The following is a 72089-nucleotide window of genomic DNA, read 5'->3' as shown; positions in this document are numbered from 1 at the left end:
GAGTAGTTAGTTTTAGTGTATAAATTTAAAGACAAGTTTCGTTAATTTTCATAGAGTCTACGGACATTTTCACAATATCTACACAGGCAGCTTTAATGCATGGCGGCTTCAGGATCAGAATTACAACACGAGAACGTGAAAAACGTAACAGTGTCTGAACATAAATATTATAGTACCCATGTGTAGTTTCACAACGCTAACTGCCCCCAAAAAACTATTTAATGTACCAAAGGATGAGAAAATAAGGAAGAAATCATGCAAACATAATTTATAGAACATCTATTTTTGACAAATTATCAGATTGCTCTGGGACAAATCCAGCTTCTGTAGCCATAGAATGTACAATTTTTAAAATAATTAACAATATTGTGTTAAGTAAAAGTAAATACTTAATATAAAATCTATCCGACGCACGTAGTTTGCATTAGTGCTGGCAAAAACCAGAAAAAAGTGAAACCGGTTAACCGGGTTCCGTAAAAACCGATTTCAGATAAAACCGGTTAGTCGAATAGTTGCTAAAACCGGTTATTCGAATAACCCGTTACTTGAAATCGCCAAAACCGGATATCTGAAAACCGGTTCTTTACAAAGACAGACCCGGAGAAATTGGATGTCTCTCTAAAAAAAAAGGTCTACAAAAATCTGGAAGTCAAATTTGTTTACGAAGAAATCGATCTCCAAAAAAAAAAGGTCAATTGCAATCGGACAAATCGATGTCTAAAAAAAAAGGAAGATTATCGAATAATCGGTTATTTGAATAATCGGATATTTGAAGAATCGAATACCCGAATAACCGGTTTTCGGATTTCGTATAAAATCCGAATTATCCGAAGCCGATTAACCGACTATCCAAAAAACCGATTTCACTTGCCAGCACTAGTTTGCATAAATACAAATGTGAGTAAGGGTGAGACAGACTACAGAACACGACTCTACACGACTAGTTTAATTTGTACCGATACCGGATCGTGACGTAAGAGTCAGCCGTCTTTGTTTAAGACTGCGTTTTAGTGCATAGAGAATTATTTTGAATTTCTATATTTTTTATAGGAAAACTATTAATTAAAAATTTAAAATTTATGTAGCAACTGACTTTTTGCGATAAAAGGAATTTAATAAGAAAAGAAAAAAAAATGTGAAACTTCCCCATTGTTAGACCTCTTTCAGGCATTTCTGCTTTTTTCCAATTACATAAGGATATAGAGATGTGTAATATATTTTGGCATATCGAACATTGATACGGTCCAAAATGCGTATATACAGGGTGTATCTTAAGTGATGACTTTAATTTCAAGGGGTGATTCCTTGTCATATTTTAAGCAAAAAAGTGCATATGAACATCGGTCCACAAGTGCTTCGTTACCGAGATACAGGGTGTCAAAGTTGGGAACATAAATCGCATTTTTTTAAATATCTTTCGACTGATTCGAAATAATTTAATGAAATTTCATACACGGGGGTTTTTTGGAATGACAAATTCAAAGCTATGGTCAATTTAGGTGTATTTTTTTGAGGGCGCCAATAATGAAGTAGCTAGGAGCAACCGTTTCCATGAAAAACGCATTTAAACTTCCTTGAGCTGGAAATATCATAAAAATTGAATTAAATCAAATGCTCAAAATGAGAACCGCCACTGTCAATGCAAGCATGTAATCTTCTGTTCATCGACTGTCGAACACGTTCCAAAAAATCGGTATTTTAACGAAATCTCACTAATTAGGCCGTGAGGGTCAAAATATAGTGAATCACCCTGTACTGTCGGTCAAATTTAAAACCCCGAAATTTCTCACCTGTCGCTTTTTAATTTTTAAAAATTCATTTTTTTTTTAAATTTAACAACGTTTTACTTTATACATACATATTTTTTAAGATTTATTTTCTAAATATAATAAAAATAAGCAACTAATAGAACCCGTGACACTTTTTCAGTATTGTTTTCGACTTAAACAGAAGCAAATAAAATTATACAAAAAAACTTGTCATCTACACTGTGCATACGATATTTATAGATAGATAGATAGATAGATATTTATTAGTGTTAGTACACAACAAGTGTTTACACACGTCAAAAAAAATACTTATAGTAGTAATATAAAATCATTATGAAAAAAATAATAATACATATACAGCACAGTACACACGCGTATAACAGTGTTGACACGTAACTAGTTCATAATTTAAAAAACAAAGAAAATAGAAATAAAACAATACAAGTACAAGCAATAAATGGTTGTCAAATGTTAAAATAAAATGTTTGTAAGAGGAAAACAAAACAAACAAACAGGACATACATGTTAAAATAAGATTATGAGTAATGTAGTAAGAAAAAAAAAACTGAAACAACGCAACTGAAGTGTGCGAAGCTACGTCTAAGATAGTCATATTAGGGTGAGATCACTTTTTAAAAATTCTTGCGTAGTATAAAATGCGTTGGTTAATAGAAAGTGTTTTATTTTTCTTTTAAATAAAGTAGGGTTCATTAAAAAACTGGATGCCCAGATATGATGTGCCATTACGTGTTTTACTTAAGCGTTGAAAGTTTAAGTTTATGTCATTTTTATTTCTAGTATTATGAAGGTGGATTTGGCTACGGACAGTAAACGACTCTTCATTTTCTTTTACGTACAAAAGGCACTGGAGTATGTAAGTACATAGTAATGTTAAAATACCAAGTTTCTTAAACTGTGCTCTGCAGTCATCTCTGAATTTTAAACCCGAGATTATGCGAATGGCTTTTCTTTGAGTAGCAAAAACGGTATCAGCTGAAGGTGAATGACCCCAAATCAGGATTGCATAGGATATTTGAGAGTGAATAAGGCTATGATAAGCAGTAATTAACGTTTTTTGAGATACTTTGCTAATCAAGTTGCGGATTAAATAAATACCCTTGGAGATCTTATTGCAGAGGTAGTGGGCGTGCCTGTCCCATTGCAATTTCGGATCCAAATATATTCCCAGAAATTTTACTACATCAGGATTGTTTACATCGTCTATTTCACGCAAGCTGAACATCAATTTTTCGGTCTTAGATGTTTTGAAGTAAACCAATGTAATGCGTCATTCTCGATTATTGGAATGTCCACCGTCAGATCATCCAAAACATTATTAGCTATGGATAAGTTTGTGTCATCAGCGAAAAGAATCGCGAACACGTCGTTTCTCACAGATTTTGGGAAATCATTTATATACAGTAGGAAGGTAGTAGTGGTCCCAGAACAGAACCTTGAGGTACCCCGTAATTCAAATTTAATGTATTTGATTTGTAGTTGTTATGAACCACGTATTGTTGTCTATGATAGAGATACGACTGAATAAGTGATATGCTTTCGGGAGTACAACCGTAAAATTGCAATTTGTCAATAAGTATATTATGACAGATGCAATCGAAGGCTTTGGTGAGGTCAACAAACATCGAACACACATACTTACCCTCATCAAACCCACTGTTTATAAAAGAAGTCTATTGCAAGTGTAGTTGACATATTACTTCTGAAACCGAATTGATTGGGACTGAAGAGATTACTATTATCTAGATATACAACAAGTTGGTTTTTCAATATTATTTCGTAAATTTTTGCAAAACAAGGGATGATCGATATAGGTATTTAGATATTTAAATGCTATGTAATATAATTTTCAAACTTTCGTTGCCCATATACAAATCAATGGCTTCCGTAGTGCAACAGGAGCCTCGAGCCTCAACTAACTCCAGCTTATTAGCCAGTTCGGCTGCCCAGCATTTTCCGGTGTCTTTTTGGCCGGGACTGGGGCGTACGTGGCGGCCGCAACAATGCAAGCGCGGTTTATGATAGCGGATATAAAAGTATGCGGCTCGAGCTGCGTTGTATTTCGGTAATTAATTCAGGACAATGTATTGTGGCGTTAAATTGGGAATTCCCCTCTAACAAACGACCGTTTCGGAACGAATAAAATGATAACGGAGAAAAATGACGTCTGTTACGGCCGACCCAAACGGGGTGGGATCGGTATTTAAAATTAATTCCGCGTTTCTTTATTTCACTTTGAAAAATTGCTCGGTTTAATGCTGCGATATTCGGAAAATACTATAACGTGAAAGGCGGGCGTAAAACATGAAATGGGCACGTCTCCTGACTTTATTTTTCATTGTGGTCTGTTTTGATATAGTATATGGAGTAATAAATCAACAATGCTTAAAAAGATCATATAGCCACTTCTAGTCTGCACGGACTATAGAAGTTTGTTTCTCGCCTCGGCTTGTAGTGGGTTGGACATTTAGGTTAGCACCGAAAGGCTCTATCTCAGGTTATCGTAAGGATGGCAAAAAAATAAAATTCAACAGAGACAACATTTATTTAAAAAAATCCATAACCATTAAAACACCTATTTCTGACAAATTAGAAGAATTCGCTTTTACGAAATTTGCTTCCACTTTTAAAATTTAATATGCACAAACGTTATAACATTCTGTAGAAGCAGAAACTTATCTGGAAGTAGCGCCAAATCGGCTGACCGTCCCATGCGGTGACGTCATTGCATTGTCACGGCTGAGATAAATATTCACATTTTAAAAATCATATAGTTTGAAAACCGCTCAATGGATTGAGTTGAAATTTTCAGGATCGCCTAATCATGAACAGTACTTTGTGTATACAAAATAAGAACGTTTTTGAATATTTACTGAATGGCCCCATTTAAATTTAAACTCCCGCGACAAACACGTATAGTCAACTCTGTGTACACATCAATGCATCATATATTGTCTACATATCCAGTCTCATCTAGTGGTTCTATTATCTGGAAAAAAATTGAAAGTCGTTTAACCTCTAAACTTAACTAGTATTTGGCTTTACAATAAAATGAAGAAAAGTTTAAATAATAACCACTGCCATCTAATTGGAAATGTCCTTTGAAATCTGAATTGGTGACTGACTGGGTAATATCTACACAACTGCTGTACAGAATATCCACATGATCTCAAATCAAAAGATTTGTTACACAATAAAAATTTTACCTATTACATATTTTCCTAATTAAATTGTAGGCATAAATAACTACTAAACCTAGGCTTCAGAATGGTGCAAAGTTCAAATATGATATACTTGTATGATATTGAGCAAGTTGATATTGAAACTAATCGAAATAATATAACAAAACAAGTGTGTACCTATGTTATAATCACTGGCGTATCAGGTTTCTTAATTTTTTTGATGATGATAATCTCCGACATTAATTTATTTTGCAAAACTATTGCTATGTAGAATAAACTACATATGTGAATAATAGTGCCATATTTGTCTATTCTACAGATTGACAAACACAGGCTACTATTACGAAGATAGGAATACAGACGTCTTTTAAGAATATTTTTACCAACTAACGGATGTTGCACTTCCAGGATCTAGAGAACTTATTGCAATATTCAACTCTTGTTGCTACTGAAAAAAACGCCATAGAGAAAACGAAATTCGAGATTGATTATTTGAAAATGTTTACTCATTTTAAACAAATATTGTTTGTTCTAATTTTATTTTATTTGTATCGAATAAAAGCATATGCTTAATTCAACAATACAGATTATTTTAATTATAAGGACATATTAATTGTTCGTTCCAGAAAAATATTTATAATTTGGAATTTAATTAGATACACCAAATTATTTAAATCAAGTATTTGTATACAGCAACAATATTATTTAATACAACTAATTTAAATTTTGAATTTGAACATTTAATTTTGCCCAATATAAAATGTCATTTGTTTGATGATTCAATTAAATTACCTGTATCCTTAAAAAACAGTGTGTCAAATAATATAAATACATTATTTGGATATTCAAATAATCCGAGAAGTTAATTTATATCAAAATTAGCACACACAGTATGTAACCCTGTGATGTATTTGGACCAAATTTTTTGTTATTCTATATCAATTTTTCTGTAATGGAAGAAAATACCTATGTATAATTCAATGACCGTTAGAAAAAAATATTGTATTTGGAAATATCGTGGTAAAAGGAACCAAATTAAAAAAATATGTATAAAATGTATTGTCACAATTATAGGATTTATCTAAGAGAAAGAAGCATGTGTTATTTTCGTAATTAATATTATTTCTCAGTTATAAATGTAAAACAATTTCAAAACAAGCAAACAAAACAAAACAAATAATTTTCTCGTGTTTATTTATCACCTATCATCCATTGCAAGCTTGCATTATTTGCAAATGAAACAGGTACTTCAGGTCTACTTCATTATTGATCTTGATAACTAAGTTTGAAATAATTTCCACCACTTTCTTTCCTGATTTAATAATTTTACATTTCCAAAGAATTTCTCCGTTTATTTTCAATATTAGTGAGTCATAATTTCATGTAGAAAATTTAACTACAACTTAAACTGATAAAAACAAAGCAATTAACGTAACGTAATCATGGATAACAATTTAACTATCCATTTATTTAACCAAGTATTAATCGAGACTTAATATATTGCCTTTAATTATTGTGATTAAATCACTGCATTTAAATACAATTTTCACTAGAATGACCAGATAAATCGATACTTGTCCAACTCCAAAGCACACTATACGCCATACTGCCATCCACCACGCCACGGTCACGAGATAATCTAATGGGACGATGGGGAACAGACAAAGACAAAGCATCTGGATATGAAAAAGGGTGGGATAACTCTGTAATGAGGACATTTACTCTGATTTAGGTACAAGTGCACCAAATACGAGTTTACGTGAAGAATTAAAGAGTATCTATATTTGAGTGTAAGTACTCAGTTTTCAATGAGTAAAATGATAAAAATGCCCAATTTTGAGTGAAAATGTACTCAATAATTTAACACAATGGATTCACACCGAACCTTTATTGCTTTCACTCACACCGATTATTTTACAGTGTACTGTATCTCACATATATTGATTAACAATTATCTAAGAAAAATTAAAATAATTTATCTAAATATCACCAATGATATTTAAATAATGAAAGGAATTATTTCTTTTCTTATTTCTAAAATCACCTGTTTGGCAAAGTTAAACTTGCATGAATCACTATAGAAATGCTAACCTATTTCTGCATTTTAAGCATTGTTCTCTTCAAGACAAGATTTACGTATAGAATGAGCTTTTATTACTTTGTTTCCTTTTGAAACAACGTATTGCGTATTTCGCAACTTTTGAGAAACATTTTGAATGTCATATGATAAAGTGACAGAAAAATGAGTGTTGGCACACAGGTAAATCGGCACCTGAAACACGTTTTTAATAATTTATATCGTCTGCGAAACTCGCGGGATTCCCTATCTCTCCGGAAACTTATATCAGCAGTTCCGGGGAGAAAATGGAAACGTCACAATAAATTATGTTGTTTGTCGAGGCGGAGAAGGAAACACTGATACCTATATAAAAAGGGCGGAATATTAACAAGTGGAATAAATAACAAATATTATGTCTACAGGCTGTCCGTTTATCAGAGATTTCTCATCTGGGAGTGTATAAAAACAGACATCCCTTCTTGATTAAAAAAATACAAGATCTGACATCCAATCAATAACCCTCCGTCGCAGGGATTTAGGATGATCATACTAGGTGGCTCAAAAAATGAATGTTAATATGTAACAGACTTCAAATTTTACGGAGTACGTGTTGGAAAGTGTTGCCATGTTTTTGGAATACCGAATGAAGTAATTCAAATGCAAATTTACCTGTCAAGCATTCCACAAAAATTGTTAGGCAAATGATGTCGTCTGTAACTAAATTTCTAGATATAACATGTATCGAAACCCGGTTTAATTTCAACCTGGATTCGATGTTTAATAAACTCTCCCACTCTCCCACGCAATACATTAATGAAACCGCAATATTGGAAATTTTTCCCATCATCCAATAAAAACTTTCCCATTAACATTTCCATCGGTTTTCGCATAATTTGGAAATTTTCATCAGGAAAAGGTAACTACCATATCACACCACAAAACAAACATACAGCATGGTCATTTGATATAAACTCGTTTTTTTTAGCTTTACAGTAGCAAAATAACGACCCTGTGAACGATGACAGATATTTACATGGAATGAATGATTGATACTGAAAAAAATTCATTTTACTAGTAAATAAAATAATTCAGCTGCAGTTGCATTGTTTGTTGTACTGAAAATTTAATATTTTAAAATGCATAAATGTTAATGAAACTAAAAGGCGTAACACAACCGGGAATGTTTTTGCTGGCCGTCATTAATATAAATGCACATTTCCATATTTGAAACCGAGCAAAATTGACACACCTGTGCCGTATAAAATTTCCAAATTACGTTGGCCATTGATTAGCCAGCCATTCGTGGTTAATTTTTTAAATACTTCTATTCATTAAAAAACAATTTAATTTGATAATTGTAGTTTATATTTCCAATAACATGAATAGATGATGAAAATGACATGAAATAATGAGCCAGTTCAGTTAATACGGATTCCGGTAAGCGGATTCATAACCGGAAAATTTTCTGTATATAAATAGGCTTTTGTTAAATCAAATTGGCTGAACCTACCTGGACGGCACGCACATAAAAACTTAAGATCCGTAGAGTTTTAAATTAATTTTTTCTCAAAATCTGTAAAATATTTTTATTTGCCTTTTTCAATTTTATTTTTAATAGCACCATATGCCCAAACTTTTTATGGGTAAATTGTGAATCACCCTTTATATCAGTGAGAAAACAAGATTTATTAAAAAAATGTGGATGAAGCTATATACAGGGTGATTCACAACATATCCAAAAAAAATTTGGGAATAGATGCAGCATGAAAAATGGAGTCAACATCGTAAACATTTTTTTTTTAAATCCTTATAGTTTCCTGGAAAAAAATTATTGAAGTTGTTGTTTAGAGCGTATATGTAAATATATGTTCTTTTTTCATATCATGAACAAAAAAAAATGAGTTGTTGAAATTGAACAAAAATACCTACGTCAAGAGAAAGTCAACGAAAAGTTTTTTCCTCGCTGTTTCTGTTGTTTAAAATAACCCGCTCCCGCTTTTCGCTGTTTCGCTGTTTATGCTGCATTGGAAGATCCGCTATATTGCATATGCTAGATTGGTGAAGGAGGATCGCTGTGTCGCGTCGGGGACACTTTTGAGGGTGAGTTCAATTTCATCATAACCGCTTCCATCTATACCGCACAGTTGTAGTACCTTCCACCATTACATAGCTGGACAACTGTAGTCCCTAGAATCATTACGCAATGCGACTGGAGAGCCACGTGGCCCCAGCGACTCAATAGTTTTTTAGTAGTTAGTGTCAAAAATGGCTTACGTCTATAGCAACTCGGAGGTGATGGATATCGTTTTAATTTATGGTGAAGCAAGACAACATTAGAGTTATGGTGAAGCATTTTTATTATGGTGAAGCAAGACAACATTTGTGTTAGTGCGTAGAAACTGTGTAAGTCGCGCCCAAATGTGTTTACACGGCGGTGGATGAAATTTTGAGCAGCTGTTGTAACATCAAGTATGTCAAATTATTTTATTAAGTAAAACCACAAATTAATTTCATTAATTAATAATAATAACAATAGCGACAAAAGTAGTCGAATTTGCTGTTATAAAATAGATGTTATAAAATTCTATTTATTTCTTTCTTTGCGAAACTTTTCCATTTTTTGTTACACTTCGCTTTGTGTAAGGTCAGGTTTTATAGTAGACCAGTTTCCAGTGCTGTGTATTTTTAAATCATTTTCAAACTGCCCTTTTTGAATTTTTTTACAAAATTGTATTTGTAAGAGTCCTCTGTAAATCCAAATTTTTTTTTTTAAGATTGCAATTTCGTTGTTGAATTAGCAAGTACATACTTAAATAAATAACTATAATATTCGTTTTATTGTTTTTATGTTATTTGGATATATTTTTTTGGGCAAATATTGGCAGTTGACAAAAATGTTTGGTTGCATCCTATCCCACGTGTTCGACAAGAAATGTCGCTGAAAGCCTACGACTACGAAATCTTGCCGATTCAAATCGATATATAGGGTGATTCAGTCATAATGCCATTAATTTTAACCACGTATCGAAAAATATTTTTACTCGTCTTTTAAAAAATAAGCAAATTACCCCTTAACTCCCGTTAATTCGGCGCCAGCAGACTATAAAACGTTTGAACATTGAAGCGAAACAGCTGATTTTCCCAGTCGTTTTGAATTTTGCAACTGGTTTCAAAATCAAAGTGCAGCGGTTTCAACGGTATTAACAAAGTGTTACGGGCGGATGAATGAGTGTCATTTTTTAGCCGTACTGTCATTTTAAACAGGTAGATACCATACTACTCGTTGGAAAGCAATAGGGTATACGTACTACAACCTGAACAATTATTTGAACATAATACTAAAAACTCATATTGAATTAAAAGATAATGAAAACGTTAATAATATTAAAAATACTAAATACTAAAATAAAAAAAATACTAACATAACAGTCGAAAACAATGATTATACATTTGTTAACTGTTAAATAATACTTGTAAATATTTAAAATGTACAAAATTTCTTATTCATTCATATATTATTATCTAGGTAGAAAGCTCTATCGTTCACAACTGATTAAACACGCATTAAAAGCTAGGTTAATGACCGAATATTACGATAGATCAAGATTCACTCTCGATAAACCTTTGTGGGTCAACGGCCAGGAGCGGTTTGAAAAGGGGTTTAAATAATGATTTAAAAATATTTATTCAGCGTAAATATGCATAAAATTTTTTTCATTGCGTATTCGTATTCCACTCATTGTTCCCTGTCTTCACTTAAAATTAATGACATTATGACTTAATCACCCTGTATTAAAAAAGTAATTTTAGTAATTAGTAGAGCACAAATGTTTTCAGTGATACAGTTAAATTGATAAATTCCTATATTCCTCTCTTAAGCAAACCAATTTTTAGTACTACTAGTGGTATGTAGTACATTAACTATTGCTTATAAAACTAATACCTACGTTAATGTGGAACATTTACATAAAACCAAAATCTAATTACTTTTATCATTTTATTTATAAGGTTATATGATTTTACAAATTGTAAGTCTATATTATATACAGGCTATGACATAGCAACTCGAAAAACCATGGTATTTTTATTCATATTCAAAATATGATATCTCAGTATTATCAATTATGTCCAGCGGTAAAGATTTGCTAATAAACATACTCTTGCTTGAAGGAAATTGGCAGTTTAGTAGAAATATGCCTCATCAGATGCAGTGCAGTGCAGTACTCCAACATTTTTGTCAATTTTCAAACGTCCCTTAAATTCTTGTCTACGCAATATGCATACGTTTTTAGATTTAATTATTCATTATTTTGTTTCTCTCAAAAAGGTCAGTCAGACGCAAAAGAATCCGACTGAAAACCCCAACAATTTTGGCATCTACCATTTTTCATGAGACGACAACTATAAGTCATTGAGTAAAAGGTGGTTTGGCAGATGCCGCAAGCAATCCAATCGAACTGCTTTGTATCCGTATCTATCGGGCTGTGGTAAAGGCCGCATATCGACTTCTTTCTCTGGACGGTCTTAACCCTTTATAGCGCCAAAGAAGTGACGTTTCTTTGATGTAGTAGTAAGATGCAATGAGGAATTCCTAAAAAGATGCACCGATCCGGAAATGTTCTTAAAATCAAAATGTGTATATTTTTTAAATACATATTTCACAAAATTTGATATATTACCTGTCTTCGGAAAGGAAGGAATTTCCTATTACCAGTGCCAGAGATATTAAATATACTGCATACTATTTTTAAGTAGTACATTTACGAAAAAATACTAATATAATAATTTCCTATTTTCTTACTATACCTACACTGTAAAAAAACGGTGTGAGCGAAAACAATAAAGGTACGGAGTTAATGTATTAGTGAAAATGTACCTATCATTTTACTCAATATTGAGCATTTTAATAATTTTACTCATTTGTGTCAAAACTGAGTATTTTCACTCAAATATGGTCCGTTGTAAAGAGAATTGTAAGAGCTTTCAAAAGAAATATTACTCAACCCCCAATGTCATTTAAATATTTTGGGGTGATGCTTACCCTTGCTTGGGGGTGAAAGTGGCGGAGTCAAAAATACCAGCAAATAATGTCCCCCTTTAATCTAAAATCGACGGGTCTGAGCGTTTTTCTACAATCTCGACGCAGTTCCTGAAAATGGCTGTTTCGTTTTCATTTGGCCACCCTGTATATCACAAACAGTAACAGACCCAATATGGAATCTTGTGGAACTCCATGTTCAATATTCTTTGTGGATGATTTCACATTATTATATACAACATACTGCAATCTATTACTCAAATATGATCTCAATATATCCGAACTGTACGATGCAAAACCAGTAGTATGTAGCTTGTGTATAAGAATTTCGTGTGATACACAATCGAAAGCCTTTGTCAAATCTAATAATTGACTAGCAACGTATTTCCCTTCTTCAAACTATTGTTTATTGTGGATGTTAGACAATCTATGGCTAGTGTGGTCGATAGATTACTTCGAAAATCCAATTATTGTTGGGGATTGAAAAGGCCTTGAGTCTCAAAATAATTAGTTATTTGTATTTTTAAGATAGTTTCATATATCTAAGATGAGGTATTATAGAGATAGGTCTGAAATTAGAGGGATTATTAATATCATTATTTTTTATAAACAGGAACAACCTTAGAAAATTCTAAACATTGGGGGAAAATATTTTTACGGATACATTAATAAATTTAGGCTAACGCTAAGAAATTACTAAATCCAAGTTAGTATACAAGAATAATCACAAATAATCACAAATTAATCATAAAAAATATGTAGATTAATAATGGAATAAACTAAAAAAACTTTTAAAGTTGATTATGTCATAATTGAAAATGTAGCCATACCTACTGTTTTCCCTAAAGAGATTACATTTTTTCTTTTTATTATTATTTCTAATTTTTTATTTATTCATGGTACAACACTTTTAAATTATACATATTTACATATTTTTTATGTTTAATATAAGTTTTGTGCTGTTTAAAGTATGTATATAAACATAAAATAAACAGCTTTAAGAAAACAGTAAAAACAAAAAGAAAGTGTAAATATTATTATGTAACTTACCACAAAATAAAAAATTATGAAAATTTGATGAGTAACTTTTCTCATAAATGTGTTTTAATAAATTATACAAATACATCACTATTTTACTTATTTGTACCTAAATAACGTTTTCTTAGTTTGCACAGTTCCTAGCGTGACACCCTGTACAGAAATTGGTAAATATTTTCAAATGATTTTCCCTAGAAGTGTAATATTTTCTCCAATTTAGTATATTTCCCTAAAAGTGTAATATTTTATCCAATTTAGTGTATTTTGAAAAATAATTGAAGGGTTGCTGAGCTATTAAAAAAAAATGATAATATAACATTTTTAGTACGGATACGCCACTGAGTAAAACGCCAACCTCATCATCAGTTCATTTCCGTGATGTTTTCAACAAAACCTCACAAATTCCAAATTAATCCTCTCCTTTTTTTTAATTTCCATATTCGAAGCACCCTAACGCCGTTTATAATTAAATTTTGACAGAAAAAACTGGATCCCAGACAAAAAGGTTGAAGCATACTTCCCTCATACCAACCGTACCCCTAGCAAGCGAGTCATTAGCAAAATTTGGGCAATGTCACGACAAGTCCGTCAGAGTAGAAGCGACTCAATTTACATCGGGGGCTTGGAAACCAGACCGAGGTGGTTTCAGCGCGTGTCACTGCCAATAATTACACATAGGGGCGTACAACTCATCCGTGCCTGTCTTTTCAGACCATTAAGTGTTAATCCGACACGCAACTTAACCGCGGGAGGGCAGCAGTTCGCGTTTAGGGTGAAGTATTATTATGGTTAAAAATACGCAGAGGAGAATCCTGGATTGCTGGATTGACTGAAGCGAAGAAATTTATGAGAATTATACAGGATGTCTAGAGACACCGTTCACATATCAGTAGGTAATTCTACGTATAAAAATATTAAAAATTTTCGTGTAATTTCGTCGAATTTTTAGTTTCTGTTTAGGAAAATCCGACCTTTTTTGTTAGGAATTTTCAGCCATACATTTCTGTCTCTTTAATCAAAATCAGAAAAAATCTATCAGTAATTTTTTCATTAAGCAGGGTGTTTAATACAGAGCCTTCATAAATGTTTACAAGCCACGTGACCTCCGAGTTTAGGCAACCAATAATGCATGCCAATCGAAAATCCCTAACTCTTAGCGTCACCAATATTAATGATTCATTTACAATGACAAATCGTTGTGTCTATGCTCGAGATAATGCGATCGCTGCTTGGTTGAACAGAATCTTGTGAAAAATTACGCCAATCATAGCCGATGAAACAGAATCTTGATCTTACTATTTTAATTTTACCGAAATTTAATTGCCAACGTGAAGGAAATAAAATTACTGTTCCAAACAAAATTGCTGGTCACATGGATTGTAATAATTTATGTATACAGCTATAATAATTAATTGGTGTGTGTTTTCTTCTGAAACAAAGGAACCCTATACACGAGAACTTCAGTCACGTGTAAGACTAACGAACGGTGAGTTTGGTAGACACCCAGATTCATAATAAATCCTTCTATAGACAATAATGAACTGCATAGTAGTTTCCAGTGGCGTGGTTGTAATAAATAAATTATAAAATAATAATTAATTAACAATTCATTGATGGACAAGAGATCAAGGATTACGAAGTCGTCTAAACAAGGCATTGGGGAAGAGTGGCTGAACACCGTTTCTCTACCTTTGGTCAAATCATTATCGGATTCGCCGTTCCTTGGATTCCCTAGGGACGCCGACGGAAGGACAGTGAACATATAAGTGTGTTATTGTCTCTGAAAATGGATGATTGTTTTAACTAGGTGCATAAAATTTAAGGAGATATTCTTCAGGTAAAAATAAACAAAAGAGTGTATATAGTAGGTATTGGTGGGGAGATCTTAAATTAAAGAGAAAATAATCAATTTTCTGTTAATATTTTGAAAATGGCTAGTAGCTTCACAAGACTTTGGATGGGACTAGCCACATTTAATACTTTTTTAATGTTTGTGTATACAGGGTGATTCAGAACTTATCAAAAAAAATTTAGATGTACAGGGACTCTTACAAATACAATTTTGAAAAGCAAAAATCAAAAAGTCCGCATTTCGAAAATGATTTAACAATACACTTGTGCACGGCACTGGAAATATGTAAATAGAATTTTATAGCACCTATTTTATATCAGGAAATTCAACTGCTTTTGGCGTTATTGTTATTATTAATTAATAACATTAATTTGAGGTTTTAAATAATAAAATAATTTGACATACCTAATGTTACAACTACTGTTCAAAATTTTATCCACCGACGTGTAAACACATTTGGGTCCATCTTACTCAGTTTCTACGAACTAACATAAATGTTGTCTTGCTTCACCATAAATTAAAACGATATCCATCAACTCCGAGTTGCTATAACGCAAGCCATTCTTGTCACTAACTACTAAAAAACTATTATAAACACTATCGTAACGACGACTGTAAAATCGGATTTCAGTATTCGGAGTCGCTGAGGCCACGTGGCTCTCCAGGTGTACTGCGAAGGACTACAGTTGTCCAGCTATGTAATGGTTGAATGTACTACAACTTCAATAATTTTTTTCTCGGAAACTATGATTGTACAAAAAAAAATTGATATTGACTCCATTTCTCATGCCGCATCTATTCCCAATTTTTTTTGGATAAGTTGTGAATCACCCTTTACTTGGTACCGACATATTTACGAAAAAATCACACTTGTGAAAGTTTGGTATTTTCATGGACTTTGAAGTAAACCTCATAATAGATAATAACTAATAATTTTCAGTTTGTTGTGTGACAATAACTGCAGTTTGTCATATTCTATGAATGGCTTTGCATTGTTTATTCTATCTTAAAGTTATTAAGCTAGTTCAATTATGTAATTCTAAAAATGATGGTAAACAATGTTCATCGATACTAGAAATCTAGGTATACAAAAGTTCTAACACACAGATACAAACAAAACTCCTAATTGCTGATATTGCTGGGAACATTGGTTACATATCCCATCCAGCACTGAAGTACACCAACAATACTTAGTACACAACTAATAATAAATAATTATTAATACTACAAGAGTTTTTAAAACAGTTTTTCCAATTTGTTTGAATGTCTCCTACATCTTTAAAATAAAGTAGGAAAAATTACATAAACGTTAACATTGCTATAATAGGACGAGAATAAAATTAAACTTTGTAAGTCGTGTTTAACGAAGATGCAAGTAAGTCCAAAAATAATGATTTTCAGAAAGAAAGGTTGTAGTTTCTTTAGAAAAAAATATGATATGTTTGCAATCTGATTGTAGGTATTTTGAAAACCAGCGTTAATCATAATTTATTTGTACTAATAACATTAATATAATGTTTACATACTTGTTATATTTAATTTATGTTTATTTTTTATTATTTTTGTACCTACATTAGCTTTGTTCAGATATAATTTATTATGTGTCTACATCGTTTAATGATGATGCTGGTAAATAGTTTCCCAACATGGATTTCAGGAGAACAGTAGTGGTCAGTTTACTACAACAAATTCAATACAATAATTGGATAGTAACAAGCAGTTTTTGGAAGTCTATATTTATGCTATATATCTTGAAATCAACTATTGTTCAATTTTACAAATGCCAAAAGTCGAGGATCTTTTTCATTGATGTTAACAATACATGAAAAAATTATAGGTTATAAAAATTGAACAAAAACAGGAAAAAGCGGTTATTTTCCGAAATAACTCAACAGCATCATATTTTATTAAAAAAAAAGTTTCAAACAAAAAATTTATAAAATAGTAAAAAAGTCCAACTGCAACCGCTGCAGAAATACACTTAACATAAAATGTTATTTTTTTATATAATTCCAATACCGTAAATATGTCAAAAATTTGCTTAACCTGAAGATTTCTTCTTAAAAGTGGCCAATGTAGTAATCAAAATACCCTAACGAAACACTAAATATGATATGTACTGACGGAAAATTAATATCAATATAACTTTAAGGTAGCTTTAAATTTAGAAGAATAAAATATCACTTTGCAATTCGCAACTATTTTTCGTTGAAAAATGCATAATGCATGGTTTCGTACTAAAATAATATCAATAATGTTTTTATTAGTGACATTTCAATATTTTTTTTTTTCTTAAAAAATATTAAATTGGTATATTTTTACAATATACTTCTTTTATGTAAAAAATGCTGCTGAATTCCAAATTTCGTTGTTTTAAGAAAAATGAATCACTGCCCACTGTCACTACGTTTGTGGTTAAAACTGAAAATAAATGCAATACAATTTTTTTGTGTTGGTTTCCAATAACGTTTTAGTAAAAACTATTTGCGGATCATTCATTGCAGAAATTTTACTCAATGGAAGACATAATTCTGTGAAAATCGACTGATATCTAACCGACATATCTTCCGAGAAAGTCGTCCTACGTATCCAATCGGAAATTAGCGTAGTATTTGACATATTTATTATTGGAAAAGTCTGCGTATTTAGCAGGAATTTAGTCTGGAGTTTTAGCGATTTATTATTTTTTTTTTTGATTTCTGAGAAAATTTTAACTTTTACATTTGTAAATGATTTGAAATAAATTACAACAGAACCTATTTTAATGCAATATTTATTAAAATTGCTTTAGTTATATCTGTTTTTATATACCTATGATGTAACTGCGATTTCTGGCTAAATTTTAATGGCAGATTCTACGTTAGAAATTAATAAAAAAGATCGTTAAATTTGTTTTAGATAGACAAATTAGTTTAATAGTTTAAAACTCGATACATACAGAGTGCCTTATAACGAATGGGCCGTAGTTTAAGGGTAGCTTAGATTGGATTCCATTTTTCCTGGGATGTATCCACTTCAGGCAAATGAATCAATAATATTTTTTACACCAAATAAGGTGGAGTTTCAGAAAATATGCAGTTTTACAAAATGTCTAACAACCAATTTAGTAAGGCAAAAAACAAGTTACCGTTACAATGTTAAAATGTTTCTAATAAAAAAATAAAATGTTTTTTTTATGAAGGAGAAAGCTTGACGTATGATAGCAAATAAAGGGGAAAACAAAGTAGGTCATTTGGTAAAGCAAAACTTCATTGCCATATCTTACCTTCGTTCAATTTTACATTTGTTTTCTTTTCTGTTTCTTTACATGAGATATAGCAGAGTGACCGATCACTGATATTACTATTAATGAAGACTAACGAGTCCGAAACTGATATATATCTGATGGTTCGACTGACGAACGTTCCCATCAATTTACTAGATACGGCCAGGACAGGCAGTCTGCAAAATAGTTATTTCCTACAATATTTTATATAGTTATTTAGTTATATTTTTTTTATTGACAGATATTTTATAAACACAGGAGCAGCCCAATTTTATCCACAATGGGGAATTTGCATTAATTTAAATTTGAAGAGCTAGAGAAATTTAAGTATCTGGGAAGTATTATAAATACTAAATTCATGTAGCAGAGCAGAAAATTCTAGCAGGATACAATAGTTTGAATAAGTACAAATGACATTTTCAGTAGGAAATTGAACCTCAGAAGAAGTACATAAATCAGCTAGAAGACCACTGGTATAGTGTCCGATTTTAACTGAAGAACCAAGAGGTTAGCAGTATGTACCAGGTTCGGTCTCTGACGCAGTAAATGGGCATTGAAATATTTGAAAAACTTCCCATATTTATTTAGCCATATCCATATACAGGTCTGGTCGCCCAGTTGAAGAATGAGCGCGCGGGCAAACGCGGCACAAACACAGCCGCACCGGGCTACCTGGCCATAAATTCAATTGTCAACAAATGGCCCAGCAGCAATGCAGAATTTGGTGTGATTCAGGTAATCTTAATTTATTATAGACACATTCTATTAATCATTCATACAATTGCGCAAGGGAGAAATAAGAGGGATATTTTGTTTACTAATATTATTACAACATGGCATTTTGTAGAGCTTTTGAAACGAAACAAAACGAAATTTACAATCAATATAATAAAATTGTTTGAGAACATAAATATAAATTTTGTACACATTGTATACAATTATAATTTTTTACCTTTAGCAAAAAAACATTTTTAGGGACGCCTATGAAACTCATTAAATTTTATTGAAAGGCGTTTTTTATACATGTTCAACTGACTTCGGAAAGACTATAACATATGCTGTCGAAATGATGTGTTTAATGAAGAGAGAAGAACTCAAATTTTCTAAAGGAAATCCTAAAAAGTAAAAATCGATGAGAATAAAGTTGTACAGACACAAGAATAGAACGCAAAGCGGATCAAATTAGAAGATTGACAGAGTGGAAGCTATTTGGAAATTGAAAAAGAAGGAACGCTAAATTAGATGAGAGGAACAAGTAACGGGAGATACCTATAAAAACATTGGGTGTAACAGATTAGAGAGAACGAGTGAAGGAGCAAACGAAGTGGAAGACAATAGTGGAAACAGCTAAATCACACACTATGAATAAATGAATGGTGAGTCAAATCACGTCAAGTGGACTCCCCATTTTCTACTTCATCATGTAATTTGATTTCATATTTTAATCAAAAGTAGTCATTATCCTAAAATGGTTTTTCAAAATTTTTATTTTTACAGTTTTCTTTGCAATAAACATTTTCGGAACTTTAAATTAAAATTGATTATGTAAAAACCATTAGAGATATCTTAGTGAAATATTCAGGACTTATTGTGTAATATTTATGTTTTAATAAAAAATACAAACATGAAGTTAACTTTTTTATTATCATATTATTAATTAATTACTTTTTTTAACATTATATTTGTAACAAATATATACAAAAATATTATTTTCATTAATAAACAAAGAAAGCAAAAATAAAATGTATAAATAAATGTAAAGTTTACAGTAACGTTTTACTGTTTTTTTTGTTGTTCCTTGAAAACTTTATTTATCGAAATAAGTTAATTATAATTTTTATTTTTTATTAAAATGTAAATATTGCACAATATATCTTGAAAATTTTATTAAGATATGGTTTTTACAAAATTCATTTTTTGATTTAAAGTCCCGAAAATGTTTATTGCAAAAAAAATTGTTGTTAAAATGCAAATTTTCAAAAATCGTTTTAGTATATGATTATTGGTAATGACTACTTTTGATTAAAATATGTGAACTCAAATTCCATGATCGAGTGGAAAATGGGGGGTCCACTCGACGTGATTTGACTCTGGTATAAGATTCTATTTATGTGACTATCCATCAACTCGTCTACTTGTTTCAGTATTGCATTATATTGGCTTTGGCAATGAACCACTTTCTTTGATTGAGAATTACTATCTTACAAATAGAACACAGAGCCTGGTGTACAATAATCACTGTTCTACTTATCAAATGGTAAACTGTGGTGTTCCTCAGGGATCCATATTTTAAGTCCTTTGTTTTTTAGAATGTATACTTCTCAATTTGTAAATGTTATATCTTATAGTAAATCACACTTTTATGCTGACGATACTCAGTTGTATTATTCTTTTGCAGAATCTGACATAAAATTAGCTAATCAAAGAATTACGGATGACTTAAATTCCCTTTTAAATGTTTTTAACAAAATTTGCCTCTTGTCAATGTTAAATCATGCCGTGATCAATTACAATCAACAGAAATTGCTAAAAATCTAGGCTTAACTATTGACACTTAGTTAAAATTCACCGAACAAGTTAAATATGATCATTAAACGATCTCTTGGTAACTTTAAATTAATATTTGCTAATAGAGAAATACTTAGTAACAGAGAATAGAATTGCCTTGTGTAATGGTATTGTCCCATTTGACTTATTGTGACATGGTTTATTATCCCTTTTTAAGGAAATATGACAAAATGCGTTTACAAAAAAATACACAAAATTCGTGTGTTAGGTTAATATGTAATGTTAGAAGGTGTGAGCATATTTCACCTAAAATTGAGGAAATTAGCTGGTTGAAAATTGAACAGAGACAGCTGTTGCGTGTTAAAATTACTTACAGAAGAGATATTCACAATTTGAATATAAGAAGAATACGTTATCTGTACCAACTCATGTCACATCTTTATTTCAGAGCTGCTTTAATTATCAAACGACCAAATATTACAATTTAATCCCTCATTACTTTAAAACCTGTTCTTAATACTATTTTATATAATATACATTTTTTTGTACCATTGTATTACTTTTAGTCTTTAATCTTTAGTCTAATTTTGTGTACCTACTTAATTTAAATATGTTTGTCTTGATCTATTTCTACTCGTTAGATTTAGAAAAATTTGTTTATAAATATTATTTTGGTTGAGTGAAAAAGCAGGTTTAACCTGAACTCTGCCATTTTGCAATTTGTTTTACTTGTATTTTTTCTTTTTGTTTGTAATCTAGTGATAAATTATTGTATGGAATTGCAAATAAAATCATTTATTATTGTTATTATTACAATAACTGTTTGTAATAATAATAAGACGTTTGGGTTAGACATCTTTATTGGACTTTTTTGTTAATTTGCAACGTATAATCTGTTTGCCCAAGCCTTATAGTTACACCGTGTATATTTTAATAAAATATCACTCTCTTCGCGGGACTCCGCCTTTCCGTACACCCGGGCATATCAACCTGGGTCGACAATATTCACAAATTATTCACAAACATCCCTCTTTACACAAATTTCGCGCCATCGCACGATAACTCTACAGCCGTTCCCGGGGCCTCCGAAGAGCTATATATTTATCAAACAACCAAGGCCGAAAACGCGTCATGTTTCTTGCATGCCGGTACCGAATAAAAGACACACATTTAGCCTCAACTACTCCGGCGAAAGCACACACTATTTGCGCAATTTATTGCCCCTCATTTACATTTACGATAATGCGGCCCTGTTTGTAGAAAATAAACCGCAAATGTGGCGCGGCAGTTGTAATTCTTGCGATAGTGACCGTTGTCGGGCATAATTTGGCAGTTGAATTGCACGAGCCCGACGGAGTGGAAGGAATGGTACTTCCACACGGTAGACGCCAGTGGTGTAGACAACAACGATCACAGGACCAACCAGAACACAAAATATCGCTGAAGAGGGGACTTAAAAATGTTCTTAATTTCTTGACTACATGAGTTTTCATACTTCATACATAATATTTTTGTATGAAGCAGACGTCTGCATGATATCAAATGGAAGGGAAAACAAAGTAGCTACTTGGGAAAGCAAAATTTAGAAGAAAGGAAGATAAACGAAACAATGACATCACTCAAAAAATATTGAACCAGAGACTACGATGGCTGTACAGTACTGGAGGAAGCGGAAGGAGGAAGAAAGGAAAGAAGTGGTTAAAATATAAAGACCGGTTTTGCAAAATATCTAATTTCTAATTTAGTTTTTTCTTTTTCAGAAGTGCAAAACTGGAAAAAAGGGCTGCTACCAGACAGTCGTTGGGATAAACATACAGGAATTATCAGGTCGTCAACGAGGTGGGAAAATAACGTCCCAAATGTCATATCCTTACAAATTCGAGAAATCTAAAATGAACAAAGTAATATACCAAATAAAGAGACTTTAGCTGAAATAATTTTAAAATGAATATTTTAGCGAACTATACAGAATGTGGCGTGTATAATCTATAAAAATTACGCTACAGCTTCCTGATGATATTTGTAATAGAAAAGTCTCATACGAAAAAGTTCTATCTTCGCGTTACAACCTTATAGTTTAAGTCGGTATAATCTAATACTAGTAATACTAAAAGAAGGTTAGGTTACATTGTCAAAAAATGTGTGCAGTCAACTGATTTTGTATTTGTACTGAATTCATTATTCACTTAATTATTAAATGTTAAACATCGCCCATCGACGCATCAGTGTTAAAAAGTGAAGGATTCCAGACAAAAGTTTTATTTTGTAATTCTGCGATAGTGACAGTGTAATTTTTATAAAGAAGAAAAAAATAAGAATAGCGTACCGATTACATTAAAACCGAGAACTAGTTTTACAATGAACCGAGAAAATAATACATTTACTATTTCCGAACGTGTCTATATGGTGTTAGTGTATGGTGTGGCCAGAGAAAATGTACTCGCGGCGTCTAGGTTATACCGGGAACGATGGCCACAACGACACCCCCCTACTACTACAATCCTACAGTGCGTTCAGCGGCTGCGAGATACGGGAAGTGTTATTCCTTGAGGAGACGGACATGGTCAGCAAGTGAACCTTAATGTTGAAGTTGCAGTGTTGGAAAATCTTGACGAATACTCCACAATTAGTACTCGACGACTCGCACAGCAAGGAGGAACCTCATCCCGTGCCGTACATCGCATCTTAAAACGCCAGCTGTTGCACCCTTATCATCTGCAACCAGTTCAACAGAATTTACCCCCGGATTGTGATCAACGAATGCGTTTTTGCAGATAGTTTTTACGGCAATGTGCCAATCTACTTGATTGACTTTCCTGATTATGTTTGTGTAACAGATGAAGTGAATTTCCATAATATGCACATATGGGCCGATGAAAATCCTCACGCGATTAGGGAAACTCAATTTCAACATCGCTTGTCGGTAAATGTTGGGGCTGGCATAATAGGCGTTGTACTTGTGGGTCCCTATTTCGTTGAAGGACCATCAACCATATGCTAACTTTTTGCAGAACCGGTTTGCATAAATTATAATTCCAATATTCCAATAATTATTGGACGATGTGACATTACAAGTTCAAGTTCAAGATGGGGCTCCTCCACACAGTACTCGGGAAATAACGACACTTTTGAATGAAATGATTTCTCAACGATGGATTGGACGCTTTGGTCCTGTGCCGGGCCACCTCGGTCATCCGATCTAACTCCAATGGATTTTTATCTTTGGAATCACTTGACGTCATTGGTTTACAATATTCCAATTGCTACGGTGGAAGAATAGCGAAACCGTATATGTACTTGAAGCTGCTGACACAATTAGAGGAATACCTGGAATTTGGGAAAATATTCGCCAAAATTGGGTGCGTCGGTGCCATGCCTGTATCAGGGGTAATGGGGACCAATTTCAATATTTTCTCTATAAATGGTAAGTTTTATTTCATTTTGTTCCATATTTTAATGGAGTTTGTTTAGTGCACTCAGTTGGCAACTACAGATGCTTACGGGTGTGATTTTGTTTGTGAACTCTTGCAGTAACAACAATGCATTTAAGATAGTAATTACTATTAATTATTATAATAAGTAAATATCCGTTTTATTTTTTAATATCTATTTTTCTTTGTTTGTACTAAAAAAGACTAGAATTAGATTATACCGACTTAAACTATAAGGTTGTAACGCGAAGATAGAACTTTTTCGTGTAAGACATATACAAGACATAGACATAGACTATTACAAATATCGTTAGGAAGCTGTAGTTTAATTTTTATAGACTATACACGCCACACCCTGTATACAGAGCCTAAATAAATATTTACAAACCACGTGACCTCCGAGCTTAGGCAACCAACATTACAGATCTGTCTTGATTTCACCAATATTAATTATTCAATTGTAATCAATTATGAAGGTTTTGTATATCCCAACCATTCTAGGACAATCTGTATATAAAATATTTTTGGAGCATAAAAACTAGAGGTGCCGACTCCGGAGAATAAAAAAAAAAGTCCAATTTGTGATTATTTATTTTCTACCAACGCAGAAGATATAATGTATTTTTAATGTTTGTCGATATTAAATAAATTGGATATAGACTAATCGATCGACTCCCCATCGACACCCTAATGTCGTAATGCGTTTACGTGTGCCAATGAAGTGAAAATAAAAGGAGATTAAGTCGAAGCGCTACAAAATAATAGAATTATCGCAGAGATTGAATCGCGATACTTCGGGTACTCTTCAATGGCTTCGCTATTAGATTTGCAGTGGCTTTTTTCATGTCTGGCGAGTTAATTTCTTAGACCCCAAATACATAATTTATATATTTTTTTATCTATATATGACGTCTGCACGATTCTGAACAAAAAATGTGTTCTTGTTTCATAGCTCAAAAATGAACCGTTTTCGAGTAAATTAGGTCTAAAGTATCGCCTGCATTAATTCGTAGAAAAATGTATGTAAAGAGTTTATTTGTTGTTATCGAGATTGAATCGCGATACTTCGGGTACCCTTCAGTGGCTTCGCTATTAGATTTGCATTGGCTTTTTTCGTGTCTGGCGAGTTAATTTCTTAGACCCCAAATACATAATTTATATATTTTTCTATCTATATACGACGTCTGCACGATTTTGAACAAAAAATGTGTTCTTGTTTCATAGCTCAAAAATGAACCGTTTTCGAGTAAATTAGGTTTAAAGTATAGCATGCATTAATTAGTAGAATTAAATGTATGTAAAGATTTTATTTGTTGTTATCTAGTAGGTACCTGTCATTATAAAAAACAAAGTTGTTTACAAGCGTACATGTCAAAATTAATAACGGTAGGAACTCGAAGTTACGAGAAATTAAGTTTACAAAACAACACAAGATATTAAGTATTATCAGATTTTCCATCAACCAATATGCCGATATGATATTTGTCTAAGGTTTCTGTCATGGAAATTCCTTGGTGGCCTCACGAGAGTATCTACATAGGTTTCCAAATAGAAGGCAACCTTTACAGCACGTATTCCAACGAGTTTTCCAAAGAGTCCGTGAAACCTGAATTGTTAAAATTGGAAATACTAGAATAAGAGGTAATTTGGAATATGCAAGCATTTTAGAAGAAAATGTAATAACTGCTGTTGTTGATGATCCTTCCACCAATGTCCGAAGAATATCAACGCAAGTAGGTATTCCATGAAGCAGCGTCTGGAGAATTTTAAACTGAGAAGAACTGCACCCATACCACCCACATAATGTATAAACTTTGCATCCTGGTGATTCCGAAAAAAGGATACAATTTTGCAGGTTGTTAGAAAATATCGATAATAACGAAAATTTCCATTAAAAGATAATGTGAAGAGATGATACTATCTTTACGAGAAATGCTATAAATAATTTAAAAAATGTTCATCCATTGAAAATCTGCATGTGATATGACTCTCCGCGTGTCAAAGAAGATTGTCCATAAATGTCTGGGGACGAATCTTCAACAGAGTGATTCTGCTTCCTCAAATTATTGTAGACCGTTTGAATTCAGAGAGATGCACGAATTTTTTAGAAAATATTGGTGGCGTACTAGATGACGTTCCCTTAGCTTTGCGAAATCAAATGTACTAGCAACAAGATCATTTTGCTAACATAATTTCGTTTCTATTACATAATTTTCAATTTTATTTTTAGTTCCCCTATACAAAACCAAATATTAAATAATTCATAGAAAACTTGTACCTTAACGATAAACAACTTTGTTATTTATAATGACAGGTACCTACTATACAAAAAGAAATAAAATCTTTACATGCATTTTCCTACGATCCTAATGCAGTCGATACTTTAGACCTAAAACCCTGAAAGGGTTTTTGAGTTACTGCGGAATGTTTTTATTATTTTTTTCTAAACAACACCCTGTAAGTCAGTGAGAGTGCATCGCAGAAAAATGTTTTATAAGAATTTTATCGTTATTTTGGTCTGGTAAATTTTTGTCCGCTGACACTGGGACACCCTGTATATTATGAATCAAGAATTCAGCCTTTCATGTTAATATATTCAATATGTTGGATACTTACATACATATTCCTCTAGTAGCTGACTATTCTTTGGAATGAACTAAGAGGTTATTACCTAAACCACTGAATTTAAGAAAAACAGTTATTACTTTTTCGAATTTATATTTTATTTATAAGAATTTATATCAATTAATATAGAATGTTCAAGCCTCTCGAGTAAATAGAACTGCAAATTCCTCTGACCTGAATAATTTTGCAGATAGTTCCAATTTCAGTATCGCGTTATTAATCAATAACCTGTAACATATTTACTACTTTACCTGCCACATATTTTCAAAATGTGTGACAGTAAAGATTACAATGACTTTTTGTGGCTCAAAGACTGGGGGAACAAACAAAACAACTATGAAAATATATGTACGTTACATGCACATTTATACAATACGTAGACACGATACGAAAATGTTCCATATACATAATATACTCGTATTTGTAAGCTGGAACCGCATATTGATGAGAATGTTGTTAAATATATTTGACGTTTTTTGTCTTTAACAGTCACGCTTGTGAGAGTATATGCAATTAATAAAATGCATGATACCGATGATAACAATCTACAGTAATAAATTATAAGCCCAAGGGGGGAAATTTAATAAAAAAAAATGTAACCAACATGTACTGCGTAATTCACGAAAATACCTCGATAATTTTGTCGTTCATATACGAGTATTAGTATCGGACTTTTTAAATATCAAAGGCGTCATGCTTTTAGAAGAAGCAGATACCATCAACTGTCTTGTTATAAAATAAAATGACTAATGATTTCAAAAGTAGGTACTAGCATTGTATAAGTAAGTATTTACTTATACAATGGTACTAGTCAAATTAAAATGTATGGGTGGTCTGGCTTACACAATTTAATGGATAACAATTATAAGGCCCCGTAATTCTTTATTTATCGATCTCTCCCCATTCTATGGTAATAAGTGTGGTAAAATAACACCCACCAGTGATATTAAAATGTGTCCATCGTCGAACCATAATTACTAAATAATGACGTTGCCTGTAGGGGGCTTGAATCATAAAGACTAACATCAAAGCCATTAATTATTCAAGGCAAACTATTACAGAATGGTACTAAATAATTCCAGGCAATTTTCATGTAGTCGATAGAAAATTGTTGGGGCGAAAAATATATTTAGACGTGTTTACGTCGCTATCAAGATTGTCCTTAAAGTGGAACGACTATTGTTTCGGTATGTAACCTTATTATTTTGTAAAGTTCACGTAAACCTCTCGATGAGGCATTACCATGTCACATTAAAAACGCTTATGTTCGAAAACTTGTATACGTTTTATGGTAGTGCAAATTTAGTCAAAGAGAATAATTCTAGTTCATTCTAAAAATTACCTATGTCGACATAAACTAAAATAAGATATTGAATCAATTACGTATACAGGGTGTTCCATCTGAAACTTCCCGGCCCGACACCTCAAGAATAAAAGGAATTTATAAAGGGTGATTCAACAAACCACTGACAGACTTCTAGGGTTGGTATAATACATGAAAAATTAAAACGAACAGTCTTAATAAACATAGGGTCGCAAATGCCTCCTTACGAGATACAGGGCGTCAAAGTTTCTGTAAAATTAAACATTGCAATAATTCCAAAATGCCTGAACATTTCTATTTCAAATTTGCTATGCGTAATTAGCACCTTAAGACCAATGTTTGACGTACTGCTCAAAATTTTATGAGCAGCAGTGTCGTAGAGACGGGATCAACATGACCCTTTTTTTAAATATTTTCTACGCCACTTATTTCTACGCCTACTCATTTGAAGAGATGACAGATATGTATCTATGTTATGTGCTAGCGAATTTTGTGATGCAGTTAGGCGGTACAGAGAAATGTTTCCTGCACGAAGAACACCTAATCGGCAAATGTTTGATAATATCGATAGAAGATTAAGATAAACGGGTAAATTAAAGGCAACAAAAATTAATTCTGGACGACGGCGTTATGCTAGAACTCCGGAATCTGAGGAAATGGTCCTGACAGCAATAGAAAATAGTAATATGTTAAGTACCCGACAAATATGTAGAAATTTAAACATATCACAGTCATCTGTTTAGAGAACGCGAACAACAATTGTACCCTTATCATTTTCAACGTGTTCAACATTTACTACCTCAAGATTACCCACCAAGACTAGAGTGGTCACGATGGCTGCCTGGCAGGCTTGCAAAGTATCCCAATTTTTCCACGAATATCTTATGAAGAAGATGAAACATCGTTTACGAGACGAGGAATAATTAACTTCCACAATAATCATTTATGGAGTGACGACAATCGTCATTCGAATAACAAATTTTCAGTATGAGTTTTCAATTAACGTTCATGCTGGCATTATTGGCGACACCTCTATTGGTCCTTTTAGGCTACCAAATAGACTAGATAGCCAGTCTTACCTTAATTTTTTAATGAACGATTTGAAAAGCTTGAACAGATGAAGTACCACTGGATGTGCGGAGGAGCCTTTGGTTCCATCATGACGGCGGCGGCGTTCCGGCACATTTCGCTTGATAAGTAAGAGATTATTTAAATATGACATACCCTAGACGGTGAATTGGACGTGGTGGTCCAATTCAGTGGCCCGCCCGTTCACCGGACTTAAATCCTCTGGATTTCGGCACTTGGAGTCATGTTAAGGAGCTGATTTACGTAACTCCATTAAATCCGGTTGATGAATTATGGCAACGAATTCAACAAGCCTTTCAAACAATTCGTAATACGCTCGGGATTTTTGAAAGAATAAGAAGATCCTTAGCTCGGAAGGTAGAAACGTGTGTCGAATAGCACCTACTCTGATATTTTACATTATTTCCAGTTATACAATTCTTATCATTACGTTTTCACCTTTAAATTTGTTGTTTATTGTTTACGTTATTTCATTCTGACAAAATTAGTTGAAACCGAAATTACTCAAAAACTGTAGCTTTAATCAAAATTTTGAAAGAGACCAAATCGATAGACAATTGAACACTTTACACGAAAATACAACCCGTTTGACAAAATTAGCAGTGGCGTAGAAAATATTTTAAAAAAGGGTCACGTTGACCCCGTCTCTACGACAATGCTGCTCATAAAATTTTGAGCAGTACATCCATAAAGTATACAGTATAGGGTTATGTATGGAATGACACATCGGTTAAATGGCTTTGCTGCCACATACGCACACTTGTCGAAATTTTCCAATACCGTTTTGCATGCATGCGGCTTAGTTTCGACGATAAAACGCTCAATTTCCTCCTTGAAGGCGTGGGTGGTTGTAGGCTTGTTGGCATAAATCTTAGACCTCAAAAAAAAAAAAACAAAAAAGTCCAACTGCATCAAATCGCATGATCAGGGCGGCCAATTCTGATCATCAGAACGGGAAATTACAAGACCAGGAAATGACTGATTGAACTGTTTCTCGGGCTGTATGGTATGTGGCACCGTCATGTTGAAACCACATGTCGTCTACATCTATATCTTGCAATTTGGGCACAAAAATTGGATTATTATCTGACAGTCAATCGGTGATTTGCATGCGTTAGATCTTTGACTCTCTAAACTGCCACAGTCATCTTCGAAAGTCGAAGGCTTTCCTGATTGAGGATCATCTTCAATTGACTGAAGACCAATTTTAAATCGTGAAAACCATTCGTAACATTGCGTACGACCCAGAGCATCATATCCATAAGTTTTTTCAAAAATTGAAACGTTTCCGTGAAAGTTTCACACAAAATTTTAAGTCACATCGTTGTTCCAGAAAATTGGACATTTCAAGATTCGTCACTAACACTTAAACACGTTGTATTCAAGTAACAATATCACGAAAACTAAATGAGATCTTAACAATCCAAGAATATATGGCTGTAGAGGAGGTTATGCGCAACGCAATGCTGCCAATCATATATAACTGAATCTCCATTAGCGCGAAATTCAAAAAGTTTGGATGTTTTCTAGTATTCTAAAATATCACTAGGAAAATTTAAAGCTAGCAAATTCTTCAGGATAATTGAGTACTAACAACACTTAATTAGCATTCTTACAAATCTTGTATCAATATACATATCTAAAAAAAAACAAAAGATAATAGGTCCATTGCCCTTATGATTTATTGATTTCTATCAGACCCTGAATCTATGGTACCTTTTACATACTCTGTATAAACATACTGTAATACTGCATTATTAATTATTACGTTTTGCTTTTGACGCAGAAGCTAAATTCGAGGGCAATTAGGAGAACGAAAAAAACAAATTCTTTATATTTTCAGGCCGAAGTAGGCCACGCCATGCTGGTATTTCTTTTTATCAAATTCTTTCTGATATCTAAAGTATCAGCAAAATTATCCACCTGTTAATGCTACAGGTATTCGGTAAAAGTCCTCAAAAATACTAATTATAACCGTGAGTTTTTCGTGACAAACTCCCATAATGAAAATGAATAATTACTGTAATAAATGTCGTTTAGCGTATTTTTTAAACTAATAACACACTCTACTTTTTTAACAGTCAATTTGTGGATACAAAAAGGGTGTAATTGCATATATACGAAATTTCACATAAATCAAGATGTGACGAAATAGCCTAACGGTTTCCAATATGAGTGAAGTATTCACTCTTATCAATGTACAAATATCTGTCCTTATTTTTGTTAAAACTTTCAAGTTAAATTAAATAGCTTTTGATTTTAATTTAGTACATTTTCGGTAATAAGTTGTCATTTTCACATACAACTTTTTATGTAGATTAAATATTTTCCCACGGAAAAGTCATTTTACACCAAATTTCCTTTGAGTCGCCCCGCATATATCAAAGCCAGCTCGCTCATTTGCTAAATTATTATGGGACAATAAAAAATGACGGAATAAAATGAAGCCTTAATGGATTTATGTAATACAATTTAATTTAAAATGTTTTTATTAAAGCTGTTTCCTTGGAAAGTCGACCCATAATTTATCATAACGTCACACTGTCTAACTCATGAAAATCCGAACATAACTTAAATAACAAATAATGAACTTTCGGCATGTTAAAAGTAATGTAATGGAAGCATTATATGAGATAAACAATTACATATCCTTGAACAAGTTCGCTGAAAAAACATCTATATGGAAAAAATATATGTCGGAGACACATGAGGATTGGTTTGTTCCATTGGCTGATCAAAATAATAAACGGGTGACATGACACTTACAAGTTTGAACACTTGGAAGCAGTTATACAAGTTATAAAATAGGAACTAACGGACTGCCACTGTTAGCTCTAACAATATGTTCACTACTTTTCTATCAAAACAATAATAACAATAATATTAATAATAAAAGCCACACAGCTATATTTGTTTCATCAGGGGGGGGGCTTTCAGTTTTGTTCGGTTCACAGGGGCATTCCCTTGTGCGTTCCTCTATCTTATCAGTTTACTTTCTTTCAAAACATGACGGAAGAGTTTACAAAACTTAGATAATGATGATCTTTCACACACGGGCTAAAACTAAACACCTGAAGAAATAACAATATTTTTGAAACGTAAACAAAACAGACAGTTCCTCGGATAACTATGAAGTAGTGGCAGTGTTCATAAATGGTTACAAGAGTGATGCCGACATTATAAGGTACTTCAGTCCATTTCATGAATTACTAAAAAAATACCATTACTAACATAATTTTTTGAAGGCTTAATTTTATTTTACATTCCTCACTAGTCATTTCTCTCTCTAGTAACAGGTTGTATCGTTGTATATACGATCATGAGGCCTTAAGTAAATTTAAATTTGCGTTCATCTATTTTTACTAATTGTAAGCCTTGTGGGCAAAATGATTTGTGCTTTTATAAACTGAATTGGAGACTTCAAAAAGCAAGTTTTACATATTTACATCATGGTGCAAGAGTTCTACTTTTTACTTTGCATTAGAATTTTTCCGAATTATATAACGCAGAAAAACACCGACATATTCAAAATTTAATAGTAATTCACTAATGACACATATTCTGATTCCAATTATATAGTTATTGATGTGCACAAATTGTTCATTCCACCATTTTATGAACAACTTGGAGCAACATGGTGTAAAAATTGCGGAAAATATCGTATACCTTTTCCTCTGTAGAGACACTAGCAATATTTCCTAGCAGTTGGAATAATGCATTTTAATTTCTAATATCATTTGCCTATGTTTTCTAAATAATAAATAGTGAAAGTGTTAATTTATTTATGGTAAAAGGTAGAAACGCCTTCCTAGGGGCGGAACGACGTTTGTAGGCGATGCACGTTCAAAAATTTAGCTTCCTCTTAAAGTATATGAGATATGAATTCAAAAGGAGTTTGTCAACAGGAGACCTTTTAAAAAAGATAAAAATATCAATTCCAACCTGCCAACTTTATTGTTCCCGACTTCTTAGTCCTATTTTTCTTATCCTCATATCTAAGGCCTCTCTTTCAGCGAAGCAGAGATGCCGACTTAACGATAAGTTGCTACAATGAACACGAAGCAATAAAGTTTACGCTACCACAACATAAAAAATGTATTTTTTCTTAATTGTCGCCATATTGTCAAAATGTAATAATGTTGCAATAAAAACAAGAAGAAAAAACGGTTCTTCCAAATTCTTAGATTATTAATATTTTGTTGCAACAAATCAACTTACAATGTACCTGTACAAATTATGTATTATGTGTCCAAGCATAATGCTTAACACTATTCATTAAATCTGTTTTTTCTTACTGCTGCACTTCGTTGCATTCAATATATCACAAGAGGTACCAGCTATGCCATATATCAATATTCGACATTTCAGAATGCACGAAGACGACAACAAACAAATACATACTGGTGAAATAAAAGTGTATAAAATTAAATACAGGGTCGCTGATATATGTATGTATATGGAAACGGTCGATTATCTCCTAAAGTAAGATAGCCATCGAAAAATCGTAAGACACAAAGGTTTTAGGGTTTTATCTATTACAATAAAGAAAAATTAAGTATACATGATCAGCCAAAAAGTCATGACGATACAAAGTTGCTTTTTCTTTAGTGGAGCATCCTGTATATTCTTCCATATTTCAATTCTTCTCGAAATTGTAAACAAAATTCATGAACATCATGTATTTATCTTAACCGTTTTCGAGATATCGAACTTTGAAAATCATTTTCTTATATATTATACATAAATATTTTAGTCCATTAAGTTTATAGTCCATCAAAGTATCTTTGAAAGTTTCTAGCTCCATAACAACGCCTCGTCGTTCTTTTGTCTAATAGTGATTACATTACCTTCACAATACATGTCAAAACTACATTTACTGTCAATAATTTTCTCACAAAAATGACACGTTTAACTGAAACCGAGCGTATTGAAGTTTTGAACTAGTGGATATTTTTAATGAATTGCATCCCGATTGGGAACGAATTTCTAAACCATCCATTTCAGAGCCATTGCAGCGTTTTCATGAAACTGGAGGTGTTACAGATCAACGAAAAAGTGGAAGACCAGTAAGCGTTACAAANGACAGTCTTTGAGTAGATACGTGATGGTACTCCATAGTGTATAAAATTAATAATAAAATTTTTGTAAAGTAGTATATACTAGCCTGGTCCAAGACACCTTTTTGTAGTACTGTGTAATCAGCCGAAACTATGAGAGAAAAAGAAAGATAACTACTCTTACCATACTCATTTGAAGATACAAATAAATTGTTAGTCCTGTAGAAATCCTGGGAAAAATAACAATGCGTAGATAAATTTAATTATAAATACAAAATCTCTAGGAAATAATAATAATAATAATAATAATAATAAAAGGTTTTTATTGCAGCAAATAGTTATAACAAGGTTAAACAATATAAAATATAACATAACATAATAATATACAAATATGCTGCAAAAGGCAGAGTTCGCATTCACGCAACATAAAGTTACATGAAGAAAATTATTTGAATGTCATGTTAGATGTGGTAGAAAGTAGAAAGTCCAACGGAGGACATTAAATCATGATATGAGTCGATATTCCATTAAAAAATTTTGCAAACGGGAAAAATTACATGCATATAAAATTCATTTGTTACAAGAATTGAGTGACGACGATTACACAGGCACACAAAAAAAATAATGACAAAACCCAGAGGGTAGACCCCCCTGCCCCTCTGTTTTTGGGGTCGCTGAAACCGAATATGACCATTAAAAAAATTTAACTAGCCATTTCCCCGTTACCACATCCATACACCCCCTTCTGGGAGTTGAAATGTCAATTCTCATAGAAAGTCGAGTAGGGTGTGTATTCCTATATTTTCTGGGCCACTGAGAACGAAGAAGACTACCAAAAATGAATTAGATACCCTCGTTACCCCCTTGCGACACTTTACCACCCCCATACACCCATTTATGGGGGTTGAAGTGTCATTTTTCATACAAAGTCGAGTGGATTGTGTACGCCTACATTTTCTAGGCTGCTGAAAACAAAGAAGACTACCGAAAATGAATTCAACCCCCTCGTCAACCCTCAGCAACCTTTGCCACCCACATTTATTTTCAGCAGCCTAGAAAACGTAGGCATACACAACCCACACGTCTTTGTATGAAAATTGACACTTCAAACCCCATAAAGGGGAGTATGGAGGTGGTAAATTGACGCTAGGGGTCTTATTCATTTTTGGTAGACTTCTTCATTCTTAGTGGCCCAGAAAACAAAGGAATACTCACCCTCCTCGACTTTGTATGAGAATTGACAATTCAACTCTCAGAAAGAGGTGTATGGGGGGTAAAGAGACGTTAGGGGGTAACGAGGAGGTCTAATTCATTTTTGGTGGTCTTTTTCGTTCTTAGTGGCCCAGGAAACATAGGAATACACACCCTACTCAACTTTGTATGAGAATTGACATTTCATCCCCCAGGGGGTGTATGGGGGTGGTAACGGGGAAATGGCTAGTTAATTTTTTTAATGGTTATATTCGGTTTCAGCGACCCCAAAAACGGAGGGGTAGGGGGGGTCTACCCTCTGGGTCTTGACATTATTTTTTTTGTGTGCCTGTGTTATTAGCGTCGAGTTCTGTGAAGTTATTATGGATAAATTAAATGAAAATGTCAACTGTGTCAGCAACATATTGTTCTTTGACGAATCTACATTTTGTTTAAACGGGCACGTAAACCGACACAACTGTAGGTATTGGTCAGACCAAAATCCACATTCGATGGAGGAAGTTCACACCAAACGACCACAGAATATAAATGTTTAGTGTGGCAATTATTGGTGTTTATAAGACCCTATCTTATAAATGGAAATTTGACCTCTGAACGATATTTATAACTTATGCAAGAACATATAGTCAAAAAGTAATTCTAAAAGTTAATAAACCGTCAAATTTAATTAGAAATTTCCACATGTTTGTACATACTCGCCGTCAATTATTAGTTAGTGACTAATATTCCTACAGATCTCATTCAAAAAGTGATAATTAAATTCGTCAAATATGGACTTAAAGCAATCTTGTCTCGCTTCTTTCCATCCAAACGCGCAGCAGAAAATTGGAGAACCCCCCCAACCGCGCCTAATAAATCCACCAGAAGTAACTAAGCAGCGCCCGCCCTCCAATTTGAAACAATAGAATTGTCACGGCGGCCTACTCAGCAATTGCTTGGATTTATGTCGCCGCGCCCGAATCATTTTTGTCCTATGGCGAAAATTGACAAAAACGGAATTAAAGACCATGAAATTTCATTCGATGTAAAACCTCGTCCGCGTAAACGGAAGACCTGGGGGAGTTTCAGCGCAGGCACTGATTTCATAAAGTAGGACAAAAGTAAGTCTCCCCGTGATGTAACAGCTTATTTGAGGGCGAGGGCGAAGGTGGCTGGGTTCAAGGACGACAACGGTATTTAGCCAGCTGGATTTCATCTGGAAACGGAATGAATGATGTCTTTGTGGTCTCGGAGTACGGGGAGTTGAAATCGCATCTACAATGTTGTGACCTCGGAAGTTCAAAGAATTGAAGTATTCAATTCTAGGAAAATGGTGAAATATTTTATTATCAGCTAAGATTAAAGAGATTGGAAGAAATAGTCAATTTTCACTGTTACTATAAAATTTGAGTGGAAAAAAGTTTTAGTTTTTGTTTCACAATTTCCAGTCTACCTCTCAGGGAAATACAAGATATGCACTGTAAAAAAATCGGTGTGTGTGTGTGTGTGTGAAAGCAATAAAGGTACGTAGTGAATCCACTGAGTGAAATAATTGAGTACGTTTTCACTCAATATTGAGCATTTTGATAACTTTACTCATTTGAACTAAAACTGATTATTTTCACTAAAACAAATTCTCCAGATAAACTCGTATTTGGTACACTTGTACATAAATCGAAATGTCCTCATTATTGAGTGACCCCACCCCATTCTATGGTTGTCGTGCGTTATCTTTGTATATTTCCATCACGTGTGGTGATGGACAAGTATCCAGTTATCCGATTATTTTGGTGACAAGTGTGTTTAAATGCAGTGGTTGATTACAACAATGAAAAACAATAATATATTGAGTCTCGATTACACTTACTTACATATCTGTTACGTAGAATATAGGTTATGGCAATTTATTTCTCTGATTAATTAACCAATTTTTTTAATCAAGATCTAAAATATTGTCTCTAAAACAGATCTGTGTAGAAACAACTGTGTCACCTTAGTAGTTTATGACTTTACAATAATATTTAAATTAAAATTTAAAGAGAATAAAAACCAAGTCCGATTAAAAAAATATTCAATAATAGTTAAATTTAGAGAAAAAGTCAACTTTCAATTGATTTTACATACTCAGAATAGAGTCAAAAGTCACTCATCTGATATTTAACAGAAACTGGGATTTGAGTAAAATTCTCTCACATATGTTGTAATAGTTTCTTTCACTCATAAAATTTTAGTTGTACTCATACTGATAGTGTGATTATTTTATTCAATCCTGTGTGTACAGAAATTGATGAGAAAGCTCGGAGGTTTATTTTTAATGATCTTGATAGAAGAAACAATGTTTCTTGTTTTTACTTTAAAATGGTCCGATGAAAAATGCCTATTTACAGATGCAAGGAGTATATTTGAAATCAAATATATTTCTAGAGTGCAATGACTTTAATAAAATGCTTTGTAGTATACCTTAAAACTAAACAATAAAGTCCTTTTCAATTTTCTCTGGCTGTAGTTTTGTAGGAGTTTTATTATTAGTATCGAATGGACTTATTGGATTTGATAAAGCCTTTGAATGAAAATTTAATCAATTCGAGCAATTATAAAACTATAAAGAAATGTTTTATAAATTCTGGGCAATAAATCAATGTTCGTTTATTAAATAAACCATAAACCTTATTAGTTTCTAATGTACTTCAATAAAGGTGAGATCTCTCAAGAGAATTAGGTTATGATAGCTAACACTACACAGATTATAGTATCGGAAATCATTGTATTTAAACTACTGTGTTAAAATGTGTTATAACCTACTTCAGCATCACAAACACACAAACAGGTTAGAAATTTAAGCGGGAACATACATCAGACGACAATAAAACGAAATACTCTTACTAAGGTTATGGCATAAAACAGTTTAGTCTTAATCAAGATTAAACTATTTCATTCCAGTACAAACTGATTTATCTCTGGAAGCATTTGGTTTTGATTAGAATTAAATAAATTTGTTAAGTTCAAATTGATTTACAATGCTCATTTTGATCAATTGTTTTAAGTTTTTTTAAGTTTACAGTAGGAAGAGAATAACTTACGCTAAGTAACCCTTTTGATTTCCACCGAACTTTTCTCCTTCTTGCCTGCTTAACATTAAGGTGTCAAAATTTCAAAATTTCTAGGTCTCGGGGCATCCAGAAGAAAATATATCTAAAATTTGCGCCGCTGCAAACAACATTCATTTCCTGTTTTTGAATTTCAACTGTTGTATATCATTTCAGGACCTTATTCGCTCTTTACGTAAGCAAATTTTACCTATTGTACCTAATCGAAGGCCTACAAAGTCTTGTGGATTACTAAACTGCTTGTAATTATACTGATGTACTTAATGATTTATTTGCTACCTTCATATCTTAATAATTATCATTTTCATCTGATTTTCTTATTGTTTTAGTTTTTCACAACTTCTCTTCTCCTGATCTTTTATTCACACATTTTTCCCCTATTCAATTTTTTGTCTAATAGTGTTATTTTGATTCAGTTATTTTTCTTAGATATTACTTAATCCATTTTTTTCTTGAAAATCCCTAACTTATTTTCGAATTACTCTGTACATATTCAAAGATACAAGAGCCGTAAAGTCTGTCCTTATTTAACTAGAAGTAGACGTAATAGAGCAGTGCAAATTCATGAAACTCTCCATTGTATTTCAGACGTCCTTAACGTTCTCCGGGAGTGGTAATAGAGTACTTGTGGCGTTTGCTAAGTGAACTATTAATTTTCTCAAATGCGACAAATAGATTCCAGCATAGAATCCGCCATTTACACCCACCTGCACCCCTAATATACTGCAATGGTTGACTAGGATTAAATGCAATGATTTTACTATGTAGTCAATAATTTTTACAGTTGCAGAACACTGACTTTTGTTGTAGATACACTGTTGTCACGTTGTTAAGACTTTTCCCCTTTTACTTGATTTTAAAGACAAAAGCCTAATTCATATAAACATTTTTCAAAAAAGAAAATTCAAAAAAATTTCGTACCGAAGTCAAACAATGCCATCGTTATGGTTTTTTTCGAAAAATCTTTGCATTTGAATCAGATTAATGACTTTGAAGTAAGGAAAAATTGAAAACTGGATAAATAATTCAATTTCTTGTATTATTGATGTTTCGTCCATACTTCGTAAATTTTACTGGGCTATAATGAAGCAAATTGACATACATTTGTGCCTCGATTTGGCGGAAAACGATTTGTGGCGAACCACTCAAAGCATATTCATAAACGTATGTGCACTGTAAATATTGATTAGCTGCACGCTATCGGCAAACTTTGGTTTGAACGTCCTCCAGACGAGATAATCTGCAATGAAAACTATGGAGTTGGCCGCATTTGACAGTAATTAAAATAATCTAAATACATTACACAATAATTTGCAAAAAATTAATTAATATTTTTCTAAATGGCAACCCTGCACTTACAGCTCAAATGAAATATGCAGCGTTATTTGAAACTGTCATAATTTAAGTATACAGGGTATACAGGATCTTTATGTATTTGAAGATTTAATTTTAATAGGAGACTGGCCTTTGTATACGAATCCGGTTACCAAAAATATACATTATTAAAGGTTGCCTAGAAATTGTACATTATACATGGTTACTCAGAACTTATCTGAAAAAAAATTGAATGTACAGGAGACTCTTACAAATACAATTTAAAAAAAATCAAAAAGGGCAGTTCGAAAATGATTTAAAAATACACTTCTGCACGATACTGGAAACTGGTCCACTGTAAAACCTGACCATGCGCAAGGCAAAGCATGCAGCATGAACGGACAAAAAATTGAAAGAATTCCTTTCGCAAGGAAAGAAATAAATAAATCTTATAACACCTATTTTATACCAGCAAATTCAACTGATTTTACCACTACTGTTATTATTAATTAATAAAATTTATTTGTGTAAGCCATTTTTGACACCTGAAAAACTAATGTAAACACTATTGCAAAAACGTTAATACTAAGATTAGATTTCAGTATTCGGAATCGCCTGGAGCTACGTGGAGAGAGAATACACTGCGCACAGCGCTCAACGGGTGACGCTAGAGACTACACTATCCCAGGGATGTAAAGGTTGAAACTATAAGGACCTTACAATTTTTTTTTTACTATGACTCCATTTTTCATGTCGCATCTATTCCCAAATTTTATTGGATCAGTTGTAAATCATGCTGTAGTGACGTCCCTGATTTCGCACGCAAATGTTCAGCTCTGATCATGTCAGATGAAAATACGACATGTCATTCCCTCTCATCTCCAGCAGTTCCCAACATTTTCCCATTTCTTTTGTTAATTAATGTCAGTACTTATTTATTTCATGCCATAAAAATTAATTTATTATTTATAATAATAAATTGAGTTTATAATCGCCTTGTACATCAACCAATCAAATTTTTTATAAGCTGCCTTGCGTCAATAAAGTTCGTTTTCACCCAGCCTCGTAATTTTGTTATTATTACCCTGACGAACGAAGGTTTTATTGAGGATATCCAGTTCTTAAGCTTGAACCCAATTTCGCAGGCATACTGCCCCTGCTTGTGTTTTCAAGTGTTATTTGGGTCGTTCCGACCCGAAACAGGCACTAATCCAGTCGAACGGCACTGTAGACAAACGTCCTCAGTGCACTCGGGTCTGACCGGTTCCGCAGTCGGGACATACTTAGGTAAACAGAAAAAAAGGATCACAAGACCCTCGGAGAGGACGGCGAGTGTTATTGAATAACGTCTCCTTTACACTTCCTCTTTGGTTTTATTAAATTATGGAAAGTGTTCGGGAGATGGGACGTGTTCCGCGAGGTATAGAAGGGAAAATGAAAACGTTATTGCTTTACATATAAAATAGACGTTCAATACTATTGTTGTCGGGTAAGTATAAAAAGGAAGGAATACCTGTATCCTAAAAATTTATGATATAGTTTGTGTATACTAAAAAGTACAGACACATTGTTCCTTATTTCGACTGTCAAGCTTCAATAAGGCGATTTTTAATCAAATTTAACAAAATAAAATAAACCATGAATCAAAACTGACTCCTGACGAAGATGATTTTTTTTATAAGTAATAATAAATTAATTGATGTTTTAAGTCCAAATCTGGTATATTTTTTTGACTACTGTTAAAAGGTGTTATTAGTGTACATTTTTTCTTGTTTGAAGAATTTAAGAACAAAGAAGTTCAATTGAAAAATGTATAATCAATGGTTTTTAACTTTCACAATTTTTCCTAGGAAATTTCAAGAGTTATACAAAAATTGCCAAACTTCTACAGTGTGTTTCGTGTTAAAAATTAACACAGAAAAATCAAATAAACTAAGGTTCAATTCTGACACCTTATGAAGAAATGGCAGCTTGAAGATGTTAAAAGTGTTTTTTTTAATATCTTTGAAAATGTTTTAAAATTACTACAAATTTAGTACACAATTTTGGCTATTGGTGACTCAATGTGCACAAACTCGCAAACAAATGGATTGTTTGAGATTCATTTTTCAACCACCACAATGAAAATACGTTAGTTTTCTTTTGTCTTGAAAAACATAAATGTAGCTCCTCTAGTGTGAACGAGTGATGGTAATTGAAAACACTGTTGCTCTTGAAATTTTTTGCTAAAATACATGTTTTTCAAGTTAATTTATTAAGTGATCACATGCCAACTACCAAGGACAACACATTAAGAAACCTATAAGGTAGGTTCACAAATAATAAAAAAGAGAACAAAAATTGTAAAGAGAAACAAAATATTTGTTGTATACTACTGCACTACATTTTTAACATGTAGTATGTACTAGGGAATACAAACAAATTAATGTGCAACATATTATTAGTCATATACAGGGTGGTCCGAATTTTATGTAGGAAACTTCGAGAACAGATAGATCTCTTTAAAATAATAGGAGTTTGCCTTATAAACATAGGTCTGGAACGGCCTCGTTTTAGAGATACAAGGTGTTGAAGTTGTTAAAAAAAATATATTTTTTGTTTAAATCTCAGGAATGTATTAACCGATCTCAATAAAATTTGGTATAAATAATGTACGGTAGTAGGCCTTGCATTCCCTAATATATGAGCTCTAAAGGTTTAACCAGTGGTGTACAACTGGACAGGGGTCACCCCCTTTTTATAAAAAAAACCTACGCCACTGTATTTTTTACAAGTTATTGTAACGGATTTATATTCTAATGCACTAAATACGTAAAAAAGGTGACTTGAATTTTTTCCCTAAGGTTCACCATTTTCAAGTTATTCATACAAATACAATCCCCTTGTGGCAGACACTTCAAACATAATATTACAAAAATATTTATGTTTATGCATAAAAGTAAGTGCAATTTGTAAGCACATCAACAAAATTCTTTCCACATCACTTGTGAGGTAGTGTTCCTGGTGTGTTTTAGTTTTCCCTGGAGGCATTATCTTTACAAATAAGAACAATTTAAATCAAAATAATAATAAAAATACATGTATTTTACCAAGCAACAACAACTAAACAAGAAACAAAATTAACGTTAAGTATTTACAGCAATTGTTTAAAATTCGAACCACCCACATCGATACATTTCTGACATTTTCTATTAATGGAACTAATTGAAGCTAATATCATGTGGTGGTTTTCTTTTAATTCATTACACCTGTCTTCTATTCGCTGCATTAGTTGTGGTCTAGTATCTATTGGAGTAGAGTAAACTTTTCAAGTAGGTCACCCCAAACATAGAAGTCCAGGGAGTTTAGATCTGGCGATCTGGCTGGCCAAGACACTGGACCCTCGGCACCATTATGGTTGACATTGGCATTTGGTCTTCTACCTATCCATCATCTCATATAATTTTCATTAAGCCATTCTTGTATTATTCTCCTAAAATGCGCAGGAGCACCATCCATTTGTATCCAGCTATTTTGTCGTATATTTAATGGAACATCCTCTAATAATTCAAATAGATGGTTTTCTAGAAAGTTTAGAAATGACTCCGAATTTCATGAGGATTTTCTTGTGACCAAATATCCAGATTGTGAAAATTCACTACCCCTCGCCTTGTGAACGTAGCCTCATCGGTCCAAAGTATTTCTAGTAAGAATTCAAACAACCACTGATAAAAATTCAGGCGTCTCTCTGCATCTCCCGGAAGTAAATTTTGCACAGGTTGTAAATGGTACGGATTTCTGCCATCCTTACGTAGAACTTTTCAAATTTTCGATTTACTCACCCCAAGTTGCCGAGACGTTCTTCGTGTACTTAGCCGAGGATCGTCGTCAAATGCTTTTAAAATTTCATTTCTGTGCCTTTCATTCCTTTGTCGTGATTTTCCAAATATTGTTTTAATCCAAAAAGATGAAAGCGATGAGTGTAAAGAATTTTGTTGATGTGCTTACAAATTGCACTTACTTTTAAGCATAAACATAAATATTCTTGTAATATTATGGTTAGAAGTGTCTGCCACAAGGGGATTGTATTGGTATGAATAACTTGAGAACGGTGAACTTTAGGGAAAAAATTCAAGTTACCTTTTTTACGTATTTTGTGCATTAGAATATAAATTCGGTACAACAGCTTGTAAAAAATACAGTGGCGTAGGTTTTTTTTATAAAAAAGGGGTGACCTTGTCCAGTTGTACACCACTGGTTGGACCTTTAGAGCTCATATTTTAGGGAATACAAGGCCTACTATCATACATTATCTGTACTAAATTATATTGAAATCGGTTGATGGATTCCGGAGATATAAACAAAAAATCAATTTTTTTTTAACAACTTCAACACCCTGTATCTCTAAAACGAGACCGTTCCGGACCTATGTTTATAAGGCAAACTCCTATTATTTTAAAGAGATCTATCTACCCTCGAAGTTTCCTGCATAAAAATTCGGACCACCCAAATCTAATAACATTTACTTTGTTACTTTTATCTACAGCATTTTCATTGTATTTGATTGTTTATAGTTATTGGAACGTTATTTACATATAAATGTGAATATCACTACTTTCTTTGATTTATATTTGGTAATAATAGATATATTTTTAATTTTACTCGAAAACTAGGTACGCATTTTAGCAAAATTTTTCAATAGTAGTAATTTTTCCAAATGTCATGACTCTTTCATACTAGGGGATCTAAATTTATATTTTCCAAAACACAAAATAAAATCGACACATTTTTATCAAGATGGCTTTGAAAAAATGGATCCCCACGCGACACATTTGTTTGCGAGAGGATGTAAATGTCACTAATAACCAAAAATTTGTATCAAATTTGGTAGTGATACTTCAACCAGATTAGAACGGGTCATCTGCAAGCTGCTGTATCTTCATAAAGACTCAGAATTGACCCTTAGCTTCTTTAACTATCCTGTGTTCATTTTTGCCATGTGACGCCCAGCAGAAGTTTGGTAATCGAATGAAGGGAAACAATATTTTAAATTAGTGATCTTAAACACTCTGGTCGTTGTTGAGATTCCAAGAACATCAATTTGGCACCCTGGTCATGAATTGGACATTTCGAGAAGCACTACAGCGTATTCTAACGAAAGGTTTGCATTTTCATGCTTACACAGATCAATTGACTCAAGTACCGTAACCTACTGACCATCCAGAGCAAAGAAAATTCGTTGAATGGATTATGGGACAACAATAAGTGAATGCTGATTTTTCGAACAAAATTCAGCGATGAGGCTCGATTTGATCTTTATGGATTCATTAAACGACAAAATTATCACATTTGGTGTTCAGAAAATCCACGAGTCATTGTTGAGAAACAAATGCATCCCCAACGTGCCGCTGTTTGGTGCGGATTTTGAACTAGAGGCATCATCGGACCAGTCTTCCTGGAAAATGCGGTTTATCAGGCAGTTAATGATAATCTAATATCTATATCTAATTAATGATAATTAATGGTCGTGTAATTTCCCGTTTTGGTGATCAGAACAACCACCCACGCCTTGAAGGAAGAAATTGGGCGCTGTATCAGCGAAATTCAGTCGCACCTATGCGAAATGGTCACGGAAAAAGAGTGCGTATGTGCCAGCAAAGCCGTGGAGGCCATTTACCCGATATACTATTCCATACATCGCCTTTACTTTATGAATCATTAGAAAATTTACAATTTTTAATTCAAAATCTTTGTTTTCTATGAAAATTACTTCTGTAGCAGTGAAAATGACTGTTGGAACCTGTAACAAGCGTCAACAATAAGCTAAAAAAATCGATTTTATCAAGTTCGCTATGACGTACCCAAATTTTAGTGACTACACAAATATAAGTCACCAATAGCTGAAAACGAGTATTAAATTTGGTTGAGATACTTGATCTGGATGACTGGCTTAAAAGATATTAGAAAAAGCTTTGTCAGTAGTTCACCTTCAGATTGCTATATCGTGATAAGGAGTCAGAATTGACCGTAATTCTGTTTGTTAGTTGAGTTTGGTAGTCGAGTCAACGGATATCGTATATAAAGACTGAGCAAATATTCGTAGCTGTATTATTATTTTTTGTATTTTATAAGCGAAAGATCAATCGCAACAGGGAAAACAACTGATTCCTCTTATTCTGACATGAACCTCATACAAAAATAAACATTTTATCGAATTGGAAATATGAGTTTTACTGTTATAATGTCCAATACGATTGGGGAAGAAACGCTTTTAACGGATAAATATCTAATGCCCTTCGATCAAATGTGTAGGCACAACTTTTTCATCCACCATGTTTCGAACTGACTTCCTGGCGTTCACTGCGTCACCGACCCCGTCCTGTTGCCGCTGCCATATTAAAAACACCCAGTCGCCCTGGGGGTTTCATCGTTGTGGGTATTTACCCTTCCTGCAAAAACTGAATGAATAACAAACACGAGTCGATGTCACGGCAAATCGTCCGCATGTGGAGTTAAATGAAGCACGAGTCATTTGTGAGTGTTGGTACGAATTGAGGCGTTCCGATCTTAAGGAAAGCTCGTTTGGTGGTTATTCTGGGCAAATTAAATTGTCGATGTCAGTTCGAGGAAGAACTGTCTATTAACTACGATTTTATATTGATTGCAACACATCTATAACAGTTATTAGCAATACTAAATCTTAGTTCTTATCAGTGATATACATTTCTGACTTCTTTTTATAAAAAGGTATCCTAGTAAATTTTTTGAAGAACCGTTTTTGGATGTCTGAACTTTTTTCTCGATAAAAAAAAATACCTAAATAATTATCGGCGTTTTTCATGGAAATATTCAAGTCGGTTTATACAGAGTGTCCGATAACTACGGGGAAAAAATAAAGGGTTATATAGAGTAGGTCAAACTAGTGCTAGTACTTCATATAAACTTTTTACCTAGGTGCCATTGTTGAGGAGTTATTGTCACTCAAAGTAAGAAGTTGAAAAATTAATTCCACCACCAATTCTTTTAGGTAACCCATAAGAAGAAGTCAAGGGGGTTAAGATCTAGTGACCTAGGTGCCCATAAGTGTGGTCTGCCTCGCCCAATCCACCTATCACCAAATGTTGCGTTGAGGTAATTTCTAACTTCACGATTGTAGTGGGGCGATGCCCCATCATGCATGAAATACATTTCTTGTTTGCAATGGCACATTTTCTAGTAGTAGATTTAGAACGTGTTGTAAAAATTCAAATATCGGGCACTAATTAATCTATCCGGTAAGAAAAAGGGGCCTATTAATTGGTTACCGATTATTCCTGCCCATACATTAACTATGAATCTTTGCTGGTGTTTGCCTTGAATGACTAAATGAGGCATTTCATGCAACAAAATAATCTTAAAAGAATAAGGAAGTGTATTGAACTAGATGGAGGACATATCGAGCATTTATTGAAGTAACCTCTTTTAATCCATATGTTTCATTCTTAACTTTGTTCCGTTGCGTGTCCCCGGTTGTGGCTATACACAAAATACAAAAATTTAATTATCTTGACAGCCGTTTATTTTTACATAAGTCATGAAGTATACCATTTTTGTAGAAAAGTAACAGGCCTATCTGCCTGCGAGAGCGATGTCAAATTTGACAGCTCTGTCAAAGTTGCGTAAATTTTAGTCCCGTCCTTGTATAATAAAAATTCAATTTTAAATGTACAAAGATACATTTGAATGAGTTGCTTTGATCCCCCAAATTTCAAGTTAATCAAAGTAACCCTTTAGAAATTATGGGCAATATTCATTTTTCAACTTCTTACTTTGAGTGACAATAACTCCTCAACAATGGCACCTAGGTAAAAAGTTTATATGAAGTACTAGCACTCGTTTGACCTGCTCTATATAACCCTTTANTATAGTCGTAGACAACGAATTAGTTTTTACGACATTACCTTACATTTAGAGTTGTTAAGAGACAAACAATTTAATTCACACCATGACGACATACGATTCGTACAGAGCTGTAGACTGACGCAGTCTGTAAGGGAATTTATTACAGAAAATGAATTAACATCATCTGCGAACATCAGTTTTTCACATGAAAAAATATCCGGAAGATCATTAATAAAAAGTAAGAACAAAAGCGGTCCCAAATTAGAGCCTTGAGGCACCACTGAAGATGGAGAAAAAGCTTGAGAGGTAAAAATTTGAAACCTGACCATAGATTACCTCTTTGCTAAGTAAAATTGCGACAGCCAGATTAAATCCTTAGAACCTTGGCAGTAAGATGTAATGATTTATATGATCGAAAGCTTTTTGGAAATCTATTAATATTTCGTCGACTTACCCTCCACCATCCAAAGTTTCCAAAATAAATTGAGAAAAGACAGCGAGATTTGAAATGGTAGATCTTCTCTGCATAAATCCATGTTGATGGATGGATATCAGATGCTTAGTGAGATAATAAATTTCATTATACAGAGTAGATTCAAAAGGTTGAATGAATGAGTACGCACAGTCTTTTAGGATAAAACTTGGACTACCATCCACACCCATTGTGAAGGAGTCTTTAGGTCTTCTCAGACCTCGTAAGACATCTTCCTCCTTGATAGACGAAATGACAATAGGTACTGAAAGTTTACCATTTGCAGGAAATTTAGATGGGTCTATTGGATGAGAATGAATAAAGACACTGTTGAAATAATCAGCAAAGGCATTTACATTATCAGTAGGGTTAGAGAGCTCAATATTATTATGAACCATGATACCTGGAAGGAATACGCGATGAGCCCTTCTTTCTCTGAATAAAAGTCCAAATCTTTTAGGTTCGATAGATAAGGTTTTTTCAGAGTCACACAGCACAACACCAAGAAAAGCAATAAAAATACTTAGTAGAACTATAAAATGCCAAGATTAAACAAAAGAAGAGAAAATACGCAATGACAAATCAACAAGATCTCACCTGCGTATGAGGCTATTCTTCCCGAGCATGCGCATTAGGAATAACACGGGTAATGTTAAATTTTTACTTTATTTAAATTTAGGAATATTCCTTTATATCGTTTTTTTTGTAAGTTTTAAGCACATTGGTATATCTATTTTACGAAACACGTGTTGGTTGTTCTTAAATATTTCTAAATCCTTGTAAAAATAAATTAATTTGAAATTGCTCATTCCTATAGTATCTATGTAAATAGTCAGATTCGGTCCATACAATTTCAATTATGACAATTTGTTGAGGATTGCCTAAATATGTGAAGTCACACTAAAAGGGTCTATTGGAGGAAACTATTAAGTACATATGTCCCTCTATGCGACTTATTGCATTTAGTAAGAAATGCGATATAATGATGTGTTGAAATGCATCATTCAGTATTTCTTTTACAACATACCTACAAAGTTAGTTGCCTATTCTATTGTTCGAGCTATGTATAACGAATTTTTACGGTTTCAGTTTCAGCGGTATCTTTTACAAATGAAGAGTGAAGTTTCCATCGGCGTTGACTTCTAGTATCCACGTTCCACAACACAAATATTCTTAAAAAATAACCGAATTAGAAACAAGATTATATTTATTTATCCCGTACACTCTCCGTCAGGGAAATTTGTAGGCCCATTTTCCACTTAAGTGCAACTTATAAATTTCCCACTCCCGTTCTCTCTTCCTCCATTCTCCCATTATGTATAGTTACTTATTGCTACCATAAAAAATTCGCGTTCGCGTCGTTTTGAGTGTATTTTACACAAATGGCAATCTGGGACATTGAATTTCCTCTTTATGAGCATGAATTCGCGGGATATATATGAGATAAATCGAGAATTTATTGCTGAACGGACGAGGAATAACAAGCGCGATAGAAGTAAAAAGTCGCGGAGAAAATTAGAGTAACTGTGGCGTTTTTTATTGACGGTAATCGATGAATTCTTAATATCTTCTCCAAGAAGGTGAAGTGCTAATATGAATTGTAGCATCATTAAGAGGGAAAGTTAGTTCCTCACGTTGCTTGCAGTTTCAGGGTTGTTTAGACCAGAAAGGAAGAGTCGACGTCGTTAGACTTCAAAACACGTACACTGTAAAAAAAAATCATTCAATTTTACTCAATAATGAATCCATTTCTGTCCATAAACTACTAAGCTGCCACAGTGGTTTCTACACAGATTTGTTTTAGAGACAATATTTTAGGTTTCGATTAAAGTAATTGGTTAACTGATCGGACGAATAGATTGCCATAACCTATATTGTACGTTACAGATACGTTAGAAAGTATAGGTAACAATTTAATTATCAGTTTGTTTAACCAAATATTAATCGAGACACAATATGTTATTGTTTTTACTTATTGTAATCAAACCACTGCATTTAAACATAATTTTCACCAAAATAACCGGATTAATCGCCACTTATCCAGCACTACACGCCATACACCACGCCATGAGATGACCTAATGGGGACAATGGGAATAGACAAGGAGAACCCACGACAACCACCATACAATGGGGTGGGATCACTCAATAATGAGGACATTTACGAGTTTATCTGCAGAATTTATTTAACAGATACCTATATTTGAGTGAAAGTACGCAGTTTTAGTTCAAATATCACAAATGAGTAAAATTATCAAAATTCTCAATATTGAGTGAAACCGTACTAATTGTATTCAATGGATTCACTCCATACCTTTATTGCTTTCACTCACACAGATCTTTTTTACAGTGTACACAGGCAACAGACAATACTATTTACTAGCTATTGCTGCTATATCAGTCAAGTATCTTCCCTGTGAGGTTAGGTAACTTTGCATATCTAGAGATTTCGTATTAAAATATGAGATCTAATAATAAAATACAGAGTGATTCACAACTTGTCCACACAAATTTGGGAGTAGGTGCGGCATGATAAATGGAGTCAATATAGTAAAAAAAAAGGTTTCTAAAATCCGAGAAAAAATTATTGAATTTGTAGTACTTTCAACCATTACATAGCCGGACAACTGTAGTCTCTAGCATCTCGGCCGCTCCAAATATTGAAATCCGATTTTATAATCGTCGTTGCGCTATTGTTTACAATAGTTTTTTAGTAGTTAGTGTATAGCAACTCGCAGTTGATGGATATCGTTTTAATTTATGGCGAAGCAAGACAACATTTGTGTTATGGTGAAGCAAGACAACATTTGTATTAGTTCGTAAAAACTGACTAAGACACACACGTCGGCGGACAAAACTTTGAACAGTTGTTGTAACATCAGATATGTCAAATTATATTATTAACTAAAACTACAAATTAATTTTATTAATTAATAATATCAATAGCGGTAAAAGCAGTTGAATATGCTGATATAAAATAGGTGCTATAAAATTCTATTTATTTCTATCCTTGCGAAATTCTTTCAAGTTTTTATCTATTTTTATCGAGGTCAGATTTTACAGTAGGCTAGTTTCCAGTGCCGTGCAGAAGTGTATTTTAAAATCATTTTCGAACTGTCCTTTTTCCATTTTTTTCTACAAAATTGTATTTGTAAGAGTCCCCTACACCTACCTCCAAAAATTTTTTTTGTAGGTAAGTTTTGAATCACCCTGTATGGGTACATTAAAAAAAGGAATAACTGACTAGTGAGTCATTCATTCTGCATTTACTAAACCAAAAGTTTTACTTGAAACTGAAAATAATTTATGATCAACAAAAATAATATTGGCCCCAATACACTTCCTTGAGGTATTTCATAACCAGTAATTATTGATTATGGTATGGTACTATTTATTTTAGTTATTTTTTTCTCTTAAACAAGCAATGTTTTAACCTTAATAGAACTTTCCCCTGGAATCTTTTAGTGTAGAACATGTTTATTGCAGTTTTGTCTGATGGAATGGTAAAATTATGAACAAATGTCACTGTCAAAGACGTTCGCTTATTCAGTAAGGTTTAAGTATATTTCTTCTATAATGCTGCTAGTATTTTACAACGATTTTCGTTCTTGATTGGAAAAAAAATTCGTTTCCAGTAGGGGCCTCACAACTTAACCGCGTATTTGTTTCAGTTGGTGCAGTTCATACGCAACAGTGCTCTCACCCAGACAGGGTTAACGACGCCGTTTTTCTTCGGGGTCGCCGGGGTGGCAGAGTGATAGACAGGATGGTGCTGGAAGGAAAAAAGTTGTAGATCAAGATTGCCCTCGCATCAAACAAATGAGTCAATTTTATGAGCTGTATTAGGGATAGATCAAAGTCGCACGGCACGGCGAGTGGATAGGCTTTCACTTCATAGGGGGCGCCTCGAACGTTGTCTAACTCGGGTAAAATTAGATTATAAAGGGTGTGTGCAGTGGAGTAGTACTTTTTGTGTTAAGTTCCCCTGAAATATGTTTGTCGTTACAGTAAAGCAAACATTTTCGGCAGAATTTTAACCAATTACATATTCAACAAAAAGCACCCTGACAGTTGCCCAACTTAACTTACAACTAAATATGAACAGCAGTACATGATATTAAGGTTATATAACGTTACGGGCCAATGGAATATAAAAAAGATTATTCTTTCCTACGAACCATTGTTCAATCGTCTTTTGTTTTCAAGATCTATGGTGTGAACGACGAATTTTTAAAATTAAATTTCTACCACATATTTTTCAAAAGACAATGATAAAAAATTGGTACATGTGAGTTTTAGAGGAGGTTGAATTTGTTATTGTTGTTAGTTCTCGATTAATTGTAGATGTCTGTAGTTACGATCTTTCCCAGCGACGTTTTGGAATATAACTTTTTGGAGGTTCGGTTCTCTTCTTTATATGTTGCATATTACAACGAAAACTTCAGTTTACTAAAAAAGTATTCTTCTTGATATCGGTGAAAACTGGTTTTGGGGAAAAAGCAACTGATATCAGTATTTATTTCACAAAATCTATCAGAGCTATTATTCATTATTCGTTTACTTATTATTTCAATCATTAAACGTAAAATTATTAATAACAGAATGATTTCCCAAGAAATTCCCAGTTGGATATTATTCCATAAAAATTTGATGAAATGTCAATCTTTATTAGATGTAACGAATAAAAAAAAGAAATTTTCAACAACTTTGTGTTAGAAACGTGTATATGTCTATGTGATTTTTTTTTAATTATCTGAGGTATTAGTTCTATAAATATCGTTTGAAAAAGAGTTAGATAGTGTCCTCTGATTAGCCAGCCACGAAATTTTTTTAGAATCCTCCTGTAAATCCATTTTTTCGAGATTTCACACTCTGAAATGGCACACACTGTACCATTTTGAGAGGGGGTTTGCCAAAATCAAATATCTTGACTTAGAGTTGAGGTAAAAAAATGACCCAGGAGTCAAATGAAAGCCTAGGTAATGTAGATTTTGGGAAAATTATCATTGTAACGAATTTTTATGATCTGACCTTCAAATAACCTTGACAAAGTTGATAGAATCCGAAATTTTCATGAATTTTCTTGTTTTCGCCAGCCAAAAAATATATTGTTTTATTTTCTAATAAATGAACTTTGTATAATGTGGCACGACAAATCCAAATCCGTCGTCAAAATTTGCCCATCATTTTTCTAGTGGTCGAAACATTCTTCAAAAAGTCGGCTTTTTAACACAATTTTCAGCATTATCAACTGCGAACAGTGTTTATTATAATTAAGCTATGAAATTATTAGAAAAAAAAATATTTTTTATATACAGGGCGATTGATTAAGGCCGGCCACTGGCTGTATATGGGAATCTATTGGTCCTACAAGTTTGAGGAAAAAATTCTTATAATAAAAGTGGCCATGAAAATTTCACTAAAATTATTTTAATTTTCCGCAAATCTCCGCAAGAGGGCGCAACTGATCAAGAAATTTTTAAAATTGACTTTAAATGAAAAAATGCCTTATTAATGTGAATGTTTTTTTTATCAATTTTAATCGATAGTCCATTTCCTAAAACTTTTCCCAGTGACATTTTTTATTTCCTCGATAAATGAAGGGGTGGGATAAGTTTTTGTTATTAATTTGAAAAAATGCTGTACTTTCGGATCGCCTTAATGGATCTTCTTGCAATTAGGTTTGTAAAATTACAATACCTTACAGATTTAATAAATGTATTAGTGGTGACAAAAAGTTGGCTAATAAAGGTACAAAATGGCGATATGTTGAAACGTAACCTATTTCCTAATTTTTCTTGGAAATTTTAAATGGATCGGAATACTTTTTCCTGTGTCATTATAACCAACATTTAATTCAAATAAAGCTGGTCAAAACCGCATCTCGATATCTCAAACCGTTTAGGAAATATTTAGATTTTCGTATTGTACCTGAAGAAGGAGAATAAATTTTCATTTACCCCCGTATCATTTCGAAACAAAACGATATTTATTTGCTGTTTTGGTAATTACATATTATTTTACAAAAACCGGCCTCCCTTCACACTTTATCTAGGCTTAAGACTGGTCCAAATAGTACTTGAAACAATAATTGGAGCATGTTTAAAGGCCAACGGGCCAAACAGCAGTACCACAAAGTTAAACGTAAAGCAATAAGGAATAACAATAACTACAACAAACTCGTCATGTCTATGGTGGCAAAAAAGCAAAAATTAAATATGTTCAAAATGTTTACTATCATTGTCGACGCACAAATTAAACCTTTCTTTCGTAGATTGTACCGCGGCTTCAATTTCGGCAGATGATACATTTCTTATAGGCACACGAATTCTTTGTTTCATATCTTCTGGGGCGATTTTTGAGACCAAGTCTTTTATTCTGCCCCATAGATGAAAATCACCAACAAGTGAGGTCTGGTGACCTTGGAGGCCACGGAAAAAGACTTCCCCCAATCCATTTATCTGGAAACGTATTATCAAGATAATTTCGGACGTTCTGAGCAAAGTGAGCTGGACATCTGTCTTGTTGGTTCCACATGTTCATCATCTCAGCAATTGATACCTCTTCTAATAAAAGCGGCAAATCGGTGAGCAGGAACTCTAAGTATCTTTCACCGTTAAGACGTCCATAAAAAAATGGCCCAATAATTTGTCTATTTAAAATACCGCACCACACATTTGCGGAAAATGAAAATAGTTTTAGTGAAATTTCCATAGTCACTTTTATTATAAAAATTTTTCCCCGAACCTGTAGGACCAATTGGTTCCCATATATTCCCATAATCAATCACTCTGTATATCGCCCAATAACTTTTTTTTAAGTTTTCACATCCTGAAACGGCAGTGACAGAATTAATGGTAGTATAGCGTTGTTTTCCATTGTATTAGCAACGTCATGTAAAATGTTGGTTGATGCACATTTCTTAATTACGAAGTCAAATTCAAATGCAATACTCTTTTTTTAAAAAAAATTATTTTAAAAAATCCGCCCTGTACAATCTCAAAAATAAAAGTTAACAATCATTTTTGTATGTTCTACTAGCTCTTAAATAAACGGCACCTTTTTCAAAAGTACCCTGTATAATCATTTCCATGCTATTTAAAACAAAACGATAGGCATTTTGTTTGGACGATATACATCAGTTCCGGTATATACGACTGTCGTATTAAAATCGTATCAAGTCATTTTAATGTTTTCAACATAAAACAGGAGATCTAAAAACTATTCGACATTAATGTAAAAATCGATACGTGACCGAATTTCAGAGCCGATCAAATTGTTTAAAATGTTTTTAAATGTCTACTGTTTGAACTAATTGTAAGTTCCAGTCATAATTACGCTAGAAACCGACAGTGAGCGAAGTCTTTTAATTAATTTAATGCTGTTATGCATTTAGAAATAGTAGTTGGTCAACCCATATAAGTAGAAGTATTTTAGAAATGTTATAAAACGTTTCGTAGTATCAAAACTACATTTGCTGATCAACGTAGGACTAAAATACAGGGTGATTCAGAAGTTATCTAAAAAAAATTTTGAATGTACAGGGGACTCTTACAAATACAATTTTGTAAAAAAAATCGAAAAGTAATTATTTAAAAATACACTTTTTTGCGGCACTGAAACTGGTCCACTGTAAAACATGACCTTGCGCAAGACAAATCATACAGCAAAAACGGACGAAAAATTGAAAAAATTTCTTTCCCAAGGAAAGAAATAAATAGGTAATATTTTATAACACCTATTTTATATCAGCAAATTCAGCAGCTTTTGCTGCTATTGTTATTATTAATTAATAAAATTTATTCGTGGTTTTAATTAATAAAATAATTTGACATACCTGACAACAACTGTTCAAAATTTTGGTACACCGAAGTGTAAACACATTTGGGCACGTCTTACTCAGTTTCTACGAACTAACACAAATATTGTCTTGCTTCACCGTAACACAAATGTTACACCATTACATAAATGTTCTCTTACTTCACCATAAATTAAAATTATCTCCATCAACTCCGAGCTATACACGTAAACCATTTTTGACACTTGAAAAACTAATGTAAACACTATTTGGAATCACCTGGAGCCACGTGGAGAGAGAGAGCGCTTGCGTACAGCACAATCGCGAATGACGTTCAAGACTACAGTAGTCCAGCGATGTAAAGGTTATAAATACTACAACTTCAATAATTTTTTTCTCGGAAAGTATAAGGATTTTACAATTTTTTTACGATATTGAGTTCATTTTTCATGACGCATCTATTCCCAAATTGTTTTGGATAAGTTTTGAATCACCCTGTATAAAGAAAATATAGCAAATAAGTCTGTCAAGTACACATAATTAATAAACAAAGAATATGAAAGAATTACGTATACACGGTGTTAATGAACTTATGTCAAAAATTTTAACGGGTGAAAAAGGAGCAAAAACGGAGTTAACTGATGTCACAAACTTGTATCGAAAATTTAAGGTCATGGAGAAAAAAGCTAATTAAAAATGTGTTTAAAATTATGTTGGAACTGCTGAAATGTATTTTATCGCGGCAAGTACTTACAAAAAATTCTGTAACACTTTTTACGAGTTTGTAGGTTTCTTATGAAGCCGGACTGTATTCGAAAGTCAGTTCGTAATACATTGTTATAGTGATTGCTGTGCTGTTTTTCGAGAGTACATTTAATAGTCGTATTTCCAAGTTTTCTTTTGAAAATGGTGCATTTATTTAGCAATCGGGATTATGATATGCTCATAATTTATGGCGAAGCAAACGAATATGCCCACAGAGCTTGAAGTACAACTGCGTCGAGGTCGCGACGGTAGCACAAAGCGACCACTAAGAATCTTAAATGTCGAGGAGATGATTTTAGATCTCGTCGAAGAAGATCCGCATCGTAGCACCAGAAATATCGCACAGCAAGTAAATATTTAGCATCCTGTTGTGTGGTGGAGTAGCTCAGTTGTATCCATTTCATATTCAACGTCTTCAAGCGCTTACTCCTGAGGCTTTTCCACTACGTCAAGATTTTTGCGAATGGTTGCTTCAGGAACATGCAAGAAATCTTCAATTTACAGTGTAAACACTTGTTACAGGTGAAGCATATTTCAGTCGAAATGGTGCACGTAACATCCACAACACTCACCACCGGACTATCGAAAATCCACACGAAATACGCCGCGGTGCCTTTCAGCAACAGTTTGCAGTGACCATATGGAAAGACGTACCATTAAATGTTCGGCGAAATATGTGGTTACTGTATGATTGAGCCGCCGCACACTATTTTCGAAGAGTGCGCGACTTTTTAAACATTACTTTTCCCGATCGCTAGATAGGCCGCGGCAGCCTAGTTAGATGCCCTCCCCCCGTTTCCGGGCGCCTCCCCTTTAGACTTCTTTTTGTGGGGATATGAGAAAAGTGTTGTGTATTCCACGGAAGTTCGTGACATCGACCAACTGCGACATTGTACTGCCGAAGCTTGTAATACGATTAGTGAGAACGTGGCAATTTTGCAACGCGTGCGAGCGAATTGGATTCGTCGCGCTGAAGCTTGTGTGCAAGCAAATGGTGGGTATATCAAACATCTTATTCTATGAAAATCAGCAGTTCTGAAAAGATGGTTCCTTGCAACGTTGAGGTAAGTCAGGTTTTATATATTATATTTTACATAAGTTCATTAACACCTGTATAAAATTAAAATAAGGGTAAATTCATAAAATACATATTGTAATTTGTTTGTTTCAATTTCCATTAATAATACTAATTTCAAATTGTAATACGCAAATGTACAACCAACTACTTTTCATTTCATTTTGAATAATTATTCTTTACTGTCCAAAATCGTAAATACAAAAAAATATGAAAACCCTGAAAGTCCTATAAAAAAGTTCAGATAAAAGTTGTAGGATATGTTGGTGATCTTCGATTTCACATTGACCTTAAGTTTCAAAGTCGCACCAAGGTCAAATAGAGAATATTAAATGGAAACTTTTATATCTGAATATAGGGTTTCCTGTTATTTAGTTGTTTGTACTTATCTACTACATTTTCCTTATATAATTTAATTAATTTAATTATTAATTCTGCGTTGACCTGAAGATGTAGTTTTAAAACTACGAAACAGATAATCATACAATAAAGTTGTAAGACATAATTTTTTATAACATTGAAAGAAACATTTAAGAATGTCAGAAATATAAAAATATAATCGTAATTAAACTACTACAATAGTTAGTAAATCAGTAAATTAGTTATTATTCTTGTCCACTACGAAGGAGGAAATAGATAAAAAGCTGAAGTCTCGCAAAAAGCCCAATTCTCAATGGGCAGATGTGACCCTGAAAGATCGATTAAGTTCAAGTTTAGACTCGCAACTGTCCCCGTTTTTTTTTTCAGATTTATATACAAACATTTTTTGCCGGTCGTTACGGAGATTTCTCGTCGAAATCTGGTGCTGTCTGAAACACGCTCTCGGCGGATAGTACGCGGAGGGGGATAAAAAAATAGCGTCGGCCGCGTTTGGGACTTTGCCAGTGTCGCGGTGACATAATAAACATGTTTTTGAAATCGCGGAGAAAAACCGGAGTAAAATAGTATGGGACGTCGTGCATATCTCTGAGAGTAAGATCCCTCGGGACTTTCGGATTTTCACGTTATTGTTATCAAGTAGGAGACGTGAGAGGAAAAACTGCCTTCGCGCAGTTTTGAATATTTATTTGAAGAAAAAAACGAGCACAAAAAATGTGTTCTTTTAAAATGGTGGTAGTTTATTACATTAAAAATGTAAATATTATTGGAGATGTCTAGACCTGTATACAGGTCAAAGGTACCCGCAATATAATCTCGAAAACACTCTAGAATAGTGTAATTATTTCTTTTCCATGTAATTTTTATGGGTCACTGGGAAAATGGGATTTGTGAGAACACTATTTTTTTTGATAGCCTTATAACTACAAATAATAGAAACTTTAAATTTTAAGGCATTGTATAAATTGCCATTAAAGTTTGGCTAAACTTACCATTTACGTTCTGTATATGATTCATTATTTTCCAAAATATGGATGAGAATTTAAATAATTGAATTGAATGAAAATTGAATAATTTATTTTCATCGTTTTCAAAATAATTGTTTTCCAGAATTACATAACGTTACATACAACAAATAATTTTTCAGTGAATATTAGGTTAGAACCTATTTAAGAATTGTACTAATTATATATTTATTTATTATGTATTTATTGAAAGAAACTAACTATTCAATATTATACATATTTATGTAATCATTAAAAATAAACATGTAAACCCAGACACAAACAATTAGTTATGGGAATTAATACACTACTTCGACGAAGTAACAGTCAACGAATGTGGAATGTAGAGTAGAACAGCATCAGCCATTATTGTGTATGACGTATAAAATGGATAATTTATTATATGAATGTAGTTTGGAAAGCCGAAGTGAAATTGAATTCACAAATTAATGCTCGATTAATCGAATATTAATCAGAAATGGAAATATTTTGGATTGGTAAAAATTTATTTATCGTATTGCAAAGTTTTGTTTAATTTCTTGAATCGATGATGATTTTATAATTCCTTTTGACTTGATGCTGTATACTTACTTACTATGATTCATATTAATTAATTAATTTAAGGGCACAGTTTTCTAAACTGACGATAACAGTTTAAAATGCAGAAAACTCCCAATTCTACCAGTAAGTACATTTTAAAAACTTGTTTTAATGTACATTAATTTGTATTTTGAGTAACTGTGTACCTCTTACAATTTCCTAGATGTTGATAGAGGAGCATATTTAAATAAATCATCCTGTACACATATTTGCAGTTTAGCCGAACGAAAAGGTTTAGTAATATTAGGTACCTCGAGAGATAAGAGTCTTAAACAGTAGATCTTTTAAGTATAAAATTAAGCGTTTTGTTTTAAGTCCGTCTTTCTGCAGAACACAGAATTTTTTAAATGCTGATCAGTATGTAGCATTAGCATTAATTATTAATTTCGTAATGGGGTAGTTTCCTTCTGCTTAACAGAATGAAATGTTCATCTTTAAAATGTATAATTTTTTAATATTCCTGTTGAAAGAATTACTTAAGTAATTTAAATATTTTTCTTAGGTATTTTAATTTCAAACCGAATTTAGGAAAATCTCGAAATGAAAATTTGCACATTGATGGGATTACATAACTGTCAGCGATTTCTGCATCGATGTTTTAGGTATTTCATCTACATATAAATTCAACGACTCCGTGTCCACCACTAGAGGTCTCTTCGATAGTTGAAGGCAATGAGAGGAAATCACCATTGAGTGATTTTTTGTTCGCAAAATATACTTATGATAGTAATTAATAGATTTAAAAATATTAATTAAAACTATATTATTTTAATAACTAGAAACTAAGTTAATTTGACGACGCAATTAGCGTTGAGATAAAGTAGACTTTTTCGAAACACTCGGAAATATAACGGATTTCCTTACCGTTTAGAGAACATGCCAAACAGCAAATTCTACATTCAACTTAAACATTTGCTATATTCAATTATTGTTGTTTTATAAACTTTTCTTTCTATACTTATGACATTGCAAGTATAATAACAACTAGTTTACCCCGACCACCATTGAATTATATCCGCAATACATGTTTTTAAAGGGTACACATTGCCATTAAATGTGAAAAAGGATATTAGACAGATGCCCTCAAGGACTCATTTGTAAGTTACGACATTTCAGTTTGAAAACAGGGGCGTCCACGCGTGGATTACCTAGTGCGTTTATAATAAATAATTTTATAATGCTGTAGAACGATTACCCGGTTCCGCATTAATAATCTGGCTGAGCTCTGGCAAATATCTGGAACATTACATATGTCTCCGCAGTAGATTCTTGGAGTGATGTCCGCAACGGAGAAAAAATATCCTTCTTGTAACGTTGCCCTCAATTTAGTATTTTCCAAAAACTGAAATTAGTACATATCTTATTCACAGAAGAAATATTTTTTGGGGAAAATCATTTGATAATTTTTATATGGTATGTAATAGACTCTACCCAATAGTGTCACTGTCGGAAAAAAAATTGGCTGCGTAAAATGTTAAATTTAACGGAGATTCTAAAAAAAAATAAAGAATCGACAGTTTGAGAGTTTTTCATAAAATATACAATATGATCCATATTAAATATTCCTGTTAACATTTGCTACAAATTTGAGAATTTAGGTAATAATTTCCACCGCCTGTGCTTACAGATCATAAGATTATCCACCCTCGAAAAACAAGTTGCCCCATTCACCCAGGTTACTTCATATTAAATAAAGACATGGCTAAATAAAGACGCTCTGATATAACTTGTGGCAGTCGAAAACAGACAGGCCCCCATTCTAGCTGTCAGTCATAATAAACAAGCACGTAAACGCTGGAATCTTCGCACAAGATCAACCTTGTACACTTTCACGATTCCCACCCGGTCGTATCGATTAGCAGCCCTTCGTAAACGCGTCGAAAATAATGAGGGCGGTCAACTGGACAGCTTTCATGTAAATGTCAAATTTTCTTCTAATTGTATCGAAGATGGTATCTTAAATGTCACGATGTAACAACGTTCTGTAGAGTAAAAGTACAAAAATTGCTTCCTAATTGGATGTAGTTCGGACACGACATAGGCTCCTGACATTCACTAACACATACCTACGCGATAATTTTGATAAACGAAATTGTTAGATATTTTTAGAAGTCGTTCTTTCACGTTTTCTCCGCAAATGTAATATCTTTCGCTACTAAAACTGAAACTGAAGAACACTTAAATAACATATGTACAAGCACAGAAAACTGAAGTTTATACAGGGTGTAAGAAGTTTGACTGCCATTACCTCAGCATGAGATAGAGCAATCGTAAATGAAAAAAAAAGTTGTATATTACAGCGGCGTAAGATTAACAGTTTTCAAAATACAGCGAGTATTAATATTGGGGAGTTTCATCACAGCGTGACAACAACGCTTAACCTAACGCTATACAGCTGGTGCATACCACGTATGCACGCGGCAGACTTGTCATGCGGAAAAAATGTAAGCAACTATTATTGTGAAACATTTAGTAAATTTCAAGACAATTGTTTTCNATTTATGTAATCATTAAAAATAAACATGTAAACCCAGACACAAACAATTAGTTATGGGAATTAATACACTACTTCGACGAAGTAACAGTCAACGAATGTGGAATGTAGAGTAGAACAGCATCAGCCATTATTGTGTATGACGTATAAAATGGATAATTTATTATATGAATGTAGTTTGGAAAGCCGAAGTGAAATTGAATTCACAAATTAATGCTCGATTAATCGAATATTAATCAGAAATGGAAATATTTTGGATTGGTAAAAATTTATTTATCGTATTGCAAAGTTTTGTTTAATTTCTTGAATCGATGATTTTATAATTCCTCTTGACTTGATGCTGTATACTTACTTACTATGATTCATATTAATTAATTAATTTAAGGGCACAGTTTTCTAAACCAATTTTACCAATAAGTACATTTTAAAAACTTGTTTTAATGTACATTAATTTGTATTTTGAGTAATTGTGTATCTCTTACAATTTCCTAGATGTCGATAGAGGAGCATCTTTAAATAAATTAGCCTGTACACATATTTGAAGTTTAGCCGAACGAAAAGGGTTAGTAATATCAAGTACCTCGAGAGATAAGAGTCTTAAACAGTAGATCTTTTAAGTATAAAATTAAGCGTTTTCTTTTAAGTCCGTGTTTCTGCAGAACACAGAATTTTTTAAATGCTGATCAGTATGTAGCATTAGCATCAATTATTAATTTCGTAATGGGGTAGTTTCCTTTTGCTTAACAGAATGAACTGTTCATCTTAAAAATGTATAATTTTTTAATATTCCTGTTGAAAGAATTACTTAAGTAATTTAAATATTTTTCTTAGGTATTTTAATTTCAAACCGAATTTAGGAAAATATCGAAATGAAAATTAGCATATTGATGGGATTACATAACTGTCAACGATTTCTGCATCGATGTTTTAGGTATTTCATCTACATATAAATTCAACGACTCCGTGTCCACCACTAGAGGTCTCTTCGATAGTTGAAGGAAATGAGAGGAAATCACCATTGAGTGATTTTTTGTTCGCAAAATATACTTATGATAGTAATTAATAGATTTAAAAATATTAATTAAAACTATATTATTTTAATAACTAGAAACTAAGTTAATTTGACGACGCAATTAGCGTTGAGATAAAGTAGACTTTTTCGAAACACTCGGAAATATAACGGATTTCCTTACCGTTTAGAGAACATGCCAAACAGCAAATTCTACTCAACTTAAACATTTGCTATATTCAATTATTGTTGTATTATAAACTTTTCTTTCTATACTTATGACATTGCAAGTAACAACTAGTTTACCCCGACCACCATTGAATTATATCTGCAATTTATAGAAAAAGGTATATTAAAAAGAACGCAGGATTTCATATGAGGAGAAATATTTTATTAATTAAAAAGTTAGCAAAGTTTTTACATGTTTTTAAAAGATACACATTGCCATTAAATGTGAAAAAGGATGCCCTCAAGGACTCATTTGGCGTGCTCGACTTCTTTTAAGAAAATTATGTGTCACACATTCCCATATCTGCTGTTGAATTTCGTTGATAACTGTACGAATTTCTGCATTTAATTCAAGAATGGTATTCATTTGAGCAGAATAAACTTTGGACTTTACGAATCTCCATAAGAAAAAGTCGCATGATCGTGGTGGCCAAGTTACTGCCGACGAAAGATGCTAGCTTTAATGCCTTTACTACAAACATAGGGTGAGAACGAGTAAGGTATGTAACAACAGCCGGGACGCGCAGTCATTTATTTATTAGTTCTCGGAACGGAAAGTAAGATATTTCAGTCATCATAAATTATCGAAAGTTGAGGGCTTTCAAATAGGTAGAGTAGTCCTTCGGAGAAAATTTGCCAATATTTTAACAAGTTCACTTCGAGGCCATGTGTTAAGCGTCTGGGAGGCGCCATCGCCGCGTAGAACCCCATCTTTTTAATAACGCGCGAAACCGCGAGAAATACGTAAAGGTTCCAATGTAGACTTAAATTATATTGTTAAACTAATAATAATAACTGATAAGAAAAGGTTGGCTGTTTTTTCGGAGGATTTTCCAAGCTATTAAGAAGATATTAAATGACATTGACTAATCCGCCCCGTATTTGCTACACGGAGTCACGAGGGAAAGGCTAGGGTTTAGTTTAGTTTTATAATTCATATATAAATGTAAACTCAGTCAATTAGATAATTATTAACCTAATTATTAAAGCATCCCGACATTCAGGGTCCCCGACAATAAGATAAGAACCCAAACTTCTGGACCCAAGAAATGGGCGTGTCAAAGCGAAGTGTGGAATTCGAGAAGAATCTGCAAAAAAGGCAGTTCGTCCTTAGGTTTCACATTGAGTAGACTAACTATTAACTTTAGAGTTTCGAGCTAATTAATTAAATTTAATAGTTTTTCCAAATTTTGTATGAAGCGCGCATTCCCTGAATCTCGGTACGCTGTCGTGTTTGAATCAATTCATCAATAATGTTGTTCGAGTCGTTGTGTGTTATTTTGTTTGTTTGTTTTGTTTATTGTTAATAAAACCCTTCCTAGAAGTTTCGGTGTTTCTTTTTGTTTCTTCCAACTTCAGTGTCACCCTGAATAGCCAACCACTGGATTACAGTCTACGTAAGCAATAAAGGGTAAGTGCTGAAAGTCATTCTCTGAACATACAACATTTCCCACGTATTTATTAAAGTATCATGATAATAAACTCCCTTTCGAGAATTAAATAGTAACTCTTTCGAGAATTAAGTAGTAACTCTTTCGAGAATTAAACAGATAATTAATTAAAGGTAGATAATTCAAGAAATAACCCCTCAGGTTACAGGTATAACATTTTTCTTATAACGTTGCTCTCAATTTAGTATTTTCCAAAAATTGAAATTAGTATCTTAATCGCAGAAGAAATACTTTCTGGTGAAAATCATTTGATCATTTTTATATGGTACGTAATAGACTCCTCTCATTAATATTAATGTAGGTACTTAGAAAAGTAAACTCTATCGAAAAAAAAAATGGAGTGATATTACCTATAATTATTAAAATGCGTAAAATGTTAATTTAACGAAGATTCTCAAAAAAAAAGGAATCGAGAGTTTTAGAGTTTTTCAAAAAATTTACGATATGTTCCGCATTAAATATTCCTGCTAACATTTGCTACAAATTTGAGAATTTAGGTAATAATTTCCACCGCCTGTGCTTACAGATCATAAGATTATCCACCCTCGAAAAACAAGTTGCCCCATTNTTACCGTTTAGAGAACATGCCAAACAGCAAATTCTACATTCAACTTAAACATTTGCTATATTCAATTATTGTTGTTTTATAAACTTTTCTTTCTATACTTATGACATTGCAAGTATAATAACAACTAGTTTACCCCGACCACCATTGAATTATATCCGCAATACATGTTTTTAAAGGGTACACATTGCCATTAAATGTGAAAAAGGATATTAGACAGATGCCCTCAAGGACTCATTTGTAAGTTACGACATTTCAGTTTGAAAACAGGGGCGTCCACGCGTGGATTACCTAGTGCGTTTATAATAAATAATTTTATAATGCTGTAGAACGATTACCCGGTTCCGCATTAATAATCTGGCTGAGCTCTGGCAAATATCTGGAACATTACATATGTCTCCGCAGTAGATTCTTGGAGTGATGTCCGCAACGGAGAAAAAATATCCTTCTTGTAACGTTGCCCTCAATTTAGTATTTTCCAAAAACTGAAATTAGTACATATCTTATTCACAGAAGAAATATTTTTTGGGGAAAATCATTTGATAATTTTTATATGGTATGTAATAGACTCTACCCAATAGTGTCACTGTCGGAAAAAAAATTGGCTGCGTAAAATGTTAAATTTAACGGAGATTCTAAAAAAAAATAAAGAATCGACAGTTTGAGAGTTTTTCATAAAATATACAATATGATCCATATTAAATATTCCTGTTAACATTTGCTACAAATTTGAGAATTTAGGTAATAATTTCCACCGCCTGTGCTTACAGATCATAAGATTATCCACCCTCGAAAAACAAGTTGCCCCATTCACCCAGGTTACTTCATATTAAATAAAGACATGGCTAAATAAAGACGCTCTGATATAACTTGTGGCAGTCGAAAACAGACAGGCCCCCATTCTAGCTGTCAGTCATAATAAACAAGCACGTAAACGCTGGAATCTTCGCACAAGATCAACCTTGTACACTTTCACGATTCCCACCCGGTCGTATCGATTAGCAGCCCTTCGTAAACGCGTCGAAAATAATGAGGGCGGTCAACTGGACAGCTTTCATGTAAATGTCAAATTTTCTTCTAATTGTATCGAAGATGGTATCTTAAATGTCACGATGTAACAACGTTCTGTAGAGTAAAAGTACAAAAATTGCTTCCTAATTGGATGTAGTTCGGACACGACATAGGCTCCTGACATTCACTAACACATACCTACGCGATAATTTTGATAAACGAAATTGTTAGATATTTTTAGAAGTCTTTCTTCCACGTTTTCTCCGCAAATGTAATATCTTTCGCTACTAAAACTGAAACTGAAGAACACTTAAATAACATATGTACAAGCACAGAAAACTGAAGTTTATACAGGGTGTAAGAAGTTTGACTGCCATTACCTCAGCATGAGATAGAGCAATCGTAAATGAAAAAAAAAGTTGTATATTACAGCGGCGTAAGATTAACAGTTTTCAAAATACAGCGAGTATTAATATTGGGGAGTTTCATCACAGCGTGACAACAACGCTTAACCTAACGCTATACAGCTGGTGCATACCACGTATGCACGCGGCAGACTTGTCCTGCGGAAAAAATGTAAGCAACTATTATTGTGAAACATTTAGTAAATTTCAAGACAATTGTTTTTTCCAGTTTTTAAATAATTAAAAGAAAATATATCAATTTTGTAGTACAAAGATAGTGTTTTGCTAAAATTTTAGCTAGAATTTTAGTAATTGTGGATCTCTTAAAACAGGAACTTGACTTTTAATTAAATTATGAATTTGAAAAATATGTACTTATTTAAAGTACCCAAAGATTCATGTCGTCCAAATAATCCTACGTATTAAAAATAATTTAGGTACTTACCACAATGCAAAATTCAGTGATTTTTAAACGCACAAGTACAAAACAAACTAGAACATATCCACTCGCTGGAAAACACCTCAAGAAAAGGAAATAGTGGTACGCAAAAATCACTCAGACACGGTCCAATTCCAGATACCAACTGATTTTTTTGCATAATGTTGAACAGCTTAGTACCTCGTGTTATCTGCCGCGCCGTTGTCACATTGCTTGATGGTATTCTATGCACGCAGTTATGTCAATTTTCCTTAATTAATCGAACTGTTGTACATCAAGTTGAAGATTTTGATCATTTTTTCTCGGAAATGGTTGAGTTTAGGACCCTTGTCATTTTGTTTATTTTAATGTATTCTATCGTCTGTTAAAATTAAGTCAGTCAAACTTCTAAAACTTCCAAAATTTTGTAATAAAGAATTGATTTGTAACATTTAGTTAATATAATAATTACTAACTAGAACAAACACAGTTGATATTTTACAAGCAACGAATGCAAACATAACATATCTAATACAAATTAAGGAACAGTTGTTTGAATATTATCACCCTTCTCTTTTTAGTCCTGTAGCCAGGGGGGTCCCAATTGCCTCCTTCATTTAGATGGAAATTACCCAAGTGTATTTTGTGTATTTTGAGTTGCAGAACACGAATTTTTTGAGTAGAAGGTTGCCCAGATGTCGATAAGTTTTTTATTAACAAAAAAACTTGCAAAATACTGAGACCTTCATTTTTGGCAAAATAAAATGTTCTTGTTATTTGACCCATTTTAAGAAGAAATTGTCTCTTGTAATTTTTTTGTTAAACGCATAGTCTTCGAAATAAACGCCGTTAAAACTCGAAAAATGCAATTTTTGTGATTTTCAATTGTTAATAACTTTTGATTGAATAGGTATTTTGTAATTCTACTGATGGCGTTTGAAAACACGTTAAATACTACAAATTATGAGTAATTGCAGTGTGAAAATTTGTTTTTTCCACTGTTATTTGAAGCTATAAACTTGTATAATAATTTTAATTATTGTAATATTGCAAATTTTGCCAAAAACTAAGTTTTCAGTATTTTGCAAGTTTTTTGTTAATAAAAAACTTATCGACATCCGGGCAAAGTTCTCAGTATTTTGCAAGTTTTTTGTTAATAAAAAACTTATCGACATCCGGGCAAACTTCTACAAAAAAATTCGGGTACTGCAGCTCAAAATACACAAAAAACACTTGGGTAACTCCATCTAAATGAAGGAGGCAATTGGGACCCTCCCTGGCTGCAGGACTATTTCTATTGTGACCATCCTTTGACCATACCATTAACAAAAGGCATAATTGTAAGCAATATAACATCCAAAAATCATTTAAAAAAATTAAACCTGATTTAATTAAAAGCTAGGATTTTTAGAAAAAGTGGGAAATATCTTAAAAACAATTAGGTTTTGATATAAATCAATGGCTATCTCTCTATCTCGGGAACTAAACATTTTCGCAGTAAATGTTTATGGGAACATAGGAAGCATATTCACAAAGTAAGAGTACTGAGACTCTGAGACTCTGATGCTCTGTGGTTTTTGTTTTCGACAAAGTTGTCAACACTGGATTCAAGGCCAAGGTGTTGGGAGCAGAACACGCCCTCATTTGTCTCAGTAAGTTAAAAACTGTTGTTCTAGTGGGGTGTTGAAGTGAGTACCGCTATTCCGAATCCCGCTAGGTGCTACAATTTTATAGGGTACATTTCTGTTCAATTTGTTTACTCTGCAATTCTATTTTTTTAAATGACAAGTAGCTGTTTGAATATGTACTTGTACAAAGCTAATAATTCACAATTCAAGCAACCCTATTGCTACAAATTCAAGAGAACAAATTCCTTTAGTGCACTCCCCGAAAGAAACGTAAAAATCCTGACCCGACCGCGCGCTCCTGCAATTTCCACTTCCGTTCGGCGCTGCCTTTTTGCCGGAAGTCAACTGGTGTTGCATAAACATTCCTGGATGCATACGTACACCGGCTTCCGGAGTAATGTTCGGCTCCGTGCTCTGTGCGTCTAATAGAGCCCGAATTTTCGAGGAACTGGGAAAATTGGTGCTCGGGGCCGTGTCCCGAACGTGATTAAAATGTAGGATGCTGCCGGATAGGCGACGCGGCGATATGAGGAGTTCTTCGGATAACGCACAAGCCGACAATGAAAATATTGACTGAGAGTCGAAAGTGTAGGATAATATGTCAGAAATGTGTTAAGTATCTACGGTTATCCTGCTTTTCGCCTCATCTGCTTTGTAGGAGCTTTTGCAGGTATTTGTCGACAGCTAATTAGGTATTTGTGTTGACATAAACTGAAACGTTTATTTTAAAAATCAAAAAGTAATATCTTCAGTATATACCTAAGTACAAAAGCATAATTTAAATTACAAAAACTATTAATTTACTATAAACTAGTTATGTGACTACAACAACAATACAAAAATATGGATGATTTGACAAAAAAATTAATGTGTACAATGACTTATGCGGTTTTTGCACGGAATACAATTTTTTAGCATTGAATGTTAACTTTAAGGGAAGTGCTTGGAAAAATATTAAGGCAAATGGTTCACTCTAGTTTTACAGAAGATATTGTAAGAGTGAATTCAATAAAAGAAAACTGGAACATAATCGAGCACTTCATTGTTCTTGAAGATATCTTAACCGTTATAGAGAACACCCTGTAAATGCAAATCAATATTCGACGTATCTATAACATTTTTTATAGGTCTGTTCCATCAAAACAGATCCGAATCAAGAAACAAAGGACCGTTAGCGCTGTTTAACAACACGAAACCAGTCCAAATTATAGAAGCCGTTGTATAATACAGTTTATTACATACAATTAAATTTATATGCCAGAAAATGCCTTGACGCATGCCCTTCTATTGATGGGCCCCCCAATAACATTGTATCGACTCTGGGGTAATAAAAAGTATTTTATGCGATGTGGAAATCCAACTTTCCGAGAATCTTTTATACATATAAAGTTAAGTTAACGACTTGCACATTGTTTGTCGGGCACCTACAGTTAAATGTAATCACAATGTTAAATTGACGTAGCCAAAACAAATTTTCCTTATCAAAATATTGCCGGTGTTGAAAATACCATTTTCAATACAAGCTCCCAAATATGAATATGAGAGATATAACTAGTGCACAAAATAACACTTTTTTGGACCAGGCCGCGAAATAGTTATGGAAAGAAGGGTGCCAAAGTCTTATGGGACTTTGGGCCTACAACGTCCAAGTTTGAAAAGTGTACGAAGTTGCAGTACTTTGTCTAGCAAAGAAGAAAGTCAATAGCCATAACCCCCAAAATTGAGCGGTTTCTAAGTTATTGGTTTTCAAAACAGCTGAAGTTTAAAAATTATACTGACCCAGAAATTTGTTTATTGGCTGATGGAGGCAATTAGAACCAAAATAATTGTGTCTATGTAGTGAGGCAGAAGGAAGATATTTTTAACAAAATTCGGGATGCGTGGTAATTTATTTGTTAGTTCCCGGAACAGGTGGGCCAACTCAAACAGTTAAAAATTTCAGTCAATATTATCGAAAGTTAAGGGCTCTCAGGTAGGTTTAGCGTCGCCACAAGGCCGTCTTTCGGAGAAATTTAGCAATATTTTTTAACAAGTTCACTTAGACTGTCGGGGCCATGTGTTGATTATCTGGTATAAAGAGAAAAATCGATATTTCAAATAACGCGCGAAATGCATTCCAAAGGACGTAGGAATTCCAAGAATAAATTGTTAGAAGTTGTAAAAAAAATAATAATAGATCAATTAGCTGATTTTTAGGCGGATTTTCCAAGCTATAAGAATATGTTAAATGAGATTGACTAATCCGTCCCGTATTGCTACACGGAGTCACTAGAGGAAGGCTAGGGTTACTTGTAAGTCCAGTTAGTCACAGAATCATTTATATAAATGTAAATTCAGTCTTTTAGATAACTATTAACATGGCATAGCTATGCCAAAGCGTCCCGATATTCAGGGTTCCCGCCAGTAAGATAATAACAAAAACATCTGGACCCAAGAAATGGGTGTGTCGAAACGAGGTGTCGAATTCAGGAGAGATCTCCGATAAAAGGGCAATTTTTCCTTGGGTTCCACATTGACCAGTCTACTTAGTTTTAGAGTCTCGGGTTAATTTAATAATGGATAAAGTCATTCCAAAATTTGCTATGGATCTCGCGTTCCCTGAATCTCGGTACGCTCTCGCGTGTAAATAAATAAATTAATAATGTTGTTCGAGCCGTTGTGTCGTTATTTTGTTTGTTTGTTTTGTTTATTATTATTAAAACCCTCCCTGGAAAGTTATGGTGTTTCTTTTTGTTCTTCCAACTTCAGTGTCACCCTGTACAGCTAGTCACTGGATTATATTCTACGTAAGCAATGGATGGTAAGTTCCTGAAATTCATTCTCTGAACATACAACCTTTCTAAGTCCCCACGTAGTAATTAAAGTGTAATGATAATAATTATTATAAACTACCTTTCGATAAGTTAATAGTAAACTCTTTTGTCAGTTAACAGTAGATAGATAAGTAAAGAAATAACCCTTCCGGTTACATATGTTTTCTAGAAACCAGACGAAACCACTTGAAAAGAGTCACAATTTAAAATTGTTTATTTTGATATTTTTCGCACCATCGACTAAAAGTAA

The sequence above is a fragment of the Anoplophora glabripennis genome, unplaced genomic scaffold, assembly GCF_000390285.2.
Source record: "Anoplophora glabripennis isolate ALB-LARVAE unplaced genomic scaffold, Agla_2.0 scaffold359, whole genome shotgun sequence".
Lineage (NCBI taxonomy): Eukaryota > Metazoa > Arthropoda > Insecta > Coleoptera > Cerambycidae > Anoplophora > Anoplophora glabripennis.
Note: the sequence above shows the minus strand (reverse complement) of the source record.